The 67,966-nt window shown below is 42.0% G+C and overlaps 8 protein-coding genes across 25 annotated transcripts in view; 2 read left to right on the top strand and 6 right to left on the bottom strand.

The window, feature by feature from the left end:
* ralgapb (Ral GTPase activating protein non-catalytic subunit beta) overlaps nt 1-14,966 on the bottom strand; it is an 18,459-nt gene extending 3,493 nt beyond the window's left edge. Inside the window, exons 1-28 of one of the 10 annotated variants that reach the window (XM_029834513.1) lie at nt 14,811-14,966; nt 13,731-13,955; nt 12,882-13,084; nt 12,533-12,699; nt 12,081-12,267; nt 11,844-11,975; nt 10,115-10,293; nt 9,819-9,887; nt 9,313-9,464; nt 8,723-8,966; nt 8,125-8,160; nt 7,097-7,298; nt 6,551-6,718; nt 6,318-6,432; nt 6,028-6,175; nt 5,842-5,906; nt 5,609-5,753; nt 4,660-4,790; nt 3,245-3,427; nt 2,943-3,091; nt 2,445-2,632; nt 1,885-1,988; nt 1,581-1,736; nt 1,055-1,264; nt 688-846; nt 424-592; nt 87-209; nt 1 (exon numbers count right to left, since the gene is read on the bottom strand). The exon at nt 1 is cut by the window's left edge and continues 136 nt beyond it. In XM_029834513.1, coding sequence (XP_029690373.1) covers nt 1; nt 87-209; nt 424-592; nt 688-846; nt 1,055-1,264; nt 1,581-1,736; nt 1,885-1,988; nt 2,445-2,632; nt 2,943-3,091; nt 3,245-3,427; nt 4,660-4,790; nt 5,609-5,753; nt 5,842-5,906; nt 6,028-6,175; nt 6,318-6,432; nt 6,551-6,718; nt 7,097-7,298; nt 8,125-8,160; nt 8,723-8,966; nt 9,313-9,464; nt 9,819-9,887; nt 10,115-10,293; nt 11,844-11,975; nt 12,081-12,267; nt 12,533-12,699; nt 12,882-13,084; nt 13,731-13,907 — 3,962 coding nt within the window. In that variant the 5' untranslated portion in view covers nt 13,908-13,955; nt 14,811-14,966. The remainder of the gene's footprint in view (nt 2-86; nt 210-423; nt 593-687; nt 847-1,054; nt 1,265-1,580; nt 1,737-1,884; nt 1,989-2,444; nt 2,633-2,942; nt 3,092-3,244; nt 3,428-4,659; nt 4,791-5,608; nt 5,754-5,841; nt 5,907-6,027; nt 6,176-6,317; nt 6,433-6,550; nt 6,719-7,096; nt 7,299-8,124; nt 8,161-8,722; nt 8,967-9,312; nt 9,465-9,818; nt 9,888-10,114; nt 10,294-11,843; nt 11,976-12,080; nt 12,268-12,532; nt 12,700-12,881; nt 13,085-13,730; nt 13,956-14,810) is intronic. The other 9 variants (XM_029834514.1, XM_029834515.1, XM_029834516.1 and 6 more) reach the window with 9 other exon arrangements.
* Nucleotides 14,967-17,895: 2,929 nt separating this feature from the next.
* vwa1 (von Willebrand factor A domain containing 1) lies at nt 17,896-26,238 on the bottom strand. Its single transcript, XM_029834142.1, has 6 exons — nt 25,823-26,238; nt 22,379-22,936; nt 20,997-21,329; nt 20,457-20,732; nt 19,165-19,440; nt 17,896-19,021 (listed from the first exon to the last, which is right to left on the bottom strand). Exons 1-6 carry the CDS (start codon nt 25,908-25,910, stop codon nt 18,993-18,995), a joined length of 1,560 nt encoding a protein of 519 aa, XP_029690002.1. The 5' UTR covers nt 25,911-26,238; the 3' UTR covers nt 17,896-18,992.
* Nucleotides 26,239-35,504: 9,266 nt separating this feature from the next.
* On the top strand, nt 35,505-42,614 carry tmco4 (transmembrane and coiled-coil domains 4). The gene is made up of 14 exons (XM_003962987.3): nt 35,505-35,642; nt 36,148-36,298; nt 36,856-37,030; nt 37,256-37,283; nt 37,389-37,518; nt 37,822-37,919; nt 38,451-38,594; nt 38,690-38,809; nt 39,245-39,409; nt 39,503-39,639; nt 39,768-39,852; nt 39,956-40,073; nt 40,183-40,300; nt 40,935-42,614. The coding sequence occupies exons 1-14, from the start codon at nt 35,600-35,602 to the stop codon at nt 41,334-41,336; spliced, it is 1,914 nt and encodes a 637-aa protein (XP_003963036.1). The 5' UTR covers nt 35,505-35,599; the 3' UTR covers nt 41,337-42,614.
* On the bottom strand, nt 42,026-46,311 carry htr6 (5-hydroxytryptamine (serotonin) receptor 6). The gene is made up of 3 exons (XM_029833408.1): nt 44,492-46,311; nt 43,446-43,580; nt 42,026-42,382 (listed from the first exon to the last, which is right to left on the bottom strand). The coding sequence occupies exons 1-3, from the start codon at nt 45,419-45,421 to the stop codon at nt 42,026-42,028; spliced, it is 1,422 nt and encodes a 473-aa protein (XP_029689268.1). The 5' UTR covers nt 45,422-46,311.
* Nucleotides 46,312-46,988: 677 nt separating this feature from the next.
* Nucleotides 46,989-48,727, bottom strand: micos10 (mitochondrial contact site and cristae organizing system subunit 10). The gene is made up of 4 exons (XM_003962976.3): nt 48,572-48,727; nt 47,664-47,711; nt 47,265-47,371; nt 46,989-47,189 (listed from the first exon to the last, which is right to left on the bottom strand). Exons 1-4 carry the CDS (start codon nt 48,642-48,644, stop codon nt 47,184-47,186), a joined length of 234 nt encoding a protein of 77 aa, XP_003963025.2. The 5' UTR covers nt 48,645-48,727; the 3' UTR covers nt 46,989-47,183.
* Nucleotides 48,728-49,121: 394 nt separating this feature from the next.
* sike1 (suppressor of IKBKE 1) lies at nt 49,122-52,198 on the bottom strand. Its single transcript, XM_003962985.3, has 5 exons — nt 51,762-52,198; nt 51,304-51,409; nt 51,080-51,222; nt 50,863-50,976; nt 49,122-50,068 (listed from the first exon to the last, which is right to left on the bottom strand). The coding sequence occupies exons 1-5, from the start codon at nt 51,918-51,920 to the stop codon at nt 49,943-49,945; spliced, it is 648 nt and encodes a 215-aa protein (XP_003963034.1). The 5' UTR covers nt 51,921-52,198; the 3' UTR covers nt 49,122-49,942.
* A 628-nt stretch (nt 52,199-52,826) lies between these two features.
* Nucleotides 52,827-65,238, top strand: csde1 (cold shock domain containing E1, RNA-binding). 9 transcript variants are annotated; one of them, XM_029833211.1, is made up of 22 exons: nt 52,827-52,984; nt 54,981-55,607; nt 57,187-57,375; nt 57,933-58,131; nt 58,439-58,605; nt 59,090-59,176; nt 59,273-59,370; nt 59,440-59,521; nt 59,692-59,820; nt 59,923-60,048; nt 60,137-60,352; nt 60,474-60,614; nt 60,710-60,868; nt 61,240-61,257; nt 61,802-61,909; nt 62,006-62,178; nt 62,290-62,402; nt 62,491-62,610; nt 62,697-62,875; nt 62,979-63,142; nt 63,241-63,373; nt 63,641-65,238. In XM_029833211.1, the coding sequence occupies exons 3-22, from the start codon at nt 57,217-57,219 to the stop codon at nt 63,686-63,688; spliced, it is 2,619 nt and encodes an 872-aa protein (XP_029689071.1). In that variant the 5' UTR covers nt 52,827-52,984; nt 54,981-55,607; nt 57,187-57,216; the 3' UTR covers nt 63,689-65,238. The 9 variants fall into 9 exon arrangements, with proteins under 9 accessions (XP_029689071.1, XP_029689072.1, XP_029689075.1 ...); XM_029833212.1 differs by lacking the exon at nt 57,187-57,375 and adding an exon at nt 56,011-56,268; XM_029833215.1 differs by lacking the exon at nt 57,187-57,375 and having other exon boundaries at nt 58,439-58,548.
* Nucleotides 64,675-67,475, bottom strand: LOC105419860 (ras association domain-containing protein 8-like). The gene is made up of 3 exons (XM_011621581.2): nt 67,425-67,475; nt 67,184-67,296; nt 64,675-67,102 (listed from the first exon to the last, which is right to left on the bottom strand). The coding sequence occupies exons 1-3, from the start codon at nt 67,469-67,471 to the stop codon at nt 65,790-65,792; spliced, it is 1,473 nt and encodes a 490-aa protein (XP_011619883.1). The 5' UTR covers nt 67,472-67,475; the 3' UTR covers nt 64,675-65,789.
* Between the last annotated feature and the right edge of the window lie 491 nt (nt 67,476-67,966).

Below are 67,966 nucleotides of genomic sequence, written 5' to 3'. Positions count from 1 at the left end.
TCTGCAAAATAACAAAAGAATCCTTCACTGCCGTTTCATAAAGTGGCACATCTGTGACTTTACAGGAAGAGGGAGGAAATCCTGACCGGAATGTTCTGTCAACGATGGAATGACGAAGGCTATCTCTGTCAGGGCATCAGCATAATACAGAACCTTCTTCTCGCCATTGAACACCGAACCTCCTGTGTCCTCAAAGGTCGAGACTTCCTCTATTATAAAAAAAAAAGCAATAAAAAGGAAAAGTTTAACCATTGACACCAAACACACAAGGTTGTGGTCTCCATGCAGAGCGTGTGTGCCAACTTAATACATCTACAAACACTTCTATTCCTTCACTAATCATCAAAATATTAATCATTTATTGTAAAACAGGCAAGTATGCTTGACAAATACTTTGAATGTGTCTTGGGGTGGCTGAAGTACCTGTTTGTTGCAAGTCATTGTTATCAGAGGAGGAATTGATTGACCAGCTGGTATCTAGGTGCCCGGTCCAGCCAGGGTGCCGTCCCAAATCCACGGGCCAGCCCAAGGATAGCAGGAACTCCAGGAAGTGGGGTTGGACACTGGATGAGGACTCCACATTCTTCAGGATCTGAAGAACGCAAAAGACAACTCAGCATTTCAAGGGAGTGCTTAGCAATAAGGCGTTTTTATCTTATCAGGAGTCTATTATTGGCATTTACACACCTCATGACTGCTTTTCTGTCCAGCCCTCATATAAAATATAAAAACAGTGTCAAATGGTCGGCAGGTAAGCAAGTCCAGGTAGCTGATATCATCAAAAAACCCCGGCAAAGATGAGTCCAGGGCGATCAGATGAGGAGGTAGACGGCTGTTGTTGGGCTCCTACCGATAATAATAAATATACATTCTCATTCAACGACACAGATTCATGAAACAATAATAAAGACTTAATAAAGACTTCAAAATGCAAACACTTATTCAACTTAAGTACATGTTTTTAGCATTAACCAGTATTCGATATTGGCAAATGCTTTCGTGACTTAAATAGAGCAGTTCTTGAGAATTCATGAGATAAATTGTCACGTCTAACCTTAAGTGCCTCCAGAGACAGAAAGCCAAAGTGGGACAAGAAAAGACGTGCTGTCTGGAACTCCTGCGAGGGTGGAGGGGGTCTGCACTCAGTCTGAGGATCTGGGAAATGCTTGGCCTTCCAGATTTCGTCACTGTGCCTTTCCAAGGCGTTCTCATACTCGATTTGCTTGGTCATCAGAATTCGAAGTTTGTCATGCTGCATTTCCAGCTGTACAAAACAAGAGCACGTGATACAACCGTCACCAAATGGAAGACACCTGGACGTTCAGTATGCATTTACAACAGTGCTCCGCAGACTAAATCAAACAATTGTTAACAAACAAAATTATTTATGGTGGTTTGTGAGGGAAAAAAAAAAAAAAAAAAACACCTAAAAATTCCAAATAGGACACCAAACCATATCGTCAGCCCATACCAGTGTAACAGCAATCTGGGTTTTTTACATTTTATCTAATTTAAGATGTAATTTAATGTTATCTGCAAATGGTCCTCACACGCAATCAAGATCAGGATCTTTATCTCACCTCTTTACTGACAATGTCATCCAGATCTGGAATACTGACATCTGCTTTCACCAAAGGGATCTTATCCACCTCCTCAGGGAAGGGTCTCTGCTTTACATTGTACTTGATCCCCACAGCATTGTTGGGTGTTGGGCGACCCTCAGGAACAAACACCTGCTGTGTAGAGAGGAGAAAACAGGCAAGGAACAGCTGTCAGTGACACAGAAGCTGGGATACCAAAGTAAATCCAGAGCATGGCGAGTGACATTTGTCTTATTTAGTATCGATACTTCTCATGATGCAGCACCTGACAGCGTGACCTCACCCTCTGATTAGCTCGAGCGCCTCGAGGCTGGTGGATGAGCTGCATGGTCCAGGCGTGGCGCCCAGCCGTCCCTCTGATCAAAACGGTCACCGATGGACTGGGGTCTGTGACATTAGACGTGAGAACATATATCAGACATATATAAGACATAAGACTTCAAGTCAAGTTTATTTCATCCATAAAAATGGAAATTACAGTGCTCACACACATACCCACATAAAAAGGGTAAATTGTACATATGCAGCTAAGCCTTTAGTTACAGGCAGTGGCCATTAACTTTGTGAGATAACAAGACAACCTACAGATGCAGGTCTAAAGTGCTCATTGTTCAAGATGGTGACACTAGCCCATCATAACTTACCTGTCATTGTATACTCTAACCAGCCTGATTGTCAGCCCCACCATTTTCCAGCCCTTTTGCTCAGTTTATCTTTAAACTTGCACAACTGATTTAATAGCTGGGCTTGAATCTTGGTGGGTAATACCAAATACACCTTCATAATTATTCCAGACATCACAATTAAACAAATACATAAACATAACAACGACAAGCCACTGACTCTGCTCATTGCCGAGAGGTTGCTCCAACATGGCGAGTATGACCGAATTCTCCAAAACAAAGTAGCGGAAGTTGCTGGCTCCCGTGGCACTCAGTCTGGCGTAGCGAATCAGTGTGTCTTCATTCAGCAGACTGCAGGTGGAGGCGGTCCCACTAGGTGAAGGGAAGGCACCCAGCACCTGCATAATACTGAGGAACACCACACCAGAGGCCACTCAGTGCCAGAAGACTGAAATGAAGCTAACTGAAAAATTAGGAATCATGACTATAACTACTGTTGGAATTACAAATGAGCAGTTGGGATGCCTACAAATGAGTAGGCAAATAGCATGCCGTGCTAGAAAATCAGGACATTTACCACACAATTATGTTTCATATATTTTAAATAGTTTACTCATGTACACTCTACGGGGTCGATTTTATCTTGTGAAGTAAAAGAACCTCTTAGTTTTGTAGTGCCATTTTTTTTTTGCATATTCTGATTTTGTAAAAATCTCACCAGGACAAAGTCGCCTCAGCAGCATCTTTGACCCTCATCGAAGCGGGGTTATGCTCCTTCTCCCCTTTATGCCGGACCTCATGTTCCTGTCGAGATTTGCTCCCAGAGATTCCGAGCTCAACAATCTCCAAAACCTCTACCAAGCAGTCCTGAGAAAAACACAGAAAAGGGGCAAAATTACAAATGATAAATAAAAACTTACAATAAATCCATTCCCTTAAATGATCGATGAATACTCTATGATCAAATACATTTTACAAAAATGTAATACAGTGCTTGAAGAAATATACGTTTAATCTGACCTTTTCATCTAGCATGTCAGGGTGTTCTGTCAGCCACACGCACAGAAACTGGAAGGCTGCCACAATCATGGAATGGAGGTCCCGCGACTGAAGAGGAGCTGGACGGCTACACTGGTACACAATGTACCCACATATAGAGCTGACGGCACGCTTACGGTCTGCAGAGTCCACTCCGACCTTAACCTGGTTGAATTAAAAATACAAACAACTGTATATTAGCAACAATATGGCAATTCAACATTGTTTTGTTGTACAGTGAAAAAGTTTTAGCCAGGTGTGAAAAAATGCTCTCGTGGAAGTGTTACGATTTTTTTCATAAATGAATGAAACACATTGAATGAACAGAAGTCAGTCCTTGGTGCGGCCGCCCTTTAACTTCACGTCTGCATCAAGTCTTCACAAGTACACGGCTTGGAGAACTAACCACAGGTCTTCTGTGGATGTAGGCTTCCTGAAATCCTTCTGTGCCAGATGCACTGATGATATGGATATCAGGGATCTGCAGAGGCCACATAATCACCAGGGCTTTATTGTCCTGATGCAGAATAAATTTGCCACTAATCATACGCCTTCCTGATGGTATTGCATGATGGATAAATATCTGCCCGTTTTTCTCATCATTGACGACACCTTTAATGCTAAACCAAATCTCCAACTCTGTTTACAGAAATGCAGCCCCAACTTCCAAGGAAAGTCCATCACTGCCGTTTCATAACGTGGCACATCTCCGTCTGTTGCCTGCAGACTCTCATTATTGAACCGAGCAACCTGCCTTCTGCTGAAGCCAAATATTTCAAATTCTGACTCATCATTCCGGAGCACCTGCTGCCATTTTTCTGCTCCCCACTTTCTATGTTTTCCCGCATAGTTGAGACGCTTCGCCTCGTTCCCATGTCAGAGGTATTTCTTTTTGGCTGCAACTCCTCCACGAAGACCACTTTTGACCGGACTTTTCCAGACAATGTAGGATGTACCTGGGTCCAGCTGGTTCTGCCAGTTCTAAGCTGATTGGACATCTTACAATTTCAAAAGGAAATAAGCTTTCATCTGCTGCATTAAGATTCCGTGGCCGACCTCTGTCCAACAAAATCAAGACTAGCTGTAAGAATTGATGCTGGTTTAAAGGCAGAGGGTAGTAACACACAATGTTGATGTGATTTGGATTTTTCTTTTGTTCGTTCACTTAAAAATACACAATCATTATTGATATTTTTGAAAGAATTCATAGTTGCAGCATTTTTATCACATCTGCATATGCAGTTTTTTCCAAAATTAAATACAGTAAGTGCATGCAAAAATCTATTTTTTTGATGTTTTAATAAAACAACTTCTTATTTACCAAGAAACAAACGGAGGACACAGGACGGCTGCATAACTGTGATTACTTAATCTGACTTTGTGGTGTTTGTAGATACCTTGGCAAGTCCAGCGAGTAGCTCCAAGGCAGCCAGAGAAATACTCATGTCCTGCCTCCACTGGGAGTTGAGCCTCTGGGTGACCAGATGGATGCTGCGCACCAGCAGACCTGCCGCTGTATCTGGAAGAGCTAGACCATATAACACCCGGAAATACCACACACCGCAAAAAACAGAGCAAAGCAGAATTCAGGCACCACAGAGGAGTTAAGACAGGGTAACAGAAAAATCATCCTGGTTGAAACATAAATGTGAATTAGTACAAAGAGCATGCATTAGAATGTTTAGAGCACACCGTGTTGACAACATAAAGGCAGATAAAAGAAGAAAACTCCACAAAGCCACAAAACACTCTCACTAACTCTTGCCAACTTGTCAAAAATCTTAACTTCTACAAAAATTGACATATGGTATGTCGCTAGATCACACAAAAATGGAATATTTTTAAACTTTAAAGTAAATAGTTAACTGTCATTCTTATCCCCTGTTTAACTTTGTTTCTTCTGTGCAATATAAAGAAAATAAAACTAAACATAACTTAGAGGAAGAATTACTTCAGACTTGAGTTACTCTTATTTATTTAATATTATTGCTTGTTTGTTTAGCTCTTCTGTGACAAAACAAAATATTATCTGTTATATGTGGAAACACCCTCAACCAGTTAACTGGAACCAACTGGTTTAGGCACCGCAAACTACCTTTCTACAGCAAACATCACAGCAAACAACTATTACCTACAAAGACATTTTATCCAGCGCTTTTTCATCCTGAACATCACCGTTACCACGTTAGCTTTAAACAGCAAATATGTTAATAAGGTGCATAACAATAAGGACACTGCCACACTCGGCATTCAAAAAAGGGCATGCTTTAACAGTAATGCACTGCTGTGTGTTATGCAAAGCTGCCACTAACCAAGAGCATGGATATAAGTCGATTGGGACCTTACCATAGTCTCGGAGAAGGGCCTGGGCAGGACGCTCACAGTCGGGGCTGGTGGCCTCAGAGCTGCCCCCACTAGTGAAACTAATCCCACTGTTGGTGCGACTGTGACTCTGACTTCTCATGGTTGAATTGCTCCCATCTATGCTCCCCTACACCATATAAAAACAGAAATATGACTGTCTCATATAACACACTGCTTTTAACATCCCATCATCAGTAGAAAAGAGGCAGCCTTACTGTTTCTGTCTGGGCACCGATGGACTCCAACAATGCCGAGTCCTGAACAATATTTAACATTGCGCCTGGGAAAATATGATGGAAGCATTTAAATACAGATTTTAGAAATATTCAAAACATAAAGGTACTGCTCATGTATAAAGACTGAATAAACAGTTAAAAAGAAAAAAAAAGCCAGTTGAGCACCCAGAATGAGCTGTGTGTTGGTGGGGTCGGTCTCCGTTTGCAGGGCTCCTATGAGCACATTGACGAGCCGAAGCCTCAAGGACAGGAAAGAGATGGGCTGATCATGGGGCCACCCGTCCTCCTCATTGAATTTCCCTTCCAACAGAACCTGAAAACACACATTAATGTGGTGAAGAAGTCAACAACGTCATGTTTCCAAAATGTTTCAATAAGGATTTATATAAACCAAGAGCAAAAGTTTAGAATTTGGGATTTTAAATGGAATTAAAACCAGACCCCAAAGCTGTTACCTCTGATTTGATGTTTCCAAAGTGATGCGGCAATGGCAGCATTGCAAGGAGAAGGTTGATAGAAGCTCTCCTCAGGTCTGTTGGGTTTACATACATCTTGAATTTGGACAGTTCCCTGTTAAGAGTAAAGCAAATATACAGAATCTCTAAATTCAAAATATAATCTGGTATGAAAGAACGGAATTTCAAAAGAAGGATTATAAACCAATATTTCAATTTCATTTCATTCTGACCTGTCCGGTACGATCGTTTCGAGGGCGGCTATGAAGTAAGGCACCACCACATTGATGCCCTTCAGGTCAGTGCAAAACAGAGAGGAAGAGTTGAGAATTATAGAGGCTAAAACAGGTCTGCAGATGAAATCGGAGATCTGCAGACCCTGAATCAAGACCATGTAGAACCTGCAGAAAGAGAAACACAATTCCAAGTTCAGGCTTTCCCCAATTTTAATGTTGAATGAAAAATTAAAATGAACTTTTAGCTGCGATCTTTGAAAGGGTAATTGCCAACAGCAACCTTATTTATTTTCTGACTTTACCATTAATAGGGAGTGCATCACATATTTTTATAAAATCTTTTACTTATGAAAATGATGCTAGATATGAAAAGTTTAGATCTTTAAAAAAAAAAAACAACAAAACCTTAACAAGCTGTTTTGTTGTCGAATCCTCCGGGGTTTGAAAATGACATAAATAAATCTAAAACTTAATATCATTGTTTAAATTGCTGGATAACTTGGGGGGGGGGCACTAAATGAGTGAAATCATTGCCAGTGATACCTGGAAAGATAAACAGGCAGAATTTCCTCTCCAGTTTTCTTGCTACAGAAGATGCGGCAGAGAGTTCCGCAGGCTTCAGCTCGGCCTGCTTCGTAGCTCTCTGGGAATTCATTGGTATCAAACATGGGATTGGATACCATGGAGTCGGTGGACATTTGGGAACCTTTCCTCCTCAGCTCTAGGCCTACTTGAGTTGCTATTGCTGTCAAGTATTGAGGGGGAAGAGGAAAAAAAAGGATCAATGAAATGACTAGAGCTGAATGACCAGTGTCAGAAAGGTATTCATCTTCAGTATGCAGTCACCAATAAAAGGCAAATATATCATGTACGCAACAATAAAAACGAAAATCAAAGTAACAAATTCACCATAAACCTTAATGCTATCACAAAAGAGGGAACTTCAATAACTGCAAACACACACACGCACACACACCTTAAAAAAGCATTCCAAAGGGATCGCTGACAAAAAGAGTTTGCCATTAGCATTTGACTAAGGTGTAGCACTACAAATGTAAAAATCTAATAAGCAGCGAGGCCAAAGAGCAAAATCCTTATGTCAGTTCCCGCAACTCCAGCATTAAACATTCACTTCATGCAGAGCCATCAAACCAATGAAATCAAAACTAAAGCGAAATGATAACAGTGGGGGAAATTCCAACAAAGAAAAAACATAAATATACAAAATACAGAAATATGGAACTTGGTTGGGGTTAATGTGACACAAAGAAAATGACAAATCAAAAAAAAGAAAGAAATAAACAGGCTGTAATAGACAGACAGATAGCATTATGGTTGAGACGCGTGAACAGTCGGTGAAACCCATTCCATCACCTCTGGAGACACTCTGAGCGGACGCTGATGAACGTTGAGACATGGCAAGCATTGGGGCCCAAAAAACCAAAGAAAAAACAGTGGCAACAATGGCAATGATCATGAACACAACTAAAAAGCAAGAACATCTGTCCAGAAACACAAATCAAATAATAGGGGAGGGAGGGGGGGGAAGAAAAGCTGCTGTTCCTACTTACAAGATTTATAAGAAAGGAGAATTTGGATAAAAGAGGCTGCAAGATAACAGAAATAGTGGAGAGACACAAAATCAAAGCAGATCCAATATTTTGGGACCAATTCATATCAGGCATGAATTGTGTTGGGGGGTTTTTTTGTTGGATGTTTTAGATCTGTTCGATACATGAACACCTTGTAACAGTAAGCAGACATGATAGACAATGACATTACATCAAAAAGAGAAAAATAAATTAAATGGTGAGCCAATGAAGAGCCAAATTACTTTCAATTATTGTCAAGAACTGTGTGTGCAATCAGTGGGTCCTAAAAAAAAACATGAGATGAATATATGAAGCCTTAAATATCTGGTTATATTTTATATGAAGTTTTAGTTTCAAATGAATATCTCAGACCAGGCCACTTCTAACCAAGCCCTCCACACGTAGAAAAACACAACAAGGTTTCAGAGAAAATGGTGGAAAAAAGGAAAGAATTCCAAGTAAAAAAACACCAAAACCACAGAGAACTACAGGAAAACGTGTGCTAATGAACAGCAGCAGAACACCCACCTGCTCATGCATAAATGGAAACGCGATTCGCCTGCGTGTCGCTTCTTACCGGTCATGCTGGGGTCTCGGCTGAGGCCGCTGTGGAGTTTACAGTGGACCAAAGCGGCATCGAAAAGCCACTGCCCGAACAGGTGGAGGATGCTGTTGACCCTCGGCCGTGCCGGGGCAGGCAGAGGGCGAGACTCCCAGCTGCTCTGGTTGGGGCTGGAGAGCAGGGTCGGGGAGGACGAGGGTGGCTGCTGCTGCTGCTGCTGCTGCTGCTGGGACGCTTTGGTTGGTTGACTGCCACTACTCTGTAGGGATGGAAACACAGTTGCACAAATCCTCAAAAGTGGCACTTTTTTGGATTCATCTCGGCCCAAGCAATTCCAGTCCAGAAAATGAGACGTAGAAAATACATTGGGAATAAACAATATACATTTTGACATCATTTATAACTTGAAAATGCAATTGACGTAGTCTGCTTGTGTATTCAATCTATAGCAACTTCATGGAAAATCATATTTTATACATTGAGTTGTGATTTGTAGGCGCTATATAAGGAAATAGAGCTTTTGGTTGATCCGTTATCCTTATAGTTATGCAAGAGTTTGATCAATGAGGACGCCAGCGCCTGATATGGTTTATGACAACACTCACAGTTGAGCTCTTGCTTGTGGTTTTAGTCACCACTGTATGCCGTTGTTTGCGGCTGTGAGGCGGCGTTGTGTTGGCGACGGAGGGGGGCGGCGACATGCTCATTCTGTTAACGGGGGTGGGTGGAGCGCTGTCCGCTCGGGGCCTCGATATACCTGTCGTGGAAGAGGGAATGAGCAGCCGACTTTCAGTGGAGCCTTCCGACGGAAGGAGGAAAAGGTAATTTAACAAGAAAAAGCGACATCAGAGGTCAAGAGATGATCATCGGCAACGTTCATTCACGTACATGCAAGACAATGGTTAGAACGGAATCACCATTAATCGATATTCATCCATCTTGATTGAGTTTTTGTGCACCCAAGACAGCCCATGTTGATGATCTTGTACATTAATCTGGATGTCTCGGAGACACAGATAAATCTAATCCCATTAGTTACATCATCACCACCGATAAATATCCTTCATCTTATGCCCATCTCATCACGTAACATTTCAGCTGATGTCTGTACCATGAGACAGCAGCACTGGTGAAAAAGTGAACACCCTCTCTCGTACGTCTCTCTTTTCAACAGAGACACCTACAGTGTAAAGAGAAACACACAGTGACACGTTCAAATACTTAAACAGGTGCCACTGGCTAACATCAGCCATCTGGTTCTCACCCAGTAGAGCCTGAAAAGGGGGAGTTCATCAGAGAAGCTTTACACAAAAACCATCCCGTATAATAAAAGCACACCGTGTGACCTTAGGAAATACGGATATAAACCTTATAAACGCCATTTCATTTCACGCAGGGTCCTCTTACCCAAGAAGGCATCCACAAGGCAGCTGACGCCTCTCATGGCCCTGAAGAAGATTTGTGGTAGCTGCTTCAAACATGGGTGCAGCACCATTTCATGAGGGATGCTGCTGGAGTTGAGAAACTGTTCTTGGAACTTTGGAGTGGTGCTCACTATCGCAGGGTTGCTTAAATCCACAGGGTTGCTGAACAAAAACAGAAAGAATGCCTTCTAATGTGTTCTCCAAGTAAAGCTCTTTAGTAGCAGTGGTGACAAATAGATCTCTAGCGGTAGAAGACTAGTGCATGACACACTGATGTGGAGCTCTTTGGCACGATCAATGGAATCAGCACAAACAATCAGGAATGCGCACGGAAAAAAGTTTGAAGAGCAGGAAAGCAATGCGGACCGTCATGATTAGGGATGCTAATTTTGCAAATGTATTTGGGAGCGCGTATTTGGTCACATCTATTACCATTTAGCATGTAACACCAGGACTACTTCCTGCTGCATTTTGATTGGTTGGGCAGCAAACACAGGCGGGAGCAGCTGGCCCACAGTGTATTTCTATGGCTGTGTCCCAAACCACACACTCGTTCATTATTCACTACTCACTACATGGGGGACATGGATGGAGTGAACTACCGGTACGTAGCGCACTCAATTTAAAGTTAGTATTCGGACAACGGCTTTGACGCTTTAGTATGAAATGTGAAACAAACAGCGGACAATACGTACATTTGTAAGTCATCTCTCCTTGTTTACCCGCCATTGATAGATTGTCACGTGATACCGTAAAGGCTGATGGGATATATTTTCCAAGTTAGGGTGCATCGCTTGTACACTACTTTTCGCAGTGCATTGTGGGATACATTGAGTGCACTACGTAGGGTCCAGCGATGCTCACTAACATTTCGGACACTATTTCAAAATGGCGTCCACACTATTGAGCGCACTATGTAGGGTATAGGGGGTGGTTTCGGACACAGCCTATGTGTCTCTAAATCAGACTATACCTCGATTGTATCAATAATTACTGCAACTGGACTTTCTAGCTACAAAACAGGTGGCAATTTGCAGTTTTAATAGATTAAATTTTTATCTCATTTATATCCAACACGTAGGCAATTAACTTGTTGTTCTTGGGGAAGCAGTTGACCTTTTATGTCACACCACAACAGTCCATAGAGACGCATAACCAGCGAGGTAGCAGCCACAGCTAAATCAACAGCCAAGGGCCGCTAGTTTCCTACAGGTTGCTAACGCACACTCAGCTCGGTGGGACACTTCTGCTTCCAGGTCATCAAAATATAAGCGGAATGTAGCAAATGCCCAGATCGCGCAGGCTAGTTCACAACCGAGCCGTCTGGGGGGTGTTAGTCCAGCTACACTGTAGTTCTCTGGTCAGATTATAATCAAGCTATGTCATCCATATACATTTCATGTCATCAAACCAATGCTGGAGTTTAGTTGTCTTGCGTGTGCTGTGATCGACCCAAAGTTCAGAATTTTATCTAAGGTTATCTTTGGCTGCAAGACACCGGCCGTCCCTGAACCTGTCTCACAGTGTGATGTACAGGAAGGCCACCGTTTTAAAGCACAGCCCCGATCATCGCTTGTCTGGGAAAGCCCAAAATCGCACAATGTAAAGTATTATCATTCTCTGAGTGTATTCTGTGCTACAATTTATGCATGGCAATAAAACGAAGCCCATGAGAAACCAAAACTCATCCAAGGATGTCAGAGTTTCTGTACCTCAGCATATGGAGGAAACGGTACCATGTCTGCGCCACACAGTCACTGTCCATCTCCAAGGGAATCAGGTTTGCATCATCATCAGGAACTTTGAATGGCGGGAAGGTCGGCCCATGAGTGACACGCAAGAGCCTGCATTTAAGAAATGACGCGCTAGTTTTCAGGATATATGATTCAGGAAAGAACACAAGTGGTTATTATGTTGGTAAATCCCTTTAACAGGCATTGTATTATGACCTGGAGGTGAGGGCACAGGTGACTCTGCTCCACTGCTCTACAACAGGGGGGTGGTGTCTCCAGTTGGCCAGCATTTCTCTCGCTGTCTTCCAATACGGCGGCGTGGGAAAGCAGCGGGCGCACGCCAACAGCCACACCTCAAACAGGACCGCCATTAACTTCTCAGCCAGTTTCTCCGCTACCCCAACTGAAAAAAGGATAAAGAGTCGGAAATAAAATTGCCGCTCAATAAAAGACTCATTAAAGCTGCGAGGCTCATTTCAATGAAAACAACTTTATTACGGTCTGAAATGCATTAGTTCCTCCTTTGTTGGTCCAAAATCTCTGTCTAACTGTGAAAACGATCACCTTCTTTTTGAATAGCTGTGCAAATAACACCTAAATTGGTAGCTAATTACATATAAACAGACAGTAACAGACCTGGTTACCATGCGTAGTTAATGATGACATACCTCCAACTGTAGGTGGGGCTAGTAATGTGTCGTTGACACGGAGCAGGAAGAGCAGCAGCACCTCCCATGTTTCCCTCACCATAGACGAAGACTCCCGTGCCAGTTTTTGGACAGCAGTCAGAACTTGTTGGCAAAGCCTGATGTGGTTTAGACTGTGCTGTTCAGGCCTTTAGGGAGATGTGGAGAATTTACAGGAAATGAATAAAAGTGAAAAGAAAACAGGAAATATCAAGGCACTGGAGGAATAAAAGCAAATGTAGGTTTTGAAAGATTATGCACGGAGCGATCGCAGTTCTTTGTTAGCATGTGGGTTCGATAAAGAGGAAAAATGGTCGTAGGAGTTCCAAACCTTGGTACGAAGACGTTGTAGAGGTGTTTGAGGATCGTCTGGACGTACATGTTGGGCTCCCTGACCACAGGCTGAGGCATGGAGTCCCTGGGTGTTACCAGGGCCATCATCCAGTCAGTGTAAACGTCAACACACAACTTGACTGTGTCCCCCTCTAAGGGGAGGGTGAGGCCATAACACAGCACCTCCATGGTCCATTTCACCTACCAATCAAGCAATACCGGTTAGATTCCTCTAAAACTTCACCCCGACAATCCCAAATATTTAGATATTTGCTTTATTTGCCTTGGAAAGAGAGCAAACCCAAAGATTTTGGGGATTTTTCTTCTTATTCTTTAGCTCATGCGTATATTCAAAGGTACATCAGCACGCGGAAAACGAGGGTGAAAGATTTTTAACCCTTCGCAGCTCTTCTCGCGTCTCCTTTCTCATGTTTTGACATCACTAACACAAAATCCCTGGCTACCTTCCTACTTCCTGGCTTTCAAACGTTTATCAGGGACTGAGAAGAAGTTTGCCAAAAGCTGGTGTATGCCGAGCAGACAAACAACAAAAGCTAAAGAAATTTGGGCGAATCTTCACAGTGAATAATCATAAATAATAAAAGATTTGGTCATTCTGACGTGTCTCCTTTTTTGCTGTAACAATCCATCTGAATAAAATACACTTCAGGCTTATGAGACTAATAATCTAGGAAGAATGATTTCACTTTTTTCGATCCAGATAAGGACTTAAGGGCAAAACATGACGATAATGGTAGCAACAATGAGGGCAGCAAAGAAAACAGCAGCTGCGTGTATCCAGGACAGGAGGCAGCACTTTACGGCCCATTAAGCCCGCGTCTCTCACCTCCTTGTCTGTCTTGAGGATGTTGTCGGTGGCAACAGGGCTGACGGCTGTGCCCAGGGGCTTGACCACAGCGTTGGCCACCTCTGTGCCCACGCTGGTGGGGTAGGTGTGCAGGACGCTGAGGTGGCCCTGGTCACTTTGCACCACCAGCTGCAGCGAGCGCCACTCACAGTACATACTGCTGACGTCAGTCTACTGTGCACTACTGACACCTCCTGCCTCCACCTGCAGACACAAGAACATTTCATATACTCGGTTAGAGCTGGGAAATAGTAGGAGCTTCATGAATATCAACACAGCAGTGTTGCTATTAACGATCCTTCTACCAGAGTATAAATATCTAATAATCTAACAATGAATAACCACGGATGGCGATCCTTTTCTTCAATGGTACTCCGTTAAAAGTTTGAGTTTTCAATGTCACTGGCGAGGTTAAGGTGAAGCCTGTTAAGTATATTGAAGTGCAGCTACTGTCATTTAGTACATCCTATTCATGTAGGGAAATAATGAGGTTGCTGTTGTACATTATGTTTCATGTGGAAGTAAAACAAGGACACAGCGAGCAGAGTCAAACGTAGCGTCCGCAGCATTGGGAAGGTGTAACAAGTATGAAAGCCAAGGTTGCAACTGCAAATGCCTGGATTTCTGCTTTATGACATACCGGCCATTTAAATATCTTGATAACGTAGATATACCGACCTATAATATGCTCAATCTTAGGACAACAGCAAGCATAAATAAAACCAGGAAACGCTTCTGAGAGGGATTAGCTTGCTAGCGTTAGCTAGCACTGACATCAAAACATCATCCTAATCTTGCTGATGACATTAGCTTAAGTTCCCTCTCTGCATCACTTCTGTGTCACAAAGCTGTCTCACGACACGAGACAATTTACCTCTGTTAAGGTAGCAGTTCGTCCTACTTAACACATATCTCAAACTACGTTATAATAAATCAGACGCAGCTAGCTGACGTTGCTAATTATCGTTGACATTAGCTGAGCTAGCTGTCATTTGCGTTAGCCACCAAACTAAAGACGCTAGCGTTCACCCGTGAAATAGACGATGTTTTCCCTTTTACCTGGACCCGCTGGAAATACTGTCATAACAGAGCTGTGAAAGACGCAGTTTGTGTTTCCTGAGTGTTCCGGTCTACACCATTACAGGCTCCATCTTCGCAATGTCAAGGCTTGGATTTTGCAGCTTGATGGGCTAACGGGAAATAGGATTCGCAAATTACCGCCCCCTACTGTCTTGATTTGGAAACTGCACCATACCTGGTATTGCCTTCAGGGGCTCCACGGAATTCTCTGTTGTTCTTTGTCAGCCGAGCAGATACGGATTCAGATTCGGATTCAGACTGTTGTTGTTTTTTTGTTTGTTTGTTTTTTTCTTTTTTTAAAAAACGTTTACAACACCGCCATCGGGAATAAGCCGAGTATAATCACGTCATATCAGTCATACTCGGCTTATTCCCGATGGCGGTGTTGTAAAGGTTTTTTTTTTTTTTAACAACACTGCCATCGGGAATAAGCCGAATATGACGGTATGACGTGATTATAATTATGATAATGATTGTCTATTTTTTCTTAGAGCACCTCTTGTATTTATATTTACAGTGTTTTTGTTTTATAACTATGCACATGCCACCCTTTTTACATTTAGGGTCTGGAATCTTACACCCATTGTGGTTCTCCTCATGTAAAGGCCTCCATGAGAGAGGTAAGGGGTCAAGTTGGTTTGATTAAACAAGGAAACAAGACTTCCTAAGGAATAAAGGTGCCGCAGTAAGACAAAAAGATCCTTTTTATGTGTACCTGCTGCCTTCAATAAACAATGGAAATTGTTCTCTGATATGGTTTGATCACAACACACCCAAATCCTTAATCCTGTTAAAGGTCACATTATGATATGTTGGCCTACAATCTTCAAACAGTATTGTTTTCCTGTTTATGCAACAGTCAGGAAGACACTAAGAGAGAGAGAGGCTGGCTGACGAATAGAGGGATAATGAGTAAATATGCAAAGCAGGAAATATGATCCAAAGCAACACAGACATGCAATTTATGAATCATAATTAATGAACATACGAATAGAATAGAATAAATATAAATAAATAAAAAACCACCTGTGATGGAATCTGCTGGAGCACTGACAATGATCAACTGCGAGTTGACTCACTGGATCTGATATTTGTTGTGCTCAGAGCCACCAAATGCATATGCGTCTTGAATATTGTCAAATGAAATCATGTTTTGGAGGAAAACCTGGTCGACATTTTCAGATATTGTAACACTTTTGGTCACCATTTGCACGCTTAAGTACAAAATACATATTCTGATTTATTAGTGTCCTGGTCCTGGTTTGCTGTTAGTTATGGTTCCACAGCATATAGCTCATATTTTTCAGACTGTAGTAAGTGGTTTTAGCTTTTGTTCTTCAACAGCCAGTGGAACAACCGGTTTTAAGCACCTGTTTGCATAAGGAACTACAGGTTGGTCTCGATGACAGCATTTCTTGGAATTTTTTTTAAAGAAAATGTGATTCTGAAAATTAATTTAATTCATTTAAAAAAATAAAAAAATAAAATTTTCCTTTGGAGCGTCGGAACATATTTGTGCCACAGGGTGGTGCTGTTGTGCTCAGTTTTTCAGCACGGTAAATCGCGCCTTTCGTGACAGACATCATTTTAAAAAGCAACATTCTTAATGATGGCTGATATTTTCTTGATAGATAAACCAAGGTTTCACTCTAAAATCGAGCTTATTTTCCAATTTACAAAAAGCAGCATTTGGGGTCTGAGGGGGTTCGATTACGGTCTTTTTGGTCTACAATAGCTCTAGAATGGCCAGTTATCAAATAAACCATAAGTGATTTAATGAGACATTCACTCTTTCAAAAAGAGACGGCAAAGCACTTATTTATTAAAGACGACTTTTGCTGTTTTTGAACACTACTGTTTTTCCAACACCCTCTAGCGGGTACTAACTGCGTATTGCAATTTCCCCAGGACAAAGATTAGTTGGCGTTGCATATTTTTATAATTTTGTACACATTTGTATCTGAGACTTACAATATCTTGTTCAATAAATATTACATTGAGTCGCTCGGAGAACCATTTATTATACTATCACAAACATACACATTCCAGCCAGAATATTCCCTTTTCAAAAGCGGAGTGATAATGAGGTTGTGTTTTGGTTTGTTATGTGTTGTCTGATGTTACTAAAGGGAGTGACGGCTATGCATTGTAAATGAACTATTCCTTAGTCCTAGTCCATCCAGAGTGTGAATGTGGCCCAAGGAAGAGGGAAACTCTCTCTTGGCAAGTCAATTTCTTTTGTAAATTGTCTCACAGAATAGCCACAGATTGTGTAAGTCAGGGTGATCATGACTTGATCAAGATCAGTTTCCCATGCAAACTGGTGTTTCAGTTACTTTTTTGAACATGTATTTAAAGAAAATACTTCAACCCTGAAGATGAGAATGCATCCTGGTCCAGATTTTACCTAAACTACCAATAAGATAAACTCAAAAGTACACTTTGTAAAATTGAAATAAATTAATTGGTAATCAGTAGCTGAACACTATTTTGAGTACACCATATATACATACGAAAACGTTTGCAATTGTAAGTTTATGTTTTGTTTGAATCATTTTCTTATATTTGGTCGTTCGAAATCTAAAATTTCTAGTAAATCTGTAAGGGAATTTGTCGGCGCGCGTCAGCAATACTTTCCTCAGCATGACCCGACCTACTCGGCCTCTGATTGGCTCATTAGTCCTCATGCCTGAAGTTAACTAATCAAATCAGTGAAGACAGCGACTATCAGCCAATCAGAGGGGGAGGTGGGCAATTGGCTTCACTAATATGTGTGAAAAATTGGGTGACACATGTAAACCCAATGGTGACAACCCTGCACCAGTGGGTAAAGGTTACAGTAATCCATTACATGTAATGTACAGAGTTATTGTTTATTTTGAACCTGGGAGATATCAAGCCCTATAATCCAGGAGTTCAGTTAATGTTAGATTTGCAAGGTTATGCAATATGATGAATTTGATGGTGTGGGAATCCTGCATTAAGATTAACATTATGGTTTAGATTCACAACTTATTAGGAGGTGATTTCCACAAATGTGTTATGTAAATCATAACCAGATGCAAAGAGTTTAAAATCCTTCTTTAATACTGCATATGTTTGTATTAATGTATCTGTGTTCCACATTATACTGAAATAAAGACCAAAAGTAATGCTTTGTTCTTCAGAAATTTATAAGAAATGAAAATGAACTTGTTTTTTCAAAGAAACTAGGTTGGGTGATTTTGACGCTGTAATAAGTATGATGCTTAATTGAGTCATTCATTGCATAAGGCCCTTAATTGCATTCCTCAATAATGAGGAATTAAACTATTAAAAAGCAGTGCAAACAAATACTTAGCTCTCCCTGCAGTCCACGGTGCTCATGTTGCAATATAATCACAAATACCAATTTACCAATAAACAAAATGTAAAAAAGAAAGTTAACAGACTTTATTGCAAGGTGGTCAGAAAACATGGCAGTACAATTCCTTTGAAAGGATAGAAATAAAAAATAACAGGCCTGTAAGTATCATTTCAGTAGAAAGCAACAAATGCTTTATTCTTATATGGTTCTGGATTAATAAATATAAGCACGTTTTTTTTTAATACAAACAACTCTCTACCAGTCTGTTAAACCTTGCAGTCTTAAAGATCCTGCTTTTAGCGACTGCATGCTAAAGCATCCTTTTTGCAGTCCAGCCTGCAATCTCTTACCGTGCAGGTGCTGAGCGTGCAGTTAGCTGAAGTCTGCTTTGAGCCTTACTATGATGAAGGGGGGGGGGCAGCTGAGTTGACTCCGAGATCCACATAGGGTGCAAACCTTCCCCCCACAAATCATATAAAATATGCAACAATTACATCACCCCCTGCTTTCTATGTGTGAAAGACACCCATGCGACAACTTTATTGCGGCTTCAAACTACAACGGGATATATTTGTAACGGGTGTAAATCAGATGCAACAACAGCAATCGAAAGGCAAACAGTCCTCAATCAACAAGTGGCTGTTACTGGACATCGCTGTGGCTTCTACGTTAATGCTTGGTGAGCCAAAGCACAAGTCTCTCCTGGACGACATCCACAGAAGAAGAAGACGGGGAAAAGAATTATGGATGAAAGTCTGCATTCTTCTTGCAATATACCTCCATGTTTGGTAAGGTGCAGTGGCGGTCCAGAGGTGCTATGACTGGTAGCCATATGTTAATAAATCTGAGTGTGAAGGGAGGAGAATCAGCAGCTGAGGACATTTGGTGCATTAACTTAATATTGATAATATTCCAAATAAACTTCAGCTTCTGTATTTCATCAGATCAACAGAATCTGCAGTGTTTGGATGCTGAACCATCACGCACCTGGATGAAAGTTTGCCGTGCAGCAGAGGCCGTCACCCCGCCCCGTGTGATAAATGGGCGAAACACACACTCTCGCAGATGGAGGGAGGTTCGTCAGACGAGTTGTTTGAGAATCAGGAGGCAAGTAGACCGTGGAGCGCTGGCCAGTGGCAGAGCTTTGCTGCCCCTCCCAGGTAAGCAAGTAGCCACTGGGACCACCTTCGCTGACCTTCCAGTTGACCTGTACGGCGTCGCTGCCCACTGTGGTTAGCTGGAGGTCTGCTAGGGCAGGGGTCTCTGGCAATGGAGAGCAAAGATGTGTTATAAAAAAGCTTTAAGGTCTAATTAAAAACTAGAAATGTAGGTTATTATTGTTATGTTTTTAAACAGGCATAGTTGACTACTTCTCTGCTCATTGACTGACTTAATTTTTTTGCATTAATGGGCTTTGCTGCCCAATAGAAAACAATGAAAGTGGATTAATTTGCTTACATGAAGCAAATAAACATCAAAACAGTCACGCTGACACGGTGAGCTCCTTAGCTTTTCTGCACCGAAAAGACCCGTTTATTTCTGTCACGGTGCCCCTCTTAGTCACAGACAGTATGTAAAGATGGATGAAATCAGAGCTTCACAAATGTCAGGCCAAAGCATCTAGATGGGCCTCTGGTGGAAGGCTGCAGTAAAGGGACTATCTTTATCTCAACCATTATTTTAGACAGGATTCAGTTTCACTAGATCTGAACACATTTTTACTTAACTCGTATGTCTTCGAGTATGGTCAAGTGTTGTTGTTGGTCAAGTCATTGTTCTGATCAGTATGAGTTAAATTATAGATGACATAAATATGGTGAAAAGCCACGACTCACAGCAGCGTTCTACTTGTGACTGGACCGGGCTGCTGCATGGGTGGTAACTCAATACTACAGCTCTACGGCCTCTTCATAATTGTGCAAACTCTGACTGTAAATCTTGTTGTGAATGCAGGATGGCAGCAGCACAATTTTTAGGTTCAGATGTCTTTAGTTTTGTGACATAGTGCAGTGTTTATTTTTGTTTTTAATGGTTGTAATACAAAATAAAACAGGATATAGTGATGTTCGGGTGAGGGAAAATGGGATTAACTGGCAATAGAAAAGGAAATTCTTTTAAAAAAAAAAGACAAATAAAGAGAATAAACTTCACATTAAAGGTAAAAGACAGAATGGAACAGCTAGTAATTATGTGAAATTTAAGCTTCAGAAAAGAGTTTGTGCGGGATTAGCGCTGCCCTGCGGTAAATGGATTCTTCCTCTGCCGGTTGTGTCACTCACCTTCTTCAGTGCACGCTTTGACAGACATGGCTTTCCCCTTGCCTGAGGCATATCTGGCAGTAATGGTGACCAGGTACGTTGTACCAGGCTGGAGGTCTGTCAGCAGTGTAGAGTTCTGCGTCCGGTGTACCGTTGCGGTGCGGAGCTCACCCCTGGGCAGGGCAGAGTATTCAATGTAGTAACTTGTGACCGTCTGCGGCTGAAGAGGGCCCCAACTGAGGCGAACGCTGGTTGCTCCGGATTCAGTGACTGTCACCACGGATGGGCTCAGCACCTCTGGAGTTAGACAGGACACGGTCACTAGATGACTGTCTCATTAAAAGTACATAATGGCTGCTATAGAGAACATGAGTGCACACTGATGTTAGTGCACTACAGGTCAGGGAAACATGACAATGATGTTTAAATCTAAAGTATATTTTAAAGGAGACCATTTGGATGTTAGCATATAAAAGAAATACACACTAACTGCAGAAAGCTAAGCACATATAAAATGATGTATTAGGCTTATGGTACAATGAGTAAAAAATGTTATCTAACCTGGTTTTGTTGTGAATGTGGCCGTAAGTGCATTAAAGGAGTGCTCATTGGACTCTGGGATCAGTGTGACAGTATAGGTGGTATCAGGCTTCAGGCCTGTTAGTCTGGCTGTACTGGAATCTGCAGGCTGGACCAGTCTTTGGTACTGACTTCCACCAGTACTCGGACTGGTCCCAGTTTCAGCTCCTCCACCACCGCCTGGTACTTGGGTTACAAGTGGACCAAAGCGAACTTCATAGTACCCTCTCAAGCCAGACAGAACTGGCCGCCACTGCACAGTGGCAGAGTTAGTGGAGATGTCGTGGATGTTGATTCGCTCAGCTCGGATGATTTCTGTTGGGCACAGGAAGTAGAAGAAATTGTAATGTGCAGGCAGGCAATTAACAATAAAATGGTGAAATGGTACAGAGGAAAAAAACAAGAAAGGGATGGTGGCAGCAGCCAGGAGAGGTCAGGGTTCTTAAAGGGCCTTCAGAGGGCCACCCAGTCAGACAGACAGACTTGGGTTTCCAGATGCATTTATAACCCATGCAACATGACAACTTGAAATGGCCATCCCAGTGAGGCTCTGGTTCAAAATAACAAATGTCATGCAGGCATCTTTGCCACAGGATCCTGAAGTACTCAGCAATGACAAGTGCATTTCAACTTGTACACACCCATTATTTATAATGTGCATCAAGCAGCAGAGAGCCTAGATTTCCCCTGTGAATGCTACTGAATCTGTCCCTCCCATCTGTCTGTGTTTTAGATATACTGTATATGCACAGCATGTATTATATATAGTATATCTGGGATAGTGTTGGACGATTCAGTCAGAGTTGAATCATTAATCCATTAATAGTCTTCCTATCTTATTACAAACGCTGTCCGAATCTCCGCCTCTAATTTCACAACCACAGTTTCCACATGTGGAATTAGGCGCAAGCACAGGGATATGTAATGAACCTGTGCATTACGGGCAGGAAAATCTTTTTCCTTTAATAAGGATTCATAAAATGCAACCTTAACATGACCTTTCAGTTGTAGGATACAGCAATCTGTATATATTTGAATTTAGAAGATGAATAATTCTTTTTATAACTAGAAGGTTACCGAGGCACCCTTGAGCAAGGTATCAAACTCCCAAATGCTCATATAGGGCGCTGTGATGAGCTGACAGCTCACTCAGGGGTGTACCCAGCCATCGCCCATATGCAGCTGGGATACACTCCAGCACCCTCCCTGTGACCCCCAAAGGGATTGACGTCACACCGCCTGTGTGTGTTGTAAACCGAGCCTCTTCTTTGTGCGTGAGTTCAAAGACAGGTTGGCATGTTGAAAAATCTGATGCCACATCTATTTTATTAGCAAAAAAAGACTTTAAAAAAACCAAAACTCACCAATGATGGCATCTCGCAGGTCGTCTGTGATGATGCTCATGTCATCGATGTCCACAAAGTACAAGTGGTTTTCCAGAGGTGGGGTCACTACTTCTCTCATCACCAGGTAGTTGCTATGCCCAGTAGAGACCACCAGTACAGCAATGCCTTCCTGTTGCAGCTCAGCCATGGGTCCCATGACATCGCCGGGATTCACGCCATCCGTCAACCACACCAACACCCTCGGGAGACCTTCTCGTGCCCCACCTGGTACTCCGGGTCTCAACACCCGCTCCTTTGCGATCTTCAGTGCTTCCACAGTTTTTGTGTCTCCTCTGAGGGGTTTGGTGTTCCTCAAGGACTCCTGAAGGCCACTTTGGGTGCCATGGGTGTCAAAGCCGAACTCCAGTCGCGGTTGCGAGCCGACCTGCAGGAGTCCCACTCTCACCTGGCCCTCCCCCAGAGAGAATGGTTGAAGGAGCTCCGACAGGAAAGTGAGCATGCGGGAGTGCTCGTAGGAAGACACACTCCCCGAGGAGTCCAACAAGAAGAGGACATCACCCTCACAACAGTTTAGCACTGCAGAGAGAAACAAACAACTATTTAAAATGTTGGTCAAACATCAAGGATCCTTTTACTTTTTACCCTCTTTCCTTTTTGGTTTGGTCTATGAAATTCTATTTTATCAATCAATCATATTGGCAACATCTAATTGTTTAGTCAACATTGACTCACTGTCAGAAAGAAACCAGAAATACTTAAAGTGATACTCAAGCAGTCAATGAGTTGAGGTTGATGGAGTAACACTAGATACCTGAACAAATTAACTTTTAAACCCCCATTCTTGGTTTTATGCATCAACAAGAATTTTACAGAGTTCAATATCTTTAATGACAACAAGTAAAACTACTGCTAAAAAACTAATACACAAACGCAGATCCAAGATCTTCCTACTATCTATATTTCCTACTATCACACTGTGAGAACAGCTGTTGAACAGTGTAGAGTAAAATAAGGAGAAAAGGCCCCTAAGGGCTAGACTAAAATCTGATGCCAGCTTTAGAATAGATGACAGCACAAAACTATTTCCCAGTAGTTGCAAAGTTAAAAGCAAAAGCGAAGAAACAGTAGCAACAGTGATTGAAAGGAGAGAGGTGGGGTTGGGGAGGACGAGGGGGCTGTACAGGCAGTTCCAAGCGAGAGACGAGGAGGAATGTTGGATCGCCATATACAGAATGCAGAAAGAAAAGAAGCAGCCACATTGGAGACATCTAAAAGCAACATTTAGCTGCAGATCAGATGGAAGTGGTTATTGAGGGATCCGCCACATGTTTAAATGTCTGAATGATGGAAATCTATTGGACAGCTTGAGAGCTCAGGGAACTTGTTTAATATCAGTGGCTCTTGTTTTTTGTGGTACTATTTACATGTTGAATGCACAGCAGATGAGGTGACGAAAAGAGGTGCTGAAAGCTGAAAAAAGGTGATGAGGCATGCTTATACACACACACATGCACAGATTTTAAACAAGTAAGCACACAGGCAGACGTTCGTGTTTTCTCTTCAGCACAGCCTGAAGAATTCCTCACATCTGCCCTGTTGTTTGGACTTTGGAGTGTGGGGGTCACTCTGTATCACATCCCCCCATACCTCTACCTTTGTGCAGGTATGTCTTTATCTGGAAGCCATATGCTGACTTCACGTGTTTAAATGGTTGGCAGGTATCCTACAAGGAAAACTGGATTCCTGAAAGGAATAATAGCAGTGGAAGGATGCGGTATTTATGAAATAATATTGTCTTGGAACCTGGTAAAAGCAAAGGCAAGAGTCTTTAAATGCTCTCATATAAACCTGATTTACATCATGGCAATATGATTAAAGCCATAAATACTTCTGATGTAGGTCAAAATAACATTGGATCGGATTGTGAGTGCACTATTTTTTTCAGAACCATACTGTTGAGGCCAGTTGGGAACATTCCAAATCAGAAAATCAGACATTCACTACTATTTTTTTTCTCGCTATTTCCCTTGCAGGGTGGTGGGGATGGTGCTAGGCCTGTCTCAGCTGTACACCGGCGAAGGCAGGGTTCCCTTGCTGAAGGGTACCTTGGCAGTGCTGTAAGGTTGTGCTGGTATGTCTCCTGCTACCAGCACACCTTTCACCTTGTGTCCTGCCCCCTACAAACGGAGCTGACAACACCCAGATTACTAATACCAATGTCATATATTAGCATTGTTATAATTTTATACTGCTTTTCTTTTTTTTAGTTATAAAGAAACAGCAACCTGGCTGCTCGTACAGAGGTTTTATCCAGTTCCCCTCCAAAATTCAGATCAGATCCAATTCATCTTTTCCTCACAGACAAACATTAGAGCATCCAGAATGGGGGAAGTCCACAAGATTACATGGGTGTGTGGGCAGAGTGGGTTTAATCATGGTTAAGCACAATTGTTTGAACATGACTAGGCAGGTAATAGACATACTGTATGTTCTCTCAACATTTCTTGTCACATATGAGTTATAGCTCAGTACTCCAATGATGTTTATACAGCAAACTGTGCAATGCCAATGTGATCAACTGAAACTGAACACAATCAAACTCCAAGAAAAACAAAGCAAATGTGATTTAACACCGCTTTTGAAGTGCAAAGGGTACTGTTCAAATCCCAACCCAATTACAATCTTGAACTGCCAAAAAAAAATGTTTTGGCAAGTCCGAGCAATTGTATACAGACCATTTCCTCTTGCTTCAGTCGCATCAAGTTCCAGGAACCAGCACAGTGACAGCGCATGACCGCTATGTTAAAACTGCCATAAAGATCTCCTCTTGCTGACAGACTCAGTGGTGTCACAACCACCAAGTTTAGCCTCTGAGACACTTCATGGCCATGGGTATTACCTCAGGACTTAAAGGCACCACAGCTGGTTGTTTTGTTTCCGTGTCAACAGATAATCTGGTATCACTGAATAAAAGTGATGACTACTGGTGAACTATAACTAATCTAAGCCATTATCCCATTAACTCCAAAGTGTCTGATGCCCATTTCAACACTGACACATAATATTACCATATGATCTATTTCTACTTGACGGAGTGGGTTGTCCCATCCTTCAAAATCATTGAAATATTTTGAGTTGTCATTGACAGAAAACTACCGAATTTGAAGAAACTTTATCAGGTACCTGTGTGTGCTCCACATCCACAGTGTCAAAGCTTCTCATCTCACCAACATTTTATCTGGAGACCCCACCCTAAGCCCAGACAGTGCCAAAATGAACCTTCTGTGACAGCATCTACTGATAAAGTTAATTCTTACTTTATATGAAGCATTCTTTTTATATTAAATCTGTGGGAACCAACAACAGAAGTTTGAAATCGATTATCTAACAACAGCTATAAGCGCAGAACGAAATGACAAAGCATCTCCCCGGTTATTTACGGGTGTGCTTATTCTATCTTACCTCCTTCAGGTGCGTGATTCTGTCCAGACGCCTGCCTCACAAGGACGCACAACAGCATCCATGTCAAACACGCGTGACGCTCCAGCATCTTCCTAATTGTAGTTATGGCTCTATCCAACGCCTGACTTATATACTTTTATATCCTTTTTTTTTTTTAGGAATATCAGATATCCCGCACAGCCCGGATGAACACGGTCTATATCCGTAATTAGACCATGACCAAAAGCACAATGAGTCCCATTTTTCTTTTCCTTTTCTTTCCTCCTTTTATTTTAGCATGATCGGCACGTCCGAATCTTCTGTAAGTTCAAACTGTGCTCAAAACTTGGCTGCGTGCGCTCTGCGCGCAAAGTCTGGACCCTCCGGCACCACACTTGTGTCCATGGGCACGAATTAAATGCAGGCGAAGAATACACCCAGGTGTTCCGGTATACTGCTTTCAAAATAAAAGTAACCCTGGGGAGTTACGTGGTCTGCCACATTTCATGTAAATTTGACAAGTTGAAAATAAGATACTCACTGCAGTTTAGGTTGAACTCTTATTCTATTCTTATTCGATTAAGCAATAAAGTGGGTATGAATTGGGCTAAATGAGGCTTTGCAATAAAAATAATTTACTTAAACCTTACTTTGTTATATCATAATAAATCGCAAAACTAGGTTAAGGTAAAGCTCTACCATAAAATGAATGTGAAACAGTATAACTAATAATATTTGGATATTAAAATACAGAATTTCAATAAAATGTGCTTTTTTTGTGAAGGGCAACATTACTGTAATGTCACTCTGCCTACTTGGGTATGGCACCACACCTCTGACTATCATGTGTGTACTCCTCCCTTCTTTCTTTAGCCTCCCCAGCAACTTGGAATTGTAAATAGGGCTGTCTCCACTATTTGTGCATCGAAACCTTGGACCCGAGTCAACTTTTTGCGAGACGATTTAAAACAACATGTTGCCTAGTTAACAAGAATTGCTGAATTTACATTTTGGAGTCTTTTTTGTGTTTGTTTGTGATATATACAACTGGAAAAATGCCTCACTAAAAGACTGAGGAACTTCTGGGTTTCTGCAGGAAGACCACAAATACTTGTGGAATTCAACAAAGTGGATCGCTGAAATTACAGTGTTGGAATGGAAAAAAGATCACGAGAGATTTTTATATGGCAATCACCCTCTTTTAAACAATGTCAACCTTTCATGTTGTCAAGACAAGAAAGGTCAATAAAGTGAGGAAAAGGCTTAACACAAAGGCACTAAATATGTTAGCACTCACACCAATGTTGCGTATGCATTTGTGTGACTATAACTGATTGTGTGAAGGAAAAAAAATGACAAAGAGACACAATGGTGTAGGAGGGAAAGAATAGGAGTGAGAGGATGGAGGGAATGAAAGGTCTGGATTTCACTGTGCTGCATCTTGTCCAAATAGAGTTATTGTTCCTGCAAGACAATCGGCACACCCTCCCCAACACACACCTAGAAACTAAATACTGTCACTGCAGTGTACTCAGTGAATAACACATGATTGCTCTGTCTGACCGACAGTACAGCACTAACGCATGAGCAAAACTGGATTGCAACCTGGGTTTCAGCATAAATAAGATCTAAGCCTTGAATGCAGAGAAATAAATGCAATAAAACTGTTATATTTGTATTAAATTTACTGAAAGATGACCCATCATTAGAAAGCTGGGCTCGTTGCATTAATTATCTAAGCTTGACCTCTTTATGCAGCAAAATCCGATGCACATGCTTCCAGCAAATGTGGAGCGGCCCTGCACATCTGCTTTTCGTCCAGAAAGCAGCTTCAAATCTGGAAAGCTGTTGGATTTCCTCACATGAACCATTCATTTTAGGCCCATTTACATTCCCAGTGAATTAAATTCTTGGTTGGGGGAAAACATAATGATCACTTAGACTGCATGTATTCAACAGCGGTGAGTTTTTTTTATTGAATTTATTGTAAAGCAAATGAAGGTAACCTGGACTGCTTGTCTGAGTTCAGGGAGCTCATTCACCCAAGCTGTCCACTGTTCTCTCTGTTCAATCTGATCATCCCATCTGATGTCCTCCTAGATGTCCTGGATAAAGACATTAGCCCTGGTCATAAAGATGAAGCCCAATGTCAACCAAGTTGGACATATCCCCACAGTTGTCCTGAACATCCCACTGGAGGGCATATATGGTGCAACAGGGCCAAAATGGCCGTTCTTCATGGACTTATTGGACTGGAGTGATAAAGTGATACACGCCTGATCCAATTAGCAGTAAAGGTTTGACAAGGTTTGACTGGCAAAATGGGAAACTCCCTTAGGTGAGGTGTATTTCCCCACAAGCTTTACAAGGTCGCTTAAAGTTACATTGGTCCTCGGTGTGATGGGGTCCTTGATTATCGGGCTGCCTTTCATCCTATTCCTGGTGGGGGGGCAGGCACATCACAACTTGTGCCTTGTGTCACTGGACCTCAACTTGTAGGGTTTTTGTCTAGTCAGAACAGACCTTCCAACAGACGTCAGAATGTCTGAAGACTCATGATCCATTTGTTCTGTGACTGCACAATGCACGTGCAACATTAATTTCTCTGTCGTGTTTGTGCACCTCCCTTCCATGACTGAACGAGTTCTCACATGCACATTTACGGTCCCAGAAGCTCACGGTCAATGACACTGTGCTGTTTGCATACAGATGGGAGTTTCCTTCCTGTGTGCCTGTGTGCGTGCGTGCGTGCATGCGTGTGTGTTTAAAGTCTTGTTAGTGAGCCGTAAATCTGTTAGACACACAGTATCCCCCCACATGGAACAGCATGGCACTGTTGTATATGAGAGCAACAAATGGCTGAACATGTACTGTATGTGGCTATATCTACATTTTACTATGATGGGAAGAAACACCATGATCAACTAGTGTGAACCTTATAGTCACTTAGTGGTATTTACATGCAGGTGCTGACAACTGCTTGACGTAGTCTCATGTCACCACACCACCTTCCCTTGCTTCATTTAGTATCGCAGACCATGCACTCTTAACTACGATCTGTGTCAGCCCATTTTCACATACCATCAGGCCTGGTGGAATAACGATAAAAGGGGGTGAAATTGCTAGAAGAATTGCTTAGAATTGGTGGGAGGAGAAACAGCATGATGGTATCAAGTTAATTAAAGAAGTCATTGCATTCTGTGTCACTTTTGTGTGTGATAACATAGAAAAACGAAAAGAACATAGAAAAACAAGTCTGCTGAGAAAAACTGGGAAAGCTGGAGCTCCTGCTTTCATTTCAATCTCATAACTTTGGCCCATAATACCAAACTAGCTGTAATTACCCATTAAACATTTGGTGCTGCCAAGGACTTGGCCACATGTTGGAACACTACTGTGAAAAGTGCAGTAAATTCCAGAGGTCTATATTTGCCACTGACTTTCTCTGTTTGTCTGCAAATTCCAAGAACAAATGTAAAACATTTTAGTTTTTCCTGTAAGATGTAACATGATAAACAAATCAACAATGTCAACAAGCCTAAGCAAAAAACAGAGATAAAAGTAATTGAGCTGATAAAGGTAAACACCTAATATGAAACAAAAGATGCTGGTAAAGAAAACCCCAAATTTTGCAGCTCAGGTGGGCAACGTGATGCTTCGTGGTCTCTTGTGTGTCAACGCTATATTTACCTGCAAAGGGATATGATCTCGTGTTTTGAATGGGACATGACCTTATTAGCAGAACAACCAGATCAATTTACTCTGATTATCATCTCATTTGGAATAACACTAAATTAAATGAAGGCCAACCTTAGTCACCGTAGTAGTATGGCATTTTTATAGTTTTCACTCCTCACACACAGCAGTTTGTAATGCTTTGGTGGAGCTCAGCTTTATACAACAGTTCCTCCATTTCTCATCTGTTATTGCTAAGCAGGTGAAATGAGAAGCTTTGATTTTTCAATTTAAACTTTAACACGATGGAGATCAGACAGCACTTCATTCAAACCATTCCTGTAAACATCCTGGAAACCGAAATATTGTCGTTGCTGCAGTGATTATTGTCACAGACATAATAATCTGATAATACACTGCATATAAAAATAGTCAAACATAATGTTTTGATGGGGGAATTTGCAAGGATTTCCCCATAACCAGGATATCCAGGAGACAAGAGGTGAGCCAAGCGCCCACATCCATCCTGAGCAACAGTGATAGCTCTGGTCATGCGTCACTGGGATTTTCCCTAAATCCTAATGAACATCCTGTGTTGTTTACTCACAATGGAAATGATATTTTCTTGTAAACAACTGTTTTTTTTATCTAAAAAAAGAAAAAAAGAAGGGGATTATCAGCTGTAAAGACACAAAATTTTGCTGTTAAGGAATTATTCCACGCCCAGAAAAAAGTTGGTATCTCCTGCATTCCATGAACTGGAGCTCTATCTGCATCAGAGGAAATTCTCTCTTTGCTTTTAATCCAAACAAATATGACAAGATACATTAAACAGAAGCAGAAGATTAGTTTGGACAGATGCTTTGGGTTCTGCTCAGTGTCTATTGAACATACAAAGGTGTGCAGGTCCACCTAGCTGGTTTCAACATCTGTTCTGCAATAAATGACAGGCAGCAAGTCTCCAAACTGCAATAGAGCCAACACCCACTGCAAGTTTCCACAGTAAAATGTCACAGGCTGTCTCTGCATCTGCCAAGCTGGAATGATGAGGTTTCGCTCAGCTTTTGGCTGAATGCCTGATGAAAGGTCTGCCCAATCCAGGGGTTTATGGCATCAAAGGCTAAATCAACACATTTTCTGTTTTGTTTTTTCCCTTTTTATCCCCATGAACACACACAAATGGGACACGCTTGATAACATTTCCACTTAGAACAGAGGGACAATATGACTGAAGCACATCCATCCATCTTCTAGTGGGGTCACCTATACCTAGCTGCCTTAGGGCGAGAGGCAGGGTTCGGCATGGACAAGCCGCCAGCTCATCCCAGGGCACTGATGAACATTTAAGTTTTAGTAGTCTTGAAAGCACAGAAGAGCCTGACTTCATCGACATGTGAGAAACTTTACCTCTGATTTGCCCAAAAGTCCTGGAAAGGCTTTAAATACAGTAACTGAGAACTCCTTTGTTCGGCACCATAAAAAAAAGACTCTCTTCACAGCCTTTATGGGTACTGAATAATACTACTTCCATCCAGGCTGTTTGGAGGACTTAATAGTGCTGGCTGTATACAAGAAATTGGAAATGAAAAGTCCCACTTATTCAGAAACCACACGATAAAGGTCAGTGGTGGTGAGTCATGGAAGTCAGAGTTCTCCCATCGCAGCCTGTGGGAGGGTGGGTTGTAGCTCACTATTGCTTGGATGGAACAGACACTTCTCTTATACATTAAAATGTGTTTGTGAGCATTCACACCAAAAGAAGGACGTTTCTGTGGGACACAGCATTCCGCATTCCTCATTTACCTTCTTTTTGTTCCTTATGGAAAATTATAAATTTGGGTTAGTCATCCCTCTCTGGGACTGTTTTCAGCACACTAAGCCTATCTGCTTCCTCTCTATCCCATCATCATCCTTTCCGCTGGTGTTTTTTTGGCCCCAGTGGTTCACAGCTGCATTCTCCATTCTCTCCTCCCTTTGTGATACCTTGCCCTCGCATTGCTTCTCCCCTCACACACTCCCTACTCAGGAGTCCCAGCTGCCTTCCACGCTTGGAAGAAACTATACAAACATACAGATGCAAGCACGCACGCAAGCCCTCACATGTACACCCAGATGCGCAAGGACGCACATAACGCTCATGGGCTGGTGCATATGTACATACACAAAAGGCATCCTGGACCACTTATGTGACATGTTTGAAAGTTTAAAGAAGTGGGGATGTGTTGTAATTACAACTGCATTACATCCGCAGTGGAATCTGTCAGGGCAGGTTGGGCTGGGGGAGGAACAAGGAAACGATCTGGGCTATTGGTTTGGCAAATCACCCCATCTTGTAACTGCTTGTACGGGTGAAGTGCACAAGTTAAATCTGGATAGAGAGAAAAGTTCATGTTGCTCAACCCGCGCGATCCGTTCATTTCATGGCGGTCGCACTGCGGGCGGGGAATAACATCGAGTGTGAAAAGGAGGCCAAGGGCAAACTTTTACTGAAACACCTGAGCAGGTGTGATAAATGTCCCGCCATACTTTAATGACAAAGAGACGACAACCATGCTGTCTTGTACCGCTCCCCTGTTAACACAACCTCATCCTCTGCTCCTCATAAGTCTGCGCCCTTTCACCTCTGCCTCACTCTTTTATTTCTTTACTACTTCCTTTTCATTTCTTTTCACAGTACACGTGCAACCTAAACACCCTCCTAAAGTGCCCAGTGCGTAGGCACGGGCACCGTTGTTTTTGCCCAGCTTCCCTGCTGTTAATGTGCCAGAAATTAGCCCAACTAACCCCCCGACTTTCTGTTAGTGATACGATACAAGGGGTGTGGGGTGGAGGGTGGAGGTTTGTTTGAACTTGTCTGGCGTGAGCTGTGGCTGTCTGCCTGTCTGTTTTTCAATGAGTAATCTATTGTGAGACTGAACGCACACACACAGAGGTTACGGGACATAGCTCAAGTACAAGACGGAAGAGGAGGTTTTTGCCCGAGGGAGGTCAGCAGTTGATGCCTGAGACATTCTGGCAACAAAACATACCATTTCTATTTTTGACATTGAGACCATTTTAATGCATATGGGGTTGAAACAACAACAGCAAAGCAGCTCACGCACACACCTTGCTGTCCGCAACTACCGCATTAATAAGCAGTTTAGCGTTCACATTACTGACATGTCTGGAGTTGGACTAAAGCGCTTTAATGAAAAGTGCTGTCTGAAAAAAAATGCTTAAAAGTCTGCGAGTAACATGGCTGATGACGGAGTTCAATGAAAGCAAAGAAAATCTCTGCACTGATGGTGGACTGCAGAGAAATTAGAACCTAGTTTGAAGTTTTTTGTCTTCACAGGAATCATCACCCTCGTACTGTTATGATTACTTTTTTATTTTCTTTTTTTAACTTTCAGATTCAGCTTGATATCTGAAGCTATATAAATAGTGACTCATCACACTCATGACATCATCACATGATGTCAGTTGCCTGGTTTCCTCTGGCCTCGCCTTTGTACAGTTGACAAAGTTGTGATAATAAGGCCAAGAAATTTCCACAGGAGAGATTTCCCATTTTTTAATTGAATCACTGATATTGTTTGTGATTTGAACAGTTTCTCCTTTTTCCGCAGAGCAGTCTGTTGATGACAATTGGCCAAGGATTTCTATCATGAATCTGAATTTTTTTCATCTTCTAGTGAGCTATTACTGCAGTATGGCAGCACTTTGACACTGGCATAGATAGTCTCTTGTAATGCCATACTTCTTTCTGGATTCTTTTCATGGCTACTGGAAAGGTGACAATAAGATGACGATATCAGCAATGTGGAGTTTCTGATAAAACCCAATAGTTCAAAGCTGATAACTAGGAAATGGTCATAGAACCAGCAGAAAAAACTTTAACAAGGAGTTACATCTGTGAATAGACACCGTATGATATATCACCAAATTGTGTTTTCTATCCCACTTGGACCGTTGCCAACAAAAATCAAGTTGGGTCCTGACTTCCTGTCCTAATTAAACCTTAGTGGTAGGGAGCATTCAAATATCTTCTTTTTAAAATCCATGCTCTCATAGAATGTCTCAAATCCATGATGAATGACTGCAGCTAGCCATAAAAGGGCGTTCAAAGCGAGAACAGATGAGTTAAAGCCAATAAAAACAGCATTTCAATAACTTCAGTAATAGCTCTAAAGTGTGATTCATTTGGAAAATGCAAGTATACACTTGTAAGGCAAAGAAAGCAGTTTAATTCATATCATTGTTTTTCAACACTCCAGTTCCCCCAAAACCTCAAAGCTTTTGTTTTTCCTGAGTACATGTTTTAACCTGTAGGGAAAGTTTTTTTAAATGCCAATAATATAGGACCTATTCAATAATTTGTCTTTTACAATATCAGCTTTCTAATTTCATGTTAAAATAATTTAAAGTAGAACTGTTCATTATTGGCAATGCATGGAGTTAGAGTTGGAGGTAGGTCTCCACTGCTGTAGGTCCTTGGCATCCAGTTTTGATTAAACTTGATATCAAGGTCTGTTTATATCACAGTGGATAGTGCTCAGTGCACTGCATAAACAATGCCTTTCCAAGACAACTGCAGCACTTGGAGGCTTGGGAATTCCGTTGTGACAAGGTCGGGGTATTATATTGACAAAGTACTCACAGAGTAACGGTTCCTACCAAGTTTAATCCATTCCTGAATACTTTTCCAATCTTTTGGTTGGTTCATTGTGCACGCTTTCTTTCTCACACTCAAACATATCATACTCTATCATATGGATGTTCATATAATCATTCTTTCTTACAGATTTTAAGAATATGCAACTAAATGTACAATTATGTCCAATATTTTATATAAAAATACACACTATTATCTACTGTAATTTCATTACCTCTACTGTTATATACCCATTGCAGTGGATGAATGACCTTTCTGGGGTGCATTTCTGCCTATTGCCCAGTGAATGCTGGGACAGATTCCAGCACTTCCCTGTGACCCTGATGAAAAATAAACTGTTTACCGATGGATGGATGGATGGATGGATGGATGGATGGATGGTACCCTAGACTTATTCTGCATCACATACTATACATATTCATATTATACATATGATTTCTAAAATGGACTCCTTCTATACTATATACAATATGGTATAGAACAGTAAGTTCAGTCAAAAATATTGACCTCTTAATTTTTCTACGTGTCTCGAAAATCTGGATTTTTTTTTTAAATTCAAATTTGTATTCAGACATAAAGTACATGTCAACACTAAACTTTCATCTCACTGGATGATTAAATAAAAGGACAAACTTTTTAGAAACTTAATTTATCGCATTATTATTCTCTTCTAATTCTGCCGCATCTAAGCATAAAATACAGGACACTTAAAATATAGTTTACTTGCGCATTTACGGCTGCAGAAACAGGAAAGTAGCCGTGAAAACAGATGTTACACTAACACCTACTGGTCAGTAGGAGTACTTTCGGGAACAGTGTTAGCTTAATGCTAACTACTAAAACCAGCTGCAGCCTTTGAGTTACATATGGTTCATCTTTCCGAGGCACGTAACGGCCTGATCTTGATCTAATTTTAATCAATGAATTGATCAATACGTCGTTTTCATTTTTGCTTGTATCGATCAAACTTTATACCTGAAATAAATGATTCTCAAAAACTTTCAATTTTCTATGAGTGCATGTGGAAGTTACGTCATCAAAGAGGTGGCGAAGAAAAGACGCATTTATGGAATGTCGAAAATAGCAAGAAACGCGAGATAATTGAATAAACGTGTATAAAAATTAAAAAAAAATAAAAAATTTACCAGTTTATCACCGTGTATTTGAAACCATACTATTGACCTAAGGTGGCAAGCCTATATGCAAGCAGTTTCCCTAACTCAACAACAAACGAACATTTTGTTTTCTTTTGTTATAAAGAAAAAGTAACTTCCCTTTATAAAAACCCACTTAAATCTACGGTCATGTTTAAAGTTCTTTGGGAAATTTTGTTGTATCAACGATTCCTCAAAATTGCATTACAACCATTTGAACGTAACTACGTATTGACAACTTATTGCAAGAGTTTATGGTGAGAGCCTGAACGCAACAGAAGTTCAGGGCTCAAAGTTGTGACATATGTGACTATGGAGGAAGAACAGAACAGTCTGGGCAGCATTTTTAATCCAGGTACCATGTAAACTATGTTTATTAGTTACACACTGCATGCGCCTTATTATTATTAACAATCTTGTGAAATCTTACCCCTTACTTCTAGCGGGTTAACTCTTGAAGTTAGCCTAACAGCGACTGTCAGCCACCCAGCTGTACACAAGCTAACCCCGGTGTTGCTTTTGATTGAGGTTCGCTAGTTTGAATTACAATGCGGATTTTACAAGTTTTAGCTTTAAACTATGGACAAAACATGTAGGTCGCCTTTATTTTAGCACCCAGTGACGGTTGAATTGAGGTTAAGCTAACAGGGATATGAAAAAGACTCAATACAACCCAGTTTCATGCTACACGTCAAACTCCACTCAAAAATGATCCTGTCTTTCCACCATCATTCATAGGCCAGGTTTACTGAAATCACGCATCCCTAAATAACTGGCCCATCCTAATGCATGGCCTATGTTTGGTTTACTTAAACTGCTTGGACAAGTTGCACATTACGTTTTATTTATCCAATTATCAGATCCAGGGGGAGCAGATACAACACAAGATGCCCTATGTGATCCCAGCCCAGAGGAGATTATCAGCAGACAGCTGTCAGAACAGAGCCGTTTTGCTTACGCTGCTTTGTGTGGCATCTCTTTGGGCCAGCTGTTTACTGGACCCGAAAACAGGTGAGACCGACAGCAAGAAATGTCATGTTTCCCATCTGTGTCTGTTCCCCACCTCTAAAACAGAAATGTGCTCTGTGTTCGCTTCCATGAAAATCTAGTTTCGATTTCCACTTGGAGTTGGAGTTGTCATTATACCACAGTGCACTCTCGAATTCAGATAAAAATTAAATGCACCCGCACTTAATTACAACACATTCATGTAGCGTTTTGGTCGGATGGGTGGGGTTGTTTGAGCGATAAGCCAGGATTCTGTGGGGGGTTTTTTGGATTTGGTGTATGGGTTAGAGACTTTGCATAGTGTTAGTGGCAGTTTCTCTAGAACATGCATTCATTATTACAGACTTGTCTGTTTTAAGCACATTGCCATTAAATGGAAGATGTTAATTTGGGCCTTGTTAGTTTTTTAGTTTTAATCCTAGCCTTTGAAAGACAGATATTTCTTCAGGCACTGTAAGGGATTAATTGTAATCACTGTCCTTGCAATTATATGCACAGAAAAATCCAGTCATTTCTTCTAATTGTCATAAGAAGATGAATTGTGTGCGTGTGATCCTCAGCATTTTTCGGGAGCAGTATCTGCAGGACCTGGTCGGCTGGCTGGCCCTGGATGAATCTGTGATGCCAGTGATGGGGGCTTTTTTGTCAGGCCTGGGATTTGAGGGCTCTGACACCTTTCTGTCTATCCTCCAAGCTGAACCTCTGTTGGCCGCTGGGTCTACCCCCATCGTGAAGGTTTTTGTCGCTTTAATAGAGGATAATAATAACTTGTACGTTTGGCATGAAGGGAAAAAAGCATGGTTTATGTGGCAACAATATGAAATTTTGACTCGATAGCTAGATTTAAGTACCGGTAATTATATAAAAAAAAATGTTAATATGTATGAACAGGGACAACATTTAGAATGGAATGAAAGTTTTTTGTGTTTTTTGATATATGTGTGGTTTTCTGGTTTGCAGGATCTGGTGTCATTTTCTGTCAAAGATGGTGAGAATCCTGTTCTAAATAAAGTGCTACCCGCTTGACATCGGTGCAAATTCATATATGTCCTTGTTCTTTTTATTTTTCTCCTAAACACCGCGACCCACTCAGGCCAGTATGACGCCAGGGCGAGGGTTCTCATCCGCCACGTGAGCTGCCTGCTGCGCGTCTGCTCGCAGCAGCTGGAGGAGTTTGAGCAAACGCTGGTAGAGAAACTGGGGGAAGGAGGAGAGGAGAGCGAGTAAGTCACGGGGGCACAGACAAGGGTGTGATGGCAGATTATAAGACATTGTTTGCACCTTCATGTCCATTCTGCATTTTATTCTAAAAAGAATACTGCAAATAATGTATCTTGAAAAGGAAACATTGTGTTCCCTTTTCTACATTTTGTGTACTGAATATAACAGTGATAGCATAACATTGCATTAAGCCAGTATAATAATTGACTAGAAGGTGCTGTTTTGTTATTTTTAGATGATTACATTAATGGGTTATGAATACTTTGATAATACAGGTGACATCTCTGGCATTTCATCTCTCTTAGAGAGGAGTCTTCTCGGAGGAGGAGGAAAGAAAGAGGAAGGAAGTTAAGGCGTTACCTCCTCATTGGTTTAGCCACAGTCGGCGGGGGAACTGTGATCGGTGATTATTGCTGCTCTGGTTTTCAAACTTTCATCTGCTATTTTGTAACAATCTTGTTTAATTCGTTTACATTTATTTAGTAGTCTTTTGTAAAATTAATCATAATTATTTAATTATTTGTTCAAAAAATGAAATTCTCTTATGCGATGTTCACTGAGCATCACAAATGTTCATAAAAATATATCACAAAATATGATTTAGAAACCTCAAACCAAATTCTAACCAAAGACAAAATTCAAGTGTGTACATAGTTCTTACAGCTGACTCTAATTTACTTTCACTAATTTATTTGTTTGACAAGATAGGAAGTATAAATCTCTAAACATGTTAACTGCAAAATAACCATTAGATAAAACTGTAATTAATGACTCCACATAGTTACACTCGAGTGCTGTAAATATTTGAACCCCTACTGTGGTACTGTTGCATTAATGCTTTCATTTTATTATTTAATTTAATTGTTGTTGCTTTGCTGATTCGCATCAGTGGAATTAAAAGTTTGATTCCGTTGCATCTTTGTGCCTGTGCCAGGTGTGACAGGTGGGCTGGCCGCTCCGCTGGTTGCGGCGGGGGCTACCGCAGTGCTGGGGGCTGGAGGTGCCGCTGCTCTGGGCTCAGCCACTGGCATCGCCATCATGGCGTCCCTGTTTGGAGCAGCAGGAGCCGGATTAACTGGTCTGTACTTTAGCTGCATCGCTACCTTTTTGTTATGATTGTCTATTTATTTCTCCAGCCAGAGTCTCACCTGATTTATTTTTTGAACCTGCAAGGCTATAAGATGAACAAATGTGTTGGGGCCATAGAGGAATTTGAGTTCCTGCCACTGAGCCCTGGGAAGCATCTTCATCTCACCATAGCTGTGACAGGTTGGCTCTGCAGTGGAAAATACAGTATGTATGACTTTTCTCTACAAATTAAAACAACATATTTGTCGTCGTGCTGTATCCGTGGTCAGATTGGACAGCCTGTTTGTGCTTTAGTGGTTTTATTGAGTGACACGGTAACAGCTGCATGTGTGTGATGAAATGAGCAATTTTGAACTTTTAATTACACATGCTTAAGTGTAAATGTAATTAATTTGCTCTTCAAACAAATTACCCCTTAGAACTGCAGTCTTGTTTAATATTCATAGTTACTTTCAGGCCCAGTAAGGCTGGTCCTTATATTGAGATTTTACATAAGGCTCTCTTCCACAAAATGACACATTTTTATTCGCTTCGTAGCCCTTTTTATACAATAGGTTTAAAAAAGCACTTCATTTTCAAGTGCCTCGTAAGTGCTTGCATGGTTGTCTTGCATTAAAAAACACGACTGCTGTATTCCAGGTTCCTTCCAGGGTCCATGGGTTAGCCTGGGCGAGTACGGTGAACAGTATTGCCTGGTGTGGGAGTCACGTTTCCTCAGGGATCTGGGCTCAGCTATGGCCTTTCTCTTGGATGGTCTGGTGAGCATTGTTGCCCAGGAAGCCCTCAAGTATACCGTGCTCTCAGGTACAGTCATGTAGGAATTAATCAGTCCTTTGGTTCCATTGACCTCTATTTAGTACCACGTTAATGCGTAATTTCTTCCATTGCTCCGTTCAGGTATCGTAGCAGCTCTGACGTGGCCGGCGTCTTTGCTGGCCGCGGCGAGTGTCATCGACAACCCCTGGTGTGTTTGTCTGAATCGCTCAGCTGAAGTGGGAAAACACCTAGCACAGGTTTTAAGAAGTAGACAGCAGGTATTGCACCTCCTCTTATTATGGATTAGCTGTATAAAACCTGTTGTTTTCTGTGGATGCTCTTATATGATGTTGAAATAAATCATAAAATAACACATGAAACTGAAATAAAATATCTTTTTTTGTAGGGCAAGCGGCCTGTCAGTCTTATAGGGTTTAGTCTGGGGGCCAGAGTTATCTACTACTGTCTGCAGGAGCTTGCCAATGACCAAGGTAGCTACATCATACTGTCCACAATATATCATTTGCTTTTGTAGCTCAGTCCTTGCTTCACAAATTAGATGATATGTTTGAGGGTTATGCTGTGGTTGCTCAGGTAGCGAAGGAGTAGTGGAGGATGTGGTCCTCTTGGGGGCTCCTGTGGATGGTTCTGAAAAAGCCTGGGAGAAGATGACCAGAGTGGTGGCTGGCAAAATAGTGAACGGCTACTGCAGGTGAACTGACAAGAGTCTTTTGAGGTTATTTTGCAAAAAACAATCCATTATTGCTGGTGATTTCTATTAAGTTATATTTTATTATTGTATGTGTACATCCACCTATCAGAGGAGACTGGCTTCTGGGATTCTTGTACAGAAGTTCAGCTGCTCAACTCTCTGTTGCTGGGCTACAGCCAGTCGCCATCCAGAATCGCCGTATCATCAATGTTGATCTGTCATCCGTGGTGAGTCAGACCAATATTTAAATTAGAGCTGTTAAAGTGTCCAAAATTAATCATTTGTTATGTAAATGCAGTCTGACTGAAAAACATTTTTTTAACCTTTGTTTCCTGCATATTTTCTAGTTTAAATGTTTTCCTACCCAGCCTAAGATTACCCATTTTTAAGTTTCAAGGACAAAATGACATTAGCACTCATTTGGGGATTTGAATGCTACCTGGTCAATATTTGTCTGTTCGGATTTGTTCCTCATCATCTCGTGAGGAGGTTAATTTCCTCCTGGAATTATTCCCCATTGTCAGTTCCATTTAAAATTCACAGTTTATTTCCTATGTAAACATCATTATTGTTAATAAAAACCCAAACAGTGGGGTGGGGGGTAACTAAACAGTTGCTGCATAACATTACAGGCGAGCACCACACACTACATGAGAACTTTCAGCACATTGTACTAAAAACAAATCCAAAGCCTTATAGAGTAGACATATAGCTTTTCCAGTTGGTGTGAAGTGCGAAAGCCATGTGGACAAATCTGCACGAACTATATTATATTTTCATCCACATTTGAAACATACATCCTCATTTACAAACGGTATATTCATGTTTGGTCAGAGTAAAAACCAGATTTGTGCTTCCCAGGTGAACGGTCACTTGGATTACATGCGTCAGATGGACACCATCTTGGTGGCAGTAGGAGTTCCGACCAAAGAAGTACCAGGAGCTTCCTTTGCGCTTCACCGGCCTGCAACAGTTGCGAAGGGGACTGAAGAAATCCTGGATCAAGTCTCTCGTGAGCAGCAAGTGACTCAAAAACAAAGCCAAACTGAGGACGGTGCGAATTGTTCAGAAGAAACCGTCGAGGTGGCAGACATGACAGGCGACGGCTGGGATATCCCTGATATTTCTGACCTGCTGGAGTCATTAAGCGATTCGGAATGCGTGAGTCACGCTGAGGTCAGGAACATTTCGCCACTTACTCCCAAGGAGGAAGGCTCTGCCGAGGAAATATCTGCTTGTAAAGACTTTCGCGACAGGAGATGACAATAAACACATCATGGAGCTGGGATGACACCCACAAACGAAGATAGTCAGACTTGTAAAGAGCGTGTCACTCGACCAGCTGCTTTCTGCAGGGAAAAAAAATCCTCTCTAGTAGTTTTGTCCAATTCCAAAGCTGTTTGGAGATGGAGAAAATATGAATCAGATTTTCAACACAGTGACACAATGCAGCTTGGACCCTCGGATGAACGGCCTCGTTTGGCCGCTAAATGCTCTTTTCGGCTGTATTCATTTATTTTCTGCAGTCATCGTGTGATCAAATAGCATTTTGATATCGTCAGTATTCAGCGGATGCTGCATAAAAGCCGGTGTATGTTAATAACAACACGAAGTTCCACATAACCAGCAGTCAATGTAGACTTTCCTCCTTCGTTCAATGTGGAATGCTGCATTTTCAGGTTTACAGAATTAAGGCGTGCAGAATGTAATGGAATTGTTTTGTTTTTAAAGACTAGTTTTAATCCCTCTTATGTGTTTTAGTAGTGCTGCAGCACATTTCTTAAGACAAAGATTGCATCTGTTCTGGGCCCATGAATAATTTATCTTATATTTTTTTACTTTTTACCATCTGAGGCCCTGTCCAGGAAGTCAGCTGGGGATGTTTTCCCTGCTGGCTTTGAGCTACTTTTCCAGCCCAGAAATCCTCCCAGAACACATTTGCTCACTTTATTTCAATCCAGGGTGTCCACTTGATTGGGCAGGAGCAGAGGCAACTCAATGCCTGCGTGTTCGGCATCCAGCAGGTTCACTGCGTCAGTGGCAGTGGCAGGTTGATGCGTCAAGTCGGAGGCCAGGGGAGACGGGGGGCTGCCGGCCAGGTTAGGGTCCCCAGAGTTGCGGAGCGAGAGAGAGAGCACAGGCGAAGGTCGTCTGGTTGACCACGAGGAGCAGCAGGGAAGGAGCTTACCCAGAGCTCGTTTAAAGTCTCTCATGAAGAGCGGGTAGATAATGGGATTCATGGTGCTGTTGCAGTAGCCCAGCCAGGTGATGGCGTCAAAGAGGGCGAGGGGGACACACTCGCACACGGCCTGAGCAAAGACACGATGTTCAGCTGTTGTGATCATTTTGAAAATTACAAATGTGATTCTGTGTGGAAATGTGAAAGAAAACATAGACCTAGCCAAGACTATACTCAAGGAGAAATACAGTATTACGCTCAACAAAATATCCAAAATAAGGATTTAGTACTTTGCTGAACTGTGAAAAAAACCTCTCTTTTTGTGAAACGACTTCCAATAAAGCGGATTGTCAAGCATCATGTCAAATTTCAAAGCCATTCTTGGGTGTGGGTAGCTTTAAATTCTTTGCTCTCAGCAAAAACATCCCAAAAAAAGAGTTCCTCTTTGCAGCCTGTTGTTCGAAACACTGATGTTGTAAGTAACCAATGCAGCTTGAAGGAGGAGACAGCTGTTGGAGCAGAGCCTCCAATACTATGAGGATCGGGGAGGGAGGTGGTGGGTGTATAGGACGGGAAGGAGGGGTGCGTTTCACACACCACATTGAGTGCGAAATGGAAGGATCGCACAGACACAGTCAAGTCTCTGTGCTCTATGTTATGCAGGGGAGAAGCGTGAGGGCACAGATGGGAAATCAAATGACTGGCTCAATGAAAGCCTACAAAACAGAGTGAGTGTCATTACCAATTTAGATTAAGCTCTTTATTAAAAACACATTTATTTACTCATGCTAGTGCCCAGGAAGTTTAATTGTTCATAATGAGAACACGGGCTAATGCAATCCAAAATTAAATTGGGGAGAAAAAAAGCAATTAATTTGCACTTAAATGGTATTTGGTGTGTTCAAAGCTTCAGAATGAGTCAGCCACGAGAAGCCCAAATGCCAATCCATTTCCTCGATGGATTGCTTGGCAAGAGCTGTGACGCGAAAGCTGGTCAACACAAAAATAGACCTGTATCCAAGTGTTGTTTTTCTTGTGTTGTTTTGCATATATTTCACAGTTTTAGCATCCGTGGATATGTTTGCGAGAAAAAGGAACCAAGTGAGTCACATGTGACAAAGTAAAGACAAATAACCTCACCCTTTAGGCGCTTCTTTCTATTTGATTTTCCTTTTTTAAGTGGCTCCTCTTACCTGCGCCATGTTGGTGATGAAAAAGGGCAGCCAGGTGCTGAAGAACAGCCCCAGGAGGACTCCCAAGGTCAGACTGGCCTTCAGTGCCCTCCTCCCGTGCCTGTGGGCCAGGCGACGCTCACTGTTCACAGATGGCTGCGGACGGTAAAGAGCGATGGTCAATCATGGAATTTCAGTTCAAATATTTACCTTGTGTTTTGAAAAACACCTCACCCACTTTTTTTTTTTACTTTCTCAGTAAGACTGTGGAAAAAATATTATTTTCCTGGTGCTGAGAAATATCCAAGCATTCAGGCATTCCTTCCACACTTTTTAGAGTATACAGGGTTCATTTTGAAGAAATGGATAGTGAAGTCACACGCCTCGATGTATGAGGGCAGTCTTTGACTTCAGGGGCCACCCCCGCCTGGTTTGTTCTCTCAGTTGCAAAGACTTCATGGCACATCCCTACTGCCAGATTACCGTTTAGTCCAGGACAGCGATGAATATACAAGAGAATACAATATTCATGCAGGTATTTTATGCAGCTTCTCTTTTGTTATTATCCTTCTCCAGTAAAGGTTAATGGCTCATTACAAGAGCCCTAAAAATGGGACAACCCTTAAAAAAGAAAAAGACTAAATTACACCGAATGTGCTTCAAACAGAAGATTCTGTGTCCACTTCTCTTTTCATTCAAACCCCATTCTCAAGTTTAATTTAGATTGGTGTGGATCACCAACATGTTATTGCCCATTATTACCGTGACATACATCCACCGCTTCCAAATTTTTTCAAATCCATTTGCTCAACTTGTGGATCAGGCAGCACGTTTAGCACCACTTCCGATTTGAGCCGGGCTAATCAATTGAAGGATTATCATAATTGTCATCGTTATTGTAGTTCCGCTTAGCATTCGCAGTGACAGAAACTTGATCCTACGCGGGGCAAATATGGCTACCAGCTTGCATTTTCTTTCTGAAGCTTTACCACACAAAAGGAGAAGGAACTCCACCGCTCTGCAGTATCACTTTGTTGTCAACTGTGCATTTGACCTTTGCTCCTTACCGGAACGTTTTGCGACACATGAGGCTCCTGATGGCTGCAGTCATCTCGGTCTTGCCGAGGTGGCCCTCCTGCGGCCCCGGAGGATGGAGGCCTCGAAGGTTCACCAAGCGAGTGGTGCGGGTACGGCGGGTGGCTCAGAGCCGCAACCCTCTTCGCCTGCCTCCGCGCCGCCAGGAGGATGCGACAGTACGTGAAGCAAATGGCGATGGACGGCAAAAAGAACGTCAGCACGGAGGCCACCAGGGCAAAGGGGAGGGTGGCCCGCAGGCGGCACTGAAATGAAAGGCCCCCCGATGGCGACAACTGGAAGTAGGACTCTGGGTACAAGGTGTCAAAGTAAGAAGTGATATTGCCAACTTTGACTCCAGGGACGGCTGACTGTCTGCTCCAGTGGCCCAAGCTGTGCCATTTCATCTCAATTGGCAGAAAGGACGCCAATGCCGCCAACCCCCAAGCAGCCCCTACCAGAAGTAGCGCTCGAGGAAAGGTCATCCTCTGCTTGTAGCGCAGCGGCGAGATGATGAAGAGGTAACGGTCCAGGCTAATCACGCACAAGTTGAGGATGGACGCGCTGCAGCACATGACGTCGAAGCAGAGCCAAATGGGGCAAAAAGCAGGCCACAGCACCCAGGCCCCGCACAGCACATTGAGCATGGCCGGGGGCATCACCACCAGCGCCACCATGAGGTCAGACAGAAACAAAGAGACCAGGAAGCAGTTCGAGGTGCAGCGCAAAGACCGATGGGCAAACACTAAAGCAATGAGCAGCATGTTGCCGCAGACTGTCACGAGGATGATGACGGCCAACATGAAGGCTAACAACCAGGGCCCGCTGCTGGTGATGTTCCAGGCGCTGGTGGCGGGAGAGCTGCCATTGTAACTTCCCAATGAGCCAGATGGGGAAAAGTCTGCCATGGTGTTGGATGTCATTCAAAGAAGCAGCCGCTGATGAATGTGCCACATGTTACCCAGGTCTCCTGTACACCCAAAGATCTTGCCGTGAGAGCAGTGAAGCTGCCAAGGACCCTTCCAGCCAGGGTTAAATCTGATCTCCATTAGTCCGTGAGTCCATCAGTCAAGTCCATCCAGGAAATTCAGCTGGTAAAAACAACAGCACCCCAACTTCATTCATCACCCTCCATCCTGGCCGGTAGGTTGCTGCGTCGTCCACAGCTGAGAGCCAGAATGAGTAACAGCGAGGACGGGAGCCACTGGAGGAGGGCGCTCACAGAAGTAAGCTCGACGAGGCGACGGTGGGAACTGCTGAAGAGAAGCACAAGGATCCTTTCTCAGAATTTTACCTCCCCTCACAGAAGTGGGATTGTGCTGGTTCCGCAAAGTCCTTTGACGAGATGAGGCGCTGCTGCTGCTGCATCTCACGAGTGCCCTTTTTTTTCTTTTTTTTGTAAGAGCAGAGGGGTGCAGAAAGCGGCACAATATTGCACGGCAGTCATTTGTAAGCAAGCCTGCTTTCATAAGTGCCCCACAGGTATCAGGGTCCTCATAATGTTGCCTTTTTGTCCATTGCTCCTTGTTAATCCCCGTGTCGGCCACTCCAGCGCACCTCCCAGTCGGAGTGCACAGCTCCTCACATGGAGCGTGTCAAAGCATAGAGCTGTTAATGCATAACCATGCACAATCACAGCCAAGAAATGCTAATTCTACATCATAGGAACTGGTGTGGGTGGGCTTTTTTCCATGTTTGGTGTTTGTGTGCGTGTGTGTGTTTGAACTGTTGAGGCTGTTGCAGCGATATTGAAAGGGACCATAAAGTCACATCTATTTGAAAAAACCCAACCCCCAACTCACCTTGTCCTGTTATTGTTTTCCTCACAGTTTATTATTATTTGAGTGTAATCAGTTTTAGAACCCTGGAATTAATTGGGTGCCCTAGTCATTATGATGATAACAGCATGTCATTCAGATGCAAAGTGCGTTGCATTTTATAATTGTGCTTTATTAAAATAAATGCGATGGTTTATCTAGTTTTCCATGTCTGCAGAATTGCTTTCCCTGAGTATTTTCTGCAGCCTACGAGCAGGCTGACATTACAATCAGCTTTACTTCCCAAATGGAGCACTTGAACTCTTAAACATTTCATCAATGCAGAGGTAAAAACGAGGTTTAATCCAGACTGTGTATTTCAGCATGCCAATAGGCTGAGCTCGTGTTAACCATAATAAGCAAAGCTCTTTATATTCATGCTCTCTCTGACCTGATTAAACCGCATCATTAACCACATTAGATCAACTGCTGCCAACTGAGTGTTTCACAGCAATACCAAGCCCACCACCTTATGGGCTCACATATGCAGTGCAGCCCCCAGCCTCCTATGCAACACAGATTCAGCACAACGCTGTCTTTTATTAAATATCAACAACAATCCTAATTACACTACACTTCCTGCATGTTTTAGTGCTTAATAATCTGGTTGCAGTTGCTTTAAACCTCTTTCAGTGCATATGGAATGGGGGATATGAATCACCGAGGCATCATATATGGTGTTCGGATTATTTTATTAAATAAACACAGACTGTCCTGATTAGGCACATACAAATCATACAGAGCCATGATGTACAATTTAAATGCGAGTCAAGGCTGTAACTGTATAACAATGCAACTCTTGAATCTCTCAAAAACAAAACAAGAAAATAACTTTTTTGAACGGCAGCCCTTTGATGATTCGTAGCCATTACTCCTGTTAAAGAAAACAGACACATTAAATGAAGCAGTGATTAGGAATTCTGGTAGATGATTGAGTTTAGAATCAAACCTTTTGGCTCCTGGGCTGTAAATAATGCGACCTCAGGTCATTCTGACAGTTGGCATAAGCCATTCCGAGTCCCGCTCCTGAGCCAAACGAAATTGGCCATGTGCGCCCTGCAAATGAAACCAATACTTGATCTGTCACACACAGCGATGCACCGCAGCTTCGGTAAAAAACATACCGGATATGAACTATAAAATCTTTCAAACATCTTTCTTGTTGTGCCTTATTATTCACAGTGGCATTTTGGGTGCTGTTTGAAGATTTCCACTGCAACAAGTCATTAATAGGCACGCTCCATTAAGGGGTGGAATAATCATCGATTTCAGGTCATGCCTTGATGTCGATAGCCTCGACAATCAATTTCTTGGGCCAAATCCAACACATTATTGTTTGGCGACTTACGTTTGAAGAACAGAACAGAGAAGACAATTCCTAATCCCAGTCCAGAGCCTGGAAAATAAAAGACACACGGGAAGGCATGATTAATGCATTTTTAATTAGCAGACATTTTAATTGATTTCATATGCTATCATTTATAACATTAGCATTTAGCATCAGCCTATATATAATAAACGCGTACTTGAATATATATATAGAGGTTGTACACAAAGTGGGGCGAAGCACAGGATGGAATGATGAATCATTTAACCTGCATTACTATTTTCTCAACATAAAAAACTAACACCAAATAAAACTACCAAAAAGAGCAGAAACAGTACCAGAATTAATGCAACCTCAATGATATCAGGCTAAACTCTCTTCAACCATCTGGTAATTCTTGTGCTTTTTTCCAATAGTTAGAGCTCAAAGTCACTCTGCCATTTCAATCAAAGTCTAACTTTGACCTGGAAGATGATACATTTACGTGTTACATAAATGGTTTCAAGATTTTTATGCCGAGGCGTTGTAGCTAGGTAATGCAATGTTAACAAATATCGTCGATATCATTTCAGGCATTAGGACCAATACATGAATACGCGTATGAAAGCGTCAAATTAAATTTTTTTGTTTTACTTGGGTAGTTTCCAAAGGTGACCGCAAATAATGAGACCTAATCGTAAGTAAAAATGGAACATTACGATTGCATTGCATTAAAACACTAAAGAAAACCATATTTGTCTATAAATGTAATTGTGAGTGATTAGATCTAACCAGTCATTCAACTGTCCTTTACGAGCCCTCTCAGGCTAACAAGTTAGCCTCTCGCCCAGTCAATGACAACTGTAAACTACAGTCCTATATTCCAATGCCTGGCCTTATACTGGGACATTTTAATGCCACTTTAACAAAGAACAGTCTGGAGTATTTACCGAGTTTAATGGCAGCGTCTGCCAGACATCGGTCCCACTTTTTGCCCAGCTCCTTCTCAGACATGCTGAACATTAGCTTGTGTCAGGCTAAAGCGTGAAGCCAATCTCCAGTGATGCTTTCAAAGCTGTAGGAAAAACCTCCACTGACATTGACCAGTCGGAGCGTTTTGATTTCAACGCGCTGGGGCTGTTAACTCCTTCATTTCAACGCGCTGGGGCTGTTAACTCCTTCATTTCAACGCGCTGGGGCTGTTAACTCCTTCATTATACGACAAATCTGATGTTAATATTTAGTTAAAATATACGTTTTGAACATCGATGTTGTGAATCTAACGGTATCTTTGGTTGCGACTCTTCACGTGAACGCATCACGTCACAGTCATGGTTTAATGGCGCCCCGTTGCGGCTAACTACGTACTATAGAACCAGAATAATAAAAAAGAAAAGAGCAGCCACTCTATATGCTGTGCTTCACCGTAAACTATTTTATGTATGTCGGGTCGTATATTCTTATGAAAATTCAGAGGTAGCAGAGAAGACATCCACACAGTTGTACTGAAAATCCTTTTTAATGATTTAAGATTATTTAACACAAAATCAGAACACTACCATGAACTCTTTACAGCAAATGTACCTTAGAAACATTAACTTCTTGACTTTCTGACATACATTGTACAATACACAATACTTAAATTGTATACACCCTCTTGGCAGGTTGTCATGTCATTTTCTGTCACAACACAAAGAGGGGACATCTGTTGTAATTTTTCTGCACGCATCCAAATGTATGACGACAAAACTAGCGTGAAGAATATAAGAATATATCCCATTTTAACAGTTGGAAAAACGTCAGCAAATTACTAGAATCAAATACAAACATAAAAATGACCCACGGCACTTTGAAAATAACCAAAAGTCATCTTGTTGGCACTGATTATCAAGCAGCAGAAACTAATGTCTTAGATAGACTAAACTACAATAGTGCTGTCGACAGAGATTTACCTGCAGCAATGGTAGAGAGAGAGAGAGACTGAAATCTTGAAGTCTAAAAGCATCTTTGGCCAAAACAAGTTACCTGGATCCATCATTGTTGCTTCACTAGTGGCTCACCAAACTCCAAAATATCTCTTTAAAAGTCATAGTTTATGTGGCATTCTTTCAGTAATAATCCACAAAATGTGCTAATCAAAGGGAAATCAATAAAGCTGCTATATCCACAGGTACAATCTACAATGAAATGACTTCCAGTACTGGTTATGTGGAAGTTTAACTGCATACTATCTTATATTTTATGGTGAATACAGGTACAGAGGCCATTAAAACCTGCCCTCTGCTCTGGAAAAATGTTAACCCTCTATAAAACACCTCAGATCACTCATTGAATGCTGCCTGTGGGGATTGTTCATGTTCTTCTGCTGGCTGGTTGGTTTCTTCTTTTACGGTCTTCACAGACGCTTTACTGATAGCCAGGAGGTCTTGCAGCGCCTTGTTCTCAATCTGAATAAAGAGATTTAATGGCAGACGGTTTTGAATTACTTAGTCCATCTTATGTCGTTATGACTCTCATGCAGTTTTCTAGTATTGAGTCAATGGAAAACACATTTTTTACTCATCAATATTCCCAAATTTTGAATGTCTCAGCAACAAATGAATAAACTACTAAGATGTGATGATAAATATTTAGAATTCTTTTCGATATTTACGGGCAGGTCTCTCTTGGTTGAGCCCTCTTTTTATCTTCACTCTCTAGTGAGTTGATATTGAAACTAAAGTTGATACTGAGCTGCTTTGATACTTGAGATTTTTTTCTAACTCTGAATGTCTTGTGTTGCATCTAAAAAAAACATTTAAGATAGTGACCCCTTCAAACAGAGAGGTTTAGTTCTTGGCTTTATAGCAGTTGGCTGAATGTAAGCATTTAATATTTTGAGGGAAAAGGTGAAAAGTTCATTTCAATAGTTCAAAAGTTGTGACTATGCTGAGAGCAACTAACTGGCTCTATTACTAGCTATACAAGATCTATTTTACACTCACTTTAACTGACAGTTTGCAACCAAATTTTGGTTTCACTTTGACATGAAAGAAGCTTTTGGTGAAATCTTTAAAAAGTCTAATGATACTGACCAGTGTTTAATATATAAAAGCAAGAAAAGAGGAAAACCTGTTATTCATAAAGCAAATTTATGATGGTCCCATATACATTTTTTAAGCTGTATCTTGTCCTTACCTTTATTGTCAAAAACTGGTGACATAAAATCAAATCTTTCTTTTTCATGATGCATTGTGCTCACCTCTAACTGAGCGAGCCTCTCACGTACTGAACAGTAGTGCTGATCATCCACCTGCACAGCCCGTCTCATCACCTGTCCCATCTCGCATATCCTCTCCACCTGGCTTTGTACCTCCTGCAGAAATCAACATTAAATCAACAATATCCAAGTCCAAAATCAGGAATAATTGGGAGGTGACTTTTCTTTTTTTTTTTTTTAAATGGAACATCAGACATACTTTGGCATGATCTTCATGCAGGCTCAGCACAGGTTTGGTGTCCAGCTCCTTTTTTGCCATCATCAGCGTGAGCATCTGCTTGCGGTATCGACCCATGATCAACTCTAACGCATACTGGTGCTCTTCAAGAGATAACCACAGTTCTGCAAAGCCAATCGGGGAGAAGTGTTACAGAAGCGATACCACACACTACTCTCCTTCTAACAACACAGATCTTTTTGTACCTTTATTCTCTTGCTGCAGTTCCTTTATTTGAGTGTTCTCCTGAGTCAAAAGCACATGAGGCTTGTATTTGCTCAGCTCCCGAATCTCTGAAGCATCTTCTATAGTCTGGAGGGGGAAAAAAGCAAGCAGGCTCACTCACTTTTGTCCAAAACTGTCAGATTTTTGAATGAAACTTATAATTTACATTTTAAGCAAACATTACTTCCCACAAGCATAGCACAAATTATGAAAACTGGGATTACGTCCGTGGGCCTGTGGACCATTGAGGTTTAAAAATATAAATCAACGGTGTTTGGTTTCATATTTTAATGGGGTTAAAGTGTGGGGTCCTTAAATGGAACATTTTCGTTGATTTGTCAGGATTTAGCCCAACCTTGATTAGTCTGTAATGTGTAAACACAGCAGTGCAGCCTAAAACACCATAAAGTTGAATGAAATCTCGTTTCTGCGCCCTTACCTTGTCTGGAAGGGCATTCCCCACCTCCCGCATGTTATGAACCCTCTGGCAGAGTGCGCCGGATTGTTCAATAAGCCCTTCGGCGGCCGTATCGTGTTCTTTTAGCCTCTCTAGGAGAGTCCGGGCATCGCCCAACACTTTTTCCAAAGTGCAGGACATTTAATAAAAGCCCAGAACGTAGCGTGAACGAGCTAAAGTCTGCTCTCAGGCAGCCAAATTAAAAGAGTTCACAGTGTTTACCATCTGTGTTGGTTCGCTTCCAGTCAAAGGAACTCGACCAGCTGTACGGCAACAGGTGAAGGTGCGAACTATATTTGAATAAAATAACTGACTCTCTCCTGAGATGAACGACTTAAAATTAAAATTGACACCTGTTTTGTTGTCAAAGCTGCCGTTTCCGTGTCAGAAGCCGTGTGGTGACGTCACTTCCCGTACCCTCCATAAACGGGCGCCCCCAAGCGTATAAAATGAACTACTGCAACTAGCTACGTTTATGGACGGTCTCTCAAGGATTAATTTATTTTCCAATTTGTGTATAGGATACAGAGAGAAAATGATTGAATGGGCGGATTAATTGTTAATAGACTCAAACACCTAAAAAAAACCCAATCCCAGGATCCAACTGGGTCTATGTATGAAGTACTGTATACTTAAACTTGCATTGTTCTCCATGGGAGGTAAGGTACCATCAAAAGGTTATAGGGGAGAAGAATGACACGCCGCCGCCGAGTGGGGACCAGGGATCGGCTCAAGGTTATCTAAAGTCACCAATGCGTCCATCTATCTATCGGGTGGCTATTTTTGCAACAAAAAAAAAAAAAAAAACGCATGACAGCAAACGCATCTGTGTGTTATAGGAGGGATAAATAGTCTGATGACAATATGCACTTCACACGAATTAATCTTTAGTTTTTAACTCAGCCTTCCAAGAAAACATTGCTTCTAACTGAACATCTGACTGGCATAGTCGTCGACCCCCCCCTAAAAAAGAGGGTAAGAGCAGCTTCAGCGTCACACCAGGCTGCTGTGAACTCAGTTTCCCATCGGCCCAAGAGCCAGAACAATAGGTCCAGTGGGGAGGGGGCGCCCCCGTCAGCTGGGTGGTACTGGCCAGTCCTTTCTCTGAACTCTGTCAAATATCGCGTTAGCCGCCTCCCATAATCACTACGTAATGTGCCGTGCTGCTTCTAGCGGCGCTGGTGACAGTGCTGAAAGCTGTTGGGGTGAGTTTCTCTCATTAAAGTTCTTATTGATCATAACCCAAACACAATTTAAGACGCGTCACTTGAACATGTCAGCCGTTTCGTGATTGTTTAGAATTAAACTAGTTATCGTACGCAGGGTCGTACGCAAAGCCCAGGCCTGGGTGGGGGCAGCAGTGCTCCCCCCCACTTCCACTATAAATCAGGCAGTTCAGCAACGTGCCTGCTAACATAGCCGCTATTAGCCGTTTCCCTTTGGGAAAGGCCTGGTTTTATAAGCAGTTCAAACAAACGTGCGCATTCACGCAGGGTGCCAAAATTATTTTAAGTATCGGCTTGGGGAAATGGCGCAGTTTTGTTGAACATTATTGACAGTCGCCGAGAATGATCAGAATTTAGCTTGAGCCTCGTAGCCTCTTTGTTGTACTCGTACTCGTCCTCGTGCTGTTAGCTCGGGTAGCTTAATCTTTCTCTTGTGCGTGGAAAAGATTACAATTAGAGTGGTGGTATGTTTACCCTCCAGAAATTGACACAAGTGGCTAAAATGTATAGGGCAGGTAAAGTAAATGCAGGTTATGGTTTAACATTTAACCTGATCGTTGATCTGTAATGTATCTTTCTGAGGGGGTTTTCTATTATTTCGCTGGCCACCATTATTCGTGCAACATGGATATATTTTAAAGGCGATTTACAGTTGTTCCTTTAGTTTATATTTCAGAACATCGCATAATTTCGGCAGCGGTATGATGCGTTTCTGACAGTCGGGTACGCTTTAGTAAGAACCAGGGCTCTTCCTTGTGAAGGGGGGCTTGATGCGCTCCTCTAGACGGTTCTGCCTCAACATGCTAGTTTACTTTACGTTAACTTTCTTGCACAAATGTTAAACCCCACAACTTGGACAACAACCACACTCTCATAGTGTGTTGGATTCATTTAGCCCCTAAGCTTGCGCACAATGTCAATTTGGCAGTAAAGTCGTCATGGTTATAAAATGTAAAAACTCTTGGCCAAATGCTAACACTTGTTAGCTACAAGGTCATTAGGATGATGCCACGCATTCCCAATTATTATCGCGTGCTGTTTGATTGTAAAACAGCAAAAAAGCACGTCTCCGATTACTTGTCAACATGTTGCTAGGCGCGGCCTGTGTTGTGCTAACTTTTTAGCTGCTTAAGCGACGTTAACAATAGCTGGTTCACCGAAACATGTTCGGGGGGGGGAGGGATAAATTACCAGGTCAAGCTTGGGATGGCCGAACGCTCGGAAGTCACGTGACCGGTCCCGACTCAGGACAGTTGTTCTGGCTGTAAAGGACAAAATAGTTTGCACCACAACATTAGTGTGGCCACGAATGGTCCTGTGTCCATGGCCCTTCATGTTTAATTATTATCTCAGATGTCGGTGGTGCAACTAATACAAGCAGAAATAGCCTGAACTGTAGTTTGCGCGACCTGCGTCACAACGCTGAAACTGGGACACCCCCCCCCCCCCAAGTGTTGTTTACACTGAAGTTTGTTGTTCGGTGTACATGACCTTTGACCTACTTACGTAGTTCATCTTGTGACATCTCACTCTGTATTATCACTGATGCACAACTGTATGTTGGGTGTTTATGCGCCCTGATATCACATCTCCTAATTGGATCAGGATTTATTTTTCAAACCTGTATATTGGGTCAAAAAGCTTGTCTGGCTTTATCTGATTAATGAAGGGTCATTCTCCGGTTTCATACTAAATTTAGATGAATCCATAAGCACGCCTATTATCAGGGCTTAAATATAATGTAGCTTCTAGGAATTGTTGATGTGTATCTTGCATGTCAGCTGCCCAGCATTGTGACCTCCCACCAGTTGTATGTGTAGATAATCTATTTATATTTCCGGGCCTGGGGGCAAACTTATTTTAATTTATGTAAACTGCTAGTTATATGTATGCTGAGGAAAGTATGAATAATTTTCAGCCAACGTATTCAACACTTATCTTCGTCTAACCAGATTTCCTGTCCGTCTCTACACAGTATGAATTGAAACGGAACCGATTTTTTTTATTTTTTGTACCATCCGCAACTGCTTCAAGTTCAGATCATCAAAGCAACTGAAGACAAACGCTCCAAAAGAAAAGATCTGAAGACGGACACGGGGTGAAAAACAAGAAGTTGCCCAATCCTGAAAATAACCAGTGAAGACGTACATCAGCCCAATTAAAGAGAATCTATCCAGCAACTAAGCAGATTCTGAGAAGACAGTAACTGATCTGAAACCAGAAGTTTGTGCCTACTCAACAGCTTTGACAAAGCACACGTCCCAACGCTGCTCTTAGCCCTTTTCCTGACCACACCACCGTTTACTTCCCGGGGTGTGGAGGGTTTTTTTCTTCTTTACTCACCCATAGATCCCCATCTTTCCCCATTTCTGCCGTTGATACTGCTTTAATTGTAGTCTTCAGGCGGTGTTATCGCACCTGCGTTTGCCTTTTTTTTCCTTTTGAGCTCAAGCCCTCCCCCTTTTTTGCTTTATGCAACCATCTGGATTGTGCCCAAGACTCATAACAAGTGTGTGTGTTCAACTGTATGAGTGAAGATATCTGTGGAAAGCCCATAGTCACAAAGATCTGCTTTGCCAAATTGGAAGACATTTAGGAAAAGGTGGGTCTCCTGGTTTCTCGCATCATGACATGTGCTTGTTATTATCTCTAAGTAAACTTGATTTTTGGACATGTTGGTTGTTTTTTTTCTCCCTACAAGGTCATTGTGTCTTGAACATTGTTAATCATTGTTGACCATGTGCACATATCTGTGCACTAGTTTGTTTTGTTTTGTTTTTTTCCCAAAATAACTAGCTGTTCAGCGAAGTCGAACTAATTTGATTTCCCTCACTTCGGCCATCACCTTTTCCCTTAAATACTGTTTCCCAGGTCACCACCTCTGGTTTTTTTTTTGCCTCCTGGCAGTTTGAAGCCCTTGACTACTTTCCTTTTGTCTGTCACACTTTACACACTGGTTGTTCTGTCTTATCCGTTATGTTTTTTTCCTCTCTTCACCCTTGCAGACATCCAGCCGTGTGTCATTTGGGTGGTTGCGTTAAAAATAGCATTAAGCATTCAAGCCAAAAAAAACAAACACAAAATAATTATTAATCAGCAAACGCTCAAGCAAGTTGGGTCTGAGTTTATGGGACAGTATGGGCAGCCCCTGGAAAGGCTTTGTTGAGTTTACCTTGCCTGCGTCAACACCCACCGCGTATGTTAGTGCTGACCTGAGCAGCACCTCCCCTGTTGGACTCAGCTTGTCTCCATATGGCCGATCTGTAAGTTGCACCTTCGTAGCTCTTTCTCCGTGCCCCCACCCCATCGCACACCCATTCACCCACCTTGCCCTGCATCTCTTCTCTGTGAATGGCCTAGCCTTTTTCATCCTCTTTGGGCTCCCGAGAATAGCCTCTACTCGGTGTTTTGCAGGGTGAGGGAAATCTTTACTCACTCTTATCCCCTGTACCTAATTTTTGCCTCGTCAGCAATCTGGTAAAAATCCAAGAATATAGTGGAAATGGTTATTGGTTTTGCTGAGAAGAGGAAATTACAGTACCAGCTTTACGTTTTAGCAATTGGTGCCTGGGAAAACTGATAATTAGTAGATCCATTGGGTGCAATACAGGGCCAGACAGAAGAGGCTGCTCTGGGATCCCTCCCATATCCCATAACCCATCGAAACTTCCGTCCTCCTGTGGACAAACCACTATTTGACCTGTCACTTGCATTTCCTGATGCACTGTTTTCAGTAGATTTATTTTGATTTATTTTTCTCAGCAAGGAGACTAGACATGAGACGGTAAATCGACGTGGCAGGTATATCTCATGTTGGGCTGTGCAACATGGGAATAGATTTTTTTTTTTGTCGCAAATATGAATGTCCTCAAAATAGGGTACGCAAATGGTGTCCTACCTTTGTGTTCACACTAAAGGTTGGAACTGTTGGGAGTGAAATCTAACCACAGTAAAAGTCACACGTGCAAACTACAAATACGGCCAGAATGCTGCAGCTAGTTTTAAATGCAATAATATAAATTCGTAATCCCATTCGGGTCTTAAATAACTTAACAAAAGGGCACTCTGTTCTAGATCAAAAAAATTGGCTTCTGACTGATACTTTAAAAAGCATTTTTAAATCAATGACATTACAGTGACTGTTATTACTTGTTGATAAAACTGTTGCCTCCTTCCAATAGCGTATTCAAGTTCTAGCTCCAGTGCAAAACATGGAAAGGGGCTCCTCAGAACCTCCAGTGCCTCGTAACACTGGGTCTGCCCCATCTACGTCTACGGATCCCATGCCTATCCCCCGCTCTTCTTCTGTCTCATTCCATCCCCAGCCTGGATGTAAAAAACACAAGCGGACCCCCTTGTATCAGAGATCAGTAAGAGGACATTAATCGGTGCCCACCCTGACTGAACAGCCCGAATGGCTGTCATCGTTTGACTTCTGCTAACAGCATGGTTTGTGGTGCTACAGTGCAGCTCAGCTCGAGCTACACAACTCTGAATTTTAACCAAAACTTACACTACAAGGTTTGGGGATAAAGTAATTAAAAAATGTTTTGCCCCCCTTTTTTTAAGAACGCATACTCGCCTTAAAACCTACTGGGTGTTGCAAGGAAGTTTCAAAGCTAAACACAGATGGTCCCTGAACAACCCCAATATCTTCCTCTCCCTTGTGCACTTCATGTGAAAGGTGAAGTGTTGGTCGGGATTTTCAAAAACATTAGGGGTCGTTCACTGTGCTCTTGGCGAGACGGTGCCAGATGACCGTAACTCTGCTTTCCCTTCCTTATTTCCTCTGAAGTTTGCTCGAGCTGCATGATTTGTCTTTTTTGTTCATTTTTGGCATCCAGCATTGCATTTTGTATTTTAGCAGTTTTTGTTATTTGGTGTGTACATACTACTCATTTAACTAGATTCTTTTTCTTTTCTTTAGATGAGTTTTGATCCAAGCATGCTACATAACAATGGACACACTGCCTATGCTAATGGCACAGGGCCTGGCATCAGAGAGACTGGTGTGGTAGAAAAGCTCCTTACTTCCTACGGGTTCATCCAGTGTTCTGAACGGCAGGCGCGACTTTTCTTCCACTGTTCTCAGTACAATGGCAACCTGCAAGAGCTTAAAATAGGAGGTGAGGATCCGGACTCGATTATACAGAGTAATGTTGCTTTCCTTGATTTAAAAATGAAAAACTGTGGGTTTGTGATCCATAATAATGGAATATTACGTCAAAACTATGTTTCCTAATATCCAAAAGAACTTTTAAATTGTAATTTTCAAATCTGCCTTATAGCTTCTCTACTTTAAAAAATATTTTTGGTCCGTTCTCATGCCTTGAAATGTATCCAACGGGCTTTGTGAAATCCTACATTGAGCAAAAAATTAAGTGAATTTGCCCAAATGTTTCATTCTGTTTTCTCCTGCATTTGTGTCCTCAGATGATGTAGAGTTTGAGGTGGCCCCTGACAGGCGCACTGGCAAGCCCATTGCAGTTAAGCTGTTAAAAATAAAGCCAGAGATGCTGACAGAGGAGCGGATCTCTGGTCAGGTGGGGCCAGTCCTGCATGCCTATCCCTTCACTGAGCTGCATGCTAGTATTAATCCAGTTAAGGAACCACATTTTGTACTGAAATCTGTTTGTCACTTCTCTGTGTTTTTGATGGATTGTGAGTTTTTCAGCAGATGATATTTCTCTCTACCAAGGTTTTTTTTGTCAGATTCCATTTATGGAAATACCTTAAAAGAACAATTATATATATATATTTTTTAAAATAACGGGGGCAAATGGGCAAAGGAACAGACCCTAATATGTTGTATCAAACCTCGTATTATTTCAGTGTGTGTGTGTGTGTGTGTACTGTATATATGTGTGTGTGTGTGTGTGTGTGTGTGTGTACACACTATACTATGGATGTAAGGCACAATATGTGCAGAGATTACCTGCTTGGTAGAGGTCTGCACTCTTTGTGCTTTTAAATTAACTGTGGACAGTAAAATTCAGAATGTAGGCTCAGACTCGCTATGTTTTTGTTTTGTTTTCTGTAATAGCGAAGCAAGTACACTACTTAACGGCCTCCACTGTTCTGCAGGTTGTCTCAGCAGTACCAACGCACTTGGATGGAAAGTCTGCTCCCGGCCAGGTGCCCACTGGCAGCGTTTGTTATGAAAGAAATGGGGTAAGAAGTGACCGAACATCCTGGCTTTAAAATACTGTTTTCAAGGCTGATACTGCCCTTGAACAAAGATTGATTCTGTAATGTGATGGTCCGCAGGAGGTGTTCTACCTTACCTACACGTCTGATGATGTGGAAGGTAATATGCGTGTGGACATGGGTGACAAAGTCAGCTTTTACATTGAAACCAATAAGCTGTAAGTGTTGCCAGTATTGAGTATTGTGACTAGTCAAGTAGTCATTAGTAATCGACTTTTGCTTTTCAGTACTGGTGCAGTCAGCGCTCGTAACATTCAGCTTGTGAAGAAAAAGCAATTGAGATGCCAGGGCGTGGTGTGTGCTACAAAGGTAATGAATAATAATCTGGAATGTGAACCATAAAATGTCTAGTCGCAATATTGTTTGGGATATTTTGAATGAAAAATTTAAGCCAGTTTTAATTGAAAAGCTTTTCAATGTGTAACTTGCCCATGTGTGTTTTATATTTGTCTGAACCATGAAAACCTTTGCCTTTTTAGGAGGCGTTTGGGTTCATTGAGCGGGCCGATGTTGTGAAGGAAATCTTCTTTCACTACAGCGAGTTCAAGGGTGATCTGGAAGCCCTCCAGGCTGGGGATGACGTTGAGTTCACCATCAAGGACAGAAACGTAGGCAGTGATCTATTTGATCTCAGATATCCCTGAGTTTCTTGTTAGGTGAAGCTTTGCTCCTGACTTCCCAACTTTATTTAAATTGTCTTGTGGCTAAAGGGTAAGGAAGTAGCCACGGACGTGAGGCTGCTGCCTCAAGGAACAGTCATCTTTGAAGACATCAGCATCGAGCAGTTTGAAGGCACTGTTGTCAAGGTCATTCCCAAGGTTCCTACCAAAAATCAGGTAAGTACATGACATTTTTTAATCTAATAATATTTGTTTTTGGGTGATGGTTCCAAATAATTACATGCAACTTTTCCCGCCCCTACAGAATGACCCTCTTCCGGGTCGTATCTCTGCTCGGATTGGGTTCACTGAGAAGGAACTCCCATTTGGCGAGAAAGACACAAAGTCCAAGGTGACGCTGTTGGAGGGAGATCACATACAGTTCAACATCTCCACCGACCGCAGAGATAAGCTGGAAAGGGCCACGAACATCGACATCCTCCCAGATACCTTCAACTTCACCAAGGAGACTCGCGAAATGGTGAAAATTCATCCACGAATCTTTCTCTTTCTTTCTCTGAATTATAAGTTATTAAATAATTGAAGAAAAATGTTACTTTTTGGAAGTGGCTGCCATATTGATTCACTTACTACTTCTGTAGGGTGTGATTGCAGCTATACGTGATGGCTTTGGCTTCATCAAGTGTGTAGATCGCGATGCTAGGATGTTCTTTCACTTCAGTGAAGTTCTAGAGGAAACCCAGCTACATATATCAGATGAAGTGGAGTTCACTGTAGTGCCTGTAGGTCTTTTTCTAAGCATTTGAGAAAACGTCAAGCTTTCAAATTCACTGTTTCTTTTAACGTCATTTTTAAATGTCCTATGTCCCTTTGCCAGGATATGCTGTCAGCTCAGAGAAACCACGCTGTTCGCATTAAGAAGCTCCCTAAGGGCACGGTGTCCTTCCACACTCAGTCCGAACAGAGGTTTGTGGGTGTGGTGGAGAAGGACACCGTGGCAACCAAGAATTCTAGTCCTAACAAGAACAAGGAGAAGGTACACTCCTCAAACAGCTACTGGTGGTTACATTACCCCAGAGCATCTTTTTTTTTTAATCCTCAGTCCACACCAAACCTGTCTTACACCTCTTAAGTCTGTGTTAGTTGTATTTATCTTATTTGTGTTTTCCAATTACCTCATCCTCCCCACACTCTTCTTTTATTAGAAAACAGACAAAGTAGGAGTTAAACCTTCTGCATGTTACATGAACAATGCTTTTTATTTCACCTTTTACTCTACCTCTGGGGGGAAATGGGCCAAAATGGTTCCGTTAAAAAAACAAAACGGAAAGTAGTGTAAGGGCAGTAGGTTTATAAGGGCGAAGGAAATATTTACATGTTTAATGATATCTCTCTCATTTCTTTAAGGGTAAAGTTATAGAAAAGGTTGGTTTTGGCATTTGAAATTGATCATAACACTTTTAGACATGTATTTAATAACCATCAGTGCTGTGTCATTAATCCAGTGTGATGTGGGGCTGCACAATTATGGCGGTGGCAAACCTAGTAAGCTTTTCGTGGGTAATTTGATGTTTTGACAAATAGTCTGAAATTGTCCCATCTGATGCTACGAACACATTTTATTTACATTTTACTGTTAAATGCTGATTTGTCTGGAAGAATGTTGGTGCTAAATGGAAGACTATAATCAATGGGATTCCTACAATTTGCTTGAACTGTTTGTACCTTAATTATAACCAAACCTGTTGTTAAAACCATAGTGTCGGTGGGTGGTTGTGCAGCCTTACCTTTTAGGCTGTGGTGGGCTGTTGCCAAAATCTTGGCCACTGCTAACGGCATAGTATGCACGCGTGCTTAAATTAGAATCACCTTATGAATATTGTTGAGATATAATAGTTGTTTAACTGCTATGAGAACATGTTTGTGTCCGAGAATATGTTACAGAAAGTATGTGGTTAATCTTTTGTAGGAACCGGATGAAGGAGTTATCGTATATGATGACTGTGGGTTGAAAGTCAGTGTGCCATACCATACCAAAGACCTGGAGGCAGGAATTCATCTACAGGCTGGAGACAAGGTATGCCAAATTGAATATAAACAGGATGTAGATATGAATCTTTAGCTATTCTAAACATGCATTTACGCTCCTTCCGGTTACATGTACTTTTCTTAGGTGGAGTTTTCGATTAGTGAGGTGAAACGCACTGGCCTGCAGAGCGCAGTGTCTGTGAGGCTCCTCAACCGCACAGTCTCCAAGAAGGTTTATGGATTTGTTGCCACACTGAAGGACAATTTTGGCTTCATTGAGACTGCAAATCATGATCAGGAGATTTTCTTTCACTACAGGTAGAACCCGCAAAGCTGCCTTCTAAAATCACGTCGCGTGAAGTCTTTTTAATTATAATGTGCAATTTACTCGTCATTTGCCTTAAAGTTTGTGGGATGATTTCTCCTCAGTGAGATGTGTGGAGACTTGGACAGTCTCGAACTGGGAGACACTGTGGAGTATTCGCCTTCTAAGGGAAAAGGAAACAAAATCAGTGCTGAAAAGGTTACCAAAGTGGCTCCAGGTAAGAAGACTATCATTGACTCCATACTGACCTTGGTGTGTATTTGAGAAAATGGAAATATTAACAACTCTACTCTTTTTGTTTGAAGTGAATCCTCTAGGTGAAGATATTGATGCAACAGTGATGACAGGGAAGGTTATCCGCCCCTTACGCAGCGTAGATCCCTCCCAGTCAGAATACCAGGGGCTTATTGAAGTCATAGAGGAAGGTTGGTGTTTAAATATTAATGGGAGGATATTAACATTTACAGCTCTGACAAATAGGATGTCAACCACTCTGCCTTCTTTGTTTCAGGGGCAAGTAAATGCCAGAAAATACCCTTTGGGATTATGAGTATGGCCAACAAGGCAGATTGTCTTCAGAAAGGAGAACCTGTGAAGTTCCAGCTTTGCACAGTTGCTCAAACTGGGCAGAAGATGGCATGCATCGTGGTGCCGCAGCGCAGAGCCTTGGTCGAGTGTGTCAAAGATCAGGTAGCCTTTGTTTACGGGCCTTGTGCAGATCTTGTCACAAGCTACGAAATTCAGTGTTAAGCTGAAATGTATTTTTCTCTGAATTTGTTTTCCCTCTTTGTAGTTTGGTTTCATCACATATGAAGTTGGTGAAAGCAAAAAACTGTTCTTCCACGTAAAAGAGGTGCAAGATAGCTTGGAGCTCCAGACGGGTGATGAGGTGGAGTTCACAGTCGTCCTCAACCAGCGCACAGGGAAATTTAGTGCCTGTAATGTACGCAGAATCAGGTACAGACCAGCAATCAGTGAAGGCTTTTAGAGACTGGATCGCTTCCCTTTCTTAGGATGATGGGAAAACTGTAAAATACATTTTTTTTCTGTTACAGTGAGGCGCCCAAACCTGTTGTTACTCCACGCCCAGAACGTTTGGTGAAGAGATTGAAGAGCGTTACCCTTGATGATGCAAATGCTCCTCGCCTGATTGTTTTAAGACAGCCTCGTGGTCCAGACAGTACAAAGGTACAGCCGGGCAGATTCGTTAGATCTAAGTGAAAGTGGCCTCTCACAGCTTAAGCCAAGAACCCTCCACTTCTCAACCACAGACCGAGCTGCCACATGTTGCATCATGTGCCGTGAACACACATTTTAAATACACAGCGCTCTGTTTTCTCAGTGTGTGTGTGTATAATTCTCAGATTATGTTCTGTATATTCATATCTGCTCTCCTAAAACAACGAAGGTGGTTTCTGCATCCGTAAACTGATCACGAGTTTGTGTTTCTTCCAGGGCTTCGGTTTGGAGCGTAAGGTGCGCCAGCCCGGGATCATCGACTGAGCAATAAGAAGCCTCCTCTGTTTCAGGTTCCAGTCTCAAAGGGCGACAGTAGCCTGGTTAAAAACATCAAAATCAAGATTCAGTCCTGTTTAAGGATTCTTGCAAAGATGCTTTCTTTTCAATGTTATTTGGCAACAGCCACAATAAGGAGGGTTTATACCCAGGAAAACACAAAATTTTGAAATGGTGGAGTGGGTTAAGGGAATATAATCTTAACACATGCTTGTATAAAAAAAAAAAAGTGAAATAAAACAATCATGCAAAATGCATTGAATAATGAGCATGTGTCCTCTATCTCCATTGATACTATAAGGAAGCTTCTTCCAGTTTCCTGCTTCCCATGTACGATGTGCTTGATACAGAGTGTCATTCTGCAGGATACATGGGATCCGAGTGTGTGCTGTATCGTTGAAGTCATTAGTGTGTAGCCAGAGGCGTTTGTTTCTGAGGGTTTTGCCTCTAAATCAGATGCTGACTGTATGGCTGTCCATGTCCCTGTCCTTTTGAGTCTGCATTGTCTGGAATTCTGCACCTGTAATCTGTCCAATTTGCCTGAGTGATTTAAGTGTGACTGCATGTTTTTGAGTGTTGATTTGCTCCTTTTCCCCTTATTTTTTCCCCCTCTTCCTGCTTTTTACCCTTGGAAACTTAATGGCTTCATTATGACGTTTCCACTACTGTATGCTTTCCTACAAGACGCATAAATCAAAGTTCCCTCCATAAGGAGGATCATATTTATCGTTCAAGCTTAAACTGAGGATTCTTCTCTGCTCATTATTTGAGCAGTTTTTAAAAATGCTTTATTGAAGAGCTGAAGTTGAAAGCACGATGTGTGAGTGTGATGTATGTGAATGTCAAAGGAGTTGATCTAGGAGCCTTTAGATACATTTTTGGTATTCACATGCTCCACAATATTTTTCCCCAGGTGCAGAATTCCTTGTGGCATCTTATATCAGCAGTTCTTTTATACTCTTTCTTGCACATAATTTTTTTTTTTTTTTTTTTTTTGCTTTATTACATTGAATTTCAGTCTGTTAATATTAAGGATAAGGTGCCTACAAACAAGCAAAATGATGAAAGAAAAAAAAAAAACAATCTTGACGTGTAATCTGTTCCCAGCCAGTCCCCCAAATATTCAGAACAATTTTAGGGTGACTGATTTTTTTTTTTTTTTTTTTTTTTTGACGTAGAATTAATATGCATCCCAAACCTGTGGGTTGAAATATACTGTATGTTAAGTGTGCTACATTTTTCTTGGTGAAAGTTCAAACTTAAGACATAACAAAAACAAATTTAACTTGACTTAGAGGTAAAATAAAAAAACAAAAATATATATATATATATTAGGACATCGGTCTGAAACAAGAATCTCAAGCGATTACTGTGCTCTGGGGTCACTTTGGAGGAGCTACTGTGCCTCTGCATGTCAAGTTTCAGTCAGTTAATTTCAATTTTGGAAATCACCAGGTTTCAGTTGAACCAGGAAGCGGTTCTCATGTACTTTTGTTAATGTTCATGAATGAAAAAATTAAAGGTTTTATGAAAAATAATGTATTTGTCTTATTTCTGTGTTTTGAAATATAAAATCAGGGTGCACATGTTCCTAAATTCGTTTTTAATTGATTTGTGGGCTTAAATGGGATGCAGTTTTCAGCTGTCATTAATGAAATGTCCTGCGTGTTAAATTTCGGTTAGAATGTGAAAGATTTTATAGGCAGTAAAGGTGTCATTGTGCGTTTTTGACTCTTCATTGAGCCGCTAGATGGCGGTACAGCTGTTGGGAGTCAGTGAAGCGCGATAAAATCAGATTGGAACAGTGATTGGCTCTGATTTATGTTTATGTGGCTTGTGCAGAAGGGATGGATAGACACAGAAGCAAAGTCGTGGTGCAGTAAATTATATGACAAGACGTTAAGCCAGTGATGGTCCTGCATGTATACCAAAATTGATGGAACAAGCTGCATTTTACCTGTCTCAAGTCCTTTTTTGCAGGTAATGATGAACTTACAGTTGTTTCATCATAAATAAAAGCCCAGCATATTACAAAGCATAAAATCAAACTGCTTAATCATGCATACACAATCTTTATTATACTGGTATTCTAAACCTTAGTGCTGCCCAGATAAATTGTAAGCTCAGAGCGGTGGACCACCTTCTTTTTTGTCTGTGATTGCGAACTTTGCTCTTCCGACCAGCGTGTCCACCATTCTCTCAGCTCAGTCGGGCCTGTGAGGCGCCGCTCCTTCATGGGGCTGGGAGCAAGTATAGCAGGAGAAGAGTGGAGGTCCTCGCTGGGCAGTAACTTCCTGTTGATATTGACATTCCCGACAGGATCAGATTGTCGCTGCTTGCCATCTTTAGTTGAAACGCTAGTGATAGATGCTGCATCCATGGCAACGTGGGAACCCGCTTCCTCTTGAACAACCCGAGTAGCAAAGTAATTCAGCCCTTGCATTTTATGCTTGCACTCCTCCAGTCTGGACTTGCACCCCAGAGCCTTTGCCTTCATCTCCAGGAACTGACACTGCAAATCCTTCTCGTAACCTTCCTCCGCCCTTAATTCGTTCTCCCAAAACTTAATCTGCTCCGTTTCCTCTTCAGCCAGCCTCTGCTGGGCTTCCTGCTCAGCTCTTCTGGCCCTCAGTTTTCCCTCCAGCTGGGATATGTGAGAGTCTACGCGTGAAATCTGGAACTGTATCTCCTGCAAACAACTGAGCTGGCACACGATGGTCTCTCTGAGCTGATGTTTTTCCTCTTCACGCGCTGCTGAGGTTGCCCTGTAGCGGTCAGCGGGTTGGGCCTCCTGAGATTTCTTGGAGTGCTTCCTTTCTTTGGGTTTCGTCTGACTTCCCAAGCAGCACGACGTCTGATGATCCAAGTCTGACTTCACGCTCTTCTGGTCTTTCCCTTTGCTCTTATGGAGCCCTGAGTTATCTTCAGCGATGAGAAAAACATGCAAAGAGTTCCTTTTATGGCTCCTCTTATTGCTTTCCTTATCAGCGGCAGTACTGTACGCCATACCTTTCCCCAGACTCTCCAGCCACTCCCAGGCCTCCTCCATGAGTGTCAGTGACTTTCGTTTAGGCTTCTTCACGTCTTCTTTCTGTTGCTCTGCCTCCTGTGTTGAGCAGGACAACGGCGGCAAGCTCTGGCGATGCAAAGTCAGCGTCCCGCTGCCGCGCCGCATCCTGGCGCCCGCATCTTTTCTTCTCAGTGGCGGACAAGGCTGGTATCTGCCCACCTTCGTTCTGCTCATTTCATCCCAACCCGAGGGTCCATTGTGGTGCAGCGTAAGCCGGACTTCCTTGGCTTGCTCGCCGTATTTCTCAAGAGTCTCCAAAAGGCGTTCGCCAGGAGACATGCATCGCTCGAAGTCTTTGAAGGTCTCCCGTAATGTGTACCGTCCAGGTTGCCCTAGAGATAAAGAGCGGTCAGGGGTTAGAAACATGGTTGGCGTGGAAAAGATTAATCTTAAGAACCCTCAGGTGCACGTACCAAGCGCTTGGGCCAAAGCTATGACCACATCTTGACATGTGGTTTCCTCAGTAACTCCACAGACCACTCGAGAGACACCGTCCACAAACACCTTAACCTCCATTTTGGCCAAACTGAACAAACCGAAAAGGGGCGACAACTCTAAATGTTAAAGATACTTATCATTTGACATCTTGGCTGTCGTCAATAACTGTGTAAACATGCCAGGTTTTAACCACGCCAAAACATGAGGAGGTCCTACCTTTCTGTCCTGTATGTTGTACAAACGCTCAGACGACTCTGGAACATTCCTGACTGGGAGGAACATTTGAGTCATTAAGGCCAATTAAGATTCCTCAAGACATCTACTGTAGTACCAGAGGACAGTTTGTGATCCCACCCACCGATGAAACACATCATGATGTTGTCTTTGCATTAAAGTGTTCAGAAAGACACTGTGGGTAACTTAACGCATTGTTTGAATGGCTAGGATCCAAGTGATTTAGAAAAGAAGGTCTATGTATACTCCTCTGCACCAATTATTTTAGCCTCTTAGTATTTTGTTTTTCAATTAACTTGGCACTTATCTATGCCCATATGCTTGAAAATCAGATAAGCTAATATACATATGACTTTATTCTTTTTGTGTAGTACAAGCAAGTCTTCAAACTTGCTATTTTAGGTGCAGTGTGTTTAGCAATTATGGGTGTGTGTGTGTGTTCTTATCTTTTAAACAGGAAGGGTGATTACGATCCAAACGCAACATGTAAACATGATGACATAAGCTAGCATTACTACTCAAAA

Source organism: Takifugu rubripes, chromosome 3 (assembly GCF_901000725.2).
Source record: "Takifugu rubripes chromosome 3, fTakRub1.2, whole genome shotgun sequence".
NCBI classification, from domain to species: Eukaryota; Metazoa; Chordata; class Actinopteri; order Tetraodontiformes; family Tetraodontidae; genus Takifugu; species Takifugu rubripes.
Note: the sequence above shows the minus strand (reverse complement) of the source record. Positions and strands in the feature narration are given on the sequence as shown.

Coding starts and splice junctions, on each gene's coding strand:
- LOC105419860 (XM_011621581.2), bottom strand. CDS start 67,471: ATGTTCCAGAGTCGTCTGAGCGTTTGTACAACATACAGGACAGAAAG. Junction 67,297..67,424: donor ACAACATACAGGACAGAAAG/GTAGGACCTCCT, acceptor CGGTTTGTTCAG/TTTGGCCAAAATGGAGGTTA. Junction 67,103..67,183: donor AGCTTTGGCCCAAGCGCTTG/GTACGTGCACCT, acceptor CTTTATCTCTAG/GGCAACCTGGACGGTACACA.
- vwa1 (XM_029834142.1), bottom strand. CDS start 25,910: ATGCTGGAGCGTCACGCGTGTTTGACATGGATGCTGTTGTGCGTCCTT. Junction 22,937..25,822: donor GAATCACGCACCTGAAGGAG/GTAAGATAGAAT, acceptor TTCTCTCTGCAG/TGCTAAACTGTTGTGAGGGT. Junction 19,022..19,164: donor CACGGCAAACTTTCATCCAG/GTGCGTGATGGT, acceptor CTTCACACTCAG/ATTTATTAACATATGGCTAC.
- sike1 (XM_003962985.3), bottom strand. CDS start 51,920: ATGTCCTGCACTTTGGAAAAAGTGTTGGGCGATGCCCGGACTCTCCTA. Junction 50,977..51,079: donor TGCATGAAGATCATGCCAAA/GTATGTCTGATG, acceptor TGATTTCTGCAG/GAGGTACAAAGCCAGGTGGA. Junction 50,069..50,862: donor AGAGGCTCGCTCAGTTAGAG/GTGAGCACAATG, acceptor CTCTTTATTCAG/ATTGAGAACAAGGCGCTGCA.
- tmco4 (XM_003962987.3), top strand. CDS start 35,600: ATGGAGGAAGAACAGAACAGTCTGGGCAGCATTTTTAATCCAG. Junction 37,920..38,450: donor CGGCGGGGGAACTGTGATCG/GTGATTATTGCT, acceptor TGCCTGTGCCAG/GTGTGACAGGTGGGCTGGCC. Junction 40,301..40,934: donor ATGTTGATCTGTCATCCGTG/GTGAGTCAGACC, acceptor TGTGCTTCCCAG/GTGAACGGTCACTTGGATTA.
- htr6 (XM_029833408.1), bottom strand. CDS start 45,421: ATGACATCCAACACCATGGCAGACTTTTCCCCATCTGGCTCATTGGGA. Junction 43,581..44,491: donor ATGTGTCGCAAAACGTTCCG/GTAAGGAGCAAA, acceptor TACCGTCCGCAG/CCATCTGTGAACAGTGAGCG. Junction 42,383..43,445: donor TCATCACCAACATGGCGCAG/GTAAGAGGAGCC, acceptor GTCTTTGCTCAG/GCCGTGTGCGAGTGTGTCCC.
- csde1 (XM_029833211.1), top strand. CDS start 57,217: ATGGAAAGGGGCTCCTCAGAACCTCCAGTGCCTCGTAACACTGGGTCT. Junction 58,132..58,438: donor GCAAGAGCTTAAAATAGGAG/GTGAGGATCCGG, acceptor TTGTGTCCTCAG/ATGATGTAGAGTTTGAGGTG. Junction 58,606..59,089: donor TGCATGCTAGTATTAATCCA/GTTAAGGAACCA, acceptor ACTGTTCTGCAG/GTTGTCTCAGCAGTACCAAC.
- micos10 (XM_003962976.3), bottom strand. CDS start 48,644: ATGTTCAGCATGTCTGAGAAGGAGCTGGGCAAAAAGTGGGACCGATGT. Junction 47,712..48,571: donor AGACGCTGCCATTAAACTCG/GTAAATACTCCA, acceptor TTTATTTTCCAG/GCTCTGGACTGGGATTAGGA. Junction 47,372..47,663: donor CTCTGTTCTGTTCTTCAAAC/GTAAGTCGCCAA, acceptor TTTCATTTGCAG/GGCGCACATGGCCAATTTCG.